Source organism: Hibiscus syriacus, unplaced genomic scaffold, assembly GCF_006381635.1.
Source record: "Hibiscus syriacus cultivar Baekdansim isolate YM2019G1 unplaced genomic scaffold, ASM638163v2 tig00110637_pilon, whole genome shotgun sequence".
In the NCBI taxonomy this organism is placed as follows: domain Eukaryota; kingdom Viridiplantae; phylum Streptophyta; class Magnoliopsida; order Malvales; family Malvaceae; genus Hibiscus; species Hibiscus syriacus.
In genome coordinates, this window is record NW_024062808.1 from 2,711,343 (window position 1) to 2,783,431 (window position 72,089).

At 34.4% G+C, this 72,089-nt stretch overlaps 3 protein-coding genes and 1 pseudogene across 4 annotated transcripts; 3 read left to right on the plus strand and 1 right to left on the minus strand.

The window, feature by feature from the left end:
* The first annotated feature begins 21,230 nt into the window (after positions 1-21,230).
* LOC120136809 (RAN GTPase-activating protein 1-like) lies at positions 21,231-24,836 on the plus strand. Its single transcript, XM_039152767.1, has 3 exons — positions 21,231-21,339; positions 21,541-21,616; positions 22,820-24,836. Exon 3 carries the CDS (start codon positions 22,831-22,833, stop codon positions 24,439-24,441), a length of 1,611 nt encoding a protein of 536 aa, XP_039008698.1. The 5' UTR covers positions 21,231-21,339; positions 21,541-21,616; positions 22,820-22,830; the 3' UTR covers positions 24,442-24,836.
* A 135-nt stretch (positions 24,837-24,971) lies between these two features.
* Positions 24,972-27,484, minus strand: LOC120136810 (chloroplast stem-loop binding protein of 41 kDa a, chloroplastic-like). 2 transcript variants are annotated; one of them, XM_039152769.1, is made up of 7 exons: positions 27,039-27,484; positions 26,833-26,954; positions 26,203-26,305; positions 25,969-26,107; positions 25,620-25,897; positions 25,299-25,508; positions 24,972-24,983 (listed from the first exon to the last, which is right to left on the minus strand). In XM_039152769.1, the coding sequence occupies exons 1-6, from the start codon at positions 27,423-27,425 to the stop codon at positions 25,326-25,328; spliced, it is 1,212 nt and encodes a 403-aa protein (XP_039008700.1). In that variant the 5' UTR covers positions 27,426-27,484; the 3' UTR covers positions 24,972-24,983; positions 25,299-25,325. The 2 variants fall into 2 exon arrangements, with proteins under 2 accessions (XP_039008700.1, XP_039008699.1); XM_039152768.1 differs by lacking the exon at positions 24,972-24,983 and having other exon boundaries at positions 25,231-25,508.
* A 13,249-nt stretch (positions 27,485-40,733) lies between these two features.
* On the plus strand, positions 40,734-52,032 carry LOC120136720 (protein FANTASTIC FOUR 2-like). The gene is made up of 2 exons (XM_039152679.1): positions 40,734-40,738; positions 51,019-52,032. Exon 2 carries the CDS (start codon positions 51,066-51,068, stop codon positions 51,972-51,974), a length of 909 nt encoding a protein of 302 aa, XP_039008610.1. The 5' UTR covers positions 40,734-40,738; positions 51,019-51,065; the 3' UTR covers positions 51,975-52,032.
* Positions 40,843-42,774, plus strand: LOC120136871 (annotated as a pseudogene).
* Positions 52,033-72,089: the final 20,057 nt, after the last annotated feature.

Consider the following 72,089-nt stretch of genomic DNA (forward strand, 5'->3'; position numbering starts at 1 on the left):
TTCCATATATACGAACCCCACGGAAACAGATTCCATGCATTCAGGTCCTCTACCAATATTATTAGCTCCCGATGAATAGGTTGTCTGGCCTCTCTGCCTAAAAAGCCGGCATACACAAGTAGTAGAAGGCATACTCGGACAACATCGACGTCATCCATCCGAGTGAAACCAGCTTTCTTATTAAACAATTTCTTCAGGTCGTCGACATGTAGGTTCGGCTTCTCCATTGACTCATCCGGAAAAACCCGGGATAACCATGATGGGCGGGCGATATGACGAGTGTACCGGCCTACATCATCGTGTCCGAATCGTAGACCAGTGATTAAGCAGAACTCCTTCCGCCCAAAACAAGTATACGCTGGTGGAAAATGAAACCATATCTCTTCCTCACCACGTTGTATACTGTCGGGTAGATTTGATGTCATGGTCTGAAGCCACAAATGGGTCAAATTAGCATCTCCACCCGGATGCTGTACTCTCAGCCATGGCCCGAAGCAGGTTTCCTCAAACATTGTCTTTGAGCAGGTGAAAGCTTCTTTGCAATTGTAGTGGCCAGGCTGACTTTATTTCTCAAGGTCAATTGAGCCGAAAAAAATTTCTACAAAAACAATAAACATACCAAGTTAGATATACCAAAAACTACACTGTGAAGATATATCAAAAACAATAAACATAAAAAGTAGTAGTTTATTCTTGAAACTAAAATTTGCAACACTGTTTTGTCTTTTGGTTGAAATGAAAATCGCAACGAGAGAATCGCAACGCGAGATGACAATCGCAACGAGAGAATCGCAACGCGAAATGAAAATCGCAACGAGAGAATCGCAACGCGAAATGAAAATCGCAATGCGATTTTGGTTTCGCGTTGCGATTCTCTCGTTGCGATTTTCATTTCGCGTTGCGATTCTCTCGTTGCGATTTCATTTCTCTCGTTGCGACAGTCATTCTCTCGTTGCGATTTTCATTTATCTCGTTGCGACTCTTCTGCAAATTGAAACTTGAATGGATTGCATTACTTCAACCAAAAGACAGAACAAAGACAAAGACAAATACTAACTTGAAAATCGGAACGAGAGAATAGCAACGCGAAATGAAAATCGCAACGACAGAATCGTAACGCGAAATGAAATCTAAGTGAAATGGTTAATCTATTATTGAAATGACCAGTAAACTTATCATCAGTTTCAATATGAAAAACCTACAATAATGCAAACATTTCAAAATAAAAATAATTAAAAAAACTAACCCTCGGAGGTTGATTTTCCATTTCTGAATATTGTGAGGGATTTCTGACCGTGAATGGTTGTGAGGGATTTCGCCGGAGATGGGGACGGAAATCTTCGGAGATGGGGACGGATTTCTTCGCCGTAGAGAGTGAGAGATGGAGATGGGACTGAGTTGTGATTTTAGGTTTTAGGTTATGAGTTGCGATTACGGGATTTTGTCTTAATATTCTTTTTGTAATTTGAAAATAAAATACGCGTAGCGATTATAATGGCGCTTTAAATATCGCGTTGCGATTTACGGATACGCGTTGCGATTTTATGTATTATCGTTGCGATTTACGGATACGCGTTGCGATATACGGATACGCATTGCGATTTACCCATACGCGTTGCGATTTACGGATACACGTTGCGATTTACGGATACGCGTTGCGATTTATGTGTTCGCGTTGCGATTTTCATATTCGCGTTGCGATTTTGGAAAATCGCAATGCGAATTTGTACTATCGCATTGCGATTTTCAAGAATCGCGTTGCGATTTTGGAAACTGATTTGCGATTCTGGGGATCGCGTTGCGATTTTTATTTCGCGTTGCGATTTTGTTGGTCATTTTGGCAAATCCAAAAAAAGTTGGTTAAAATCGTATATTATAACTTTTTTTTGGTCACTGAGGCGATTTTCTCTTTTAGAAAAGTGGAGAGGGGAGAAGTATAAAATGAGGGAAAATAGAAAATAAAGGGTTTATATAACCCTATTGAATGATGTCGTTTTGGGTCTATAACTGTGCGTTTTGAACGATAAGGGTCTAATCCCTCCCACGGTCATCGTATGTTTCTCCGATTGTAATTTAGTCCTTAATTTTTGTTTATTTCTTTTATTTTCAACTAAAATGTCCTTATTTTTTTATTTACCATATTTGTATCTTAATACTAATTTTTGGTGTATTTTCTTTCAAATTCCTCTACTTTATGCGTGTTTGTGTATCTTGTTCCCTGTTTATTCATTTAATTGCATGCTTAATTTTGCATATGTTTTGATTTAGTCGTTATATTAATTTGCTTGTTTTATTAGGTTTTAACCCTTAAATATTTCTAGAAATTTTAATTTAGGTCTCAATTTTAATTGATTCGTTTAATTGCAATTTAGTCCCTAATTTTTTTTTCAATATGTTTATTCTAAATTTTTTACTAATTTCTCAATTTTATTTCATTTTCGGGTCATTCAAACCAAATTCCCGATGTTATATTTATTTACTCTAATTGGTTTTATTTATTTGATTTTTTTAATCTTTTTCATGTTTTTAATTTAATTATTCGTTTTCCTTTAAATTATTTATTTGAATTAGAGTATTTAACTAGCATTCTAATTTTATTTCTTTTTAGGTATGTTCATAAAGGTAAATTCTTATTAATTTAGATTTAATTATTTTATTCTAATTTTAGCATGTTAATAATTAGATTTCAAGTTAATACTTTAGGTTTAGATTCTTCACCTTTTAGTCATTTAAAATAGGGGAAATTTCAATTTGGCCATTGTCTTCATGCTCAAGGATTCAAATTGACTTTCCAATTAAAATAATTAATCCAATTAATAATTAGAAACTTAACTTTAGATTTAGTCCCTTAGCTTTATAATTCTCTCTTTTTAGTCTCTAAACTTTAATTAGATTTCACAATTGACATAATAAATTAGGATTAATTAGGGCCTCCATCTTAGCTTAGATTTCTATCTAGTCATTTAATTTAGGGAGTGATTGGAGTTGACCCATGCCTAAATGTCCAAGGGACCATCTTGATTATTTGATTTAATAATTGGTTAAAATCAACTAGGATTAATATTAGAGACCTCACTTTAGGATTAGTCCTTTAAGATATTTAATTTTCATAAATTGACACCTTAGGCTAGGAAATCATTTAATAAACTCACTTAGTATAATTAGGTTCTTACACATATTGATTGATTGCATTTCTTTTTCAAACACAAGGCAATTTTGACTTATTAAGGAATTAATGGTATAGTTCTCGCAATCATGCTCTGGGGGCGATTACTGGTAATTCCCGAAGTAGGTTAACATCCTTTAAAAAAAAAAACCCTTCATTTTTGAAATCTCGAGTCAATGTCTGGTTATTGGGCACAATAATTGATCTTCCACATTCATGCTAGGGGTGAATATTATTGGCTTTAATAAACGAGCACCCTTTTCAACTTTGCATCCATAGTGATTTCTAAATTAAATAAAACTTCAAACTCCAAATTTCCAAAATTCCAAAATATAGGGTAATCAACTAGGTACCAATTTATGGGTGTTGTGGGGATGCTAACCCTTCCTCGCATATAACTGACTCTCGAACCTATTTTTTAGTTTTCACAGACCCCAAACTTGGTGTTTTGATAAAAATAAAATATTTATTAAAATTACCTGGTTTTTATGGTGTTCCAATTGTACTTTAAAATGATTGGTGGCCACTCCCAACATTTCATAAAATCATTTCAAAAACCCCATCGTTGCAACTCATCGGCCTTTCCCCGAAAGGGTTGGTTGCGATAACTTGGTGACTCTACTAGGGATATTTTGTTCTCTAAAACAAATTGAGAGTCGAACCACGAGTTGATTACCCTATATTTGGAATTTGGAAATTTTGAGTTCGAATTTATTTAATTTACATTTTATTATATTCTTTTAAAGCTTGAAAAATATTTTCTCTCTGGTTAATGCTTAGATTTACGTTAATATATTTAGATCTATTGCATATCATAGCTCTATAATCGAGCTTTGTCTCATTTCACCTAAGTAGGGGAAACATCACACCTCACGGGAGCATTGTGCTTCTCCGTGTGGGTCTGGAAAATTACCTCTAGAAAGTCGCCTAAGTTACCTATCCATATATCAGTTCTGAGATATACAGTTAGCGGTGTGATCCCCTAAATTGAATCTAATTTTCAAGTTTATAATGGCCCAGAATCATAGTCTTTATTAATCTTAGCAGGTTGTAAGGATAGTTTGGGAACCTTTCCTAGAACCGAACTTCATATAGAGAATCTAGTAAGCCCACCCCGCTATAGCCATGTATATAACCTAAGAGAACTAGAACGCATGCGGTTAGGACTTTAATTTTCTTTGTGTGTTTTATTTTTATCCTCATATATGAGTTGTATTTTTATTTTTACATGTTCACATTACTTTGATTATCATTTTTACTAACTTGATTTTTTCTTTTACCTTGTTGTGTGTGTTGTTGTATTTGTATTTATTGCATAAACATGACATATTATCATTCAAAGGTATTGATCCCTGAAATAACTAGTCATTTAAAAGGTTCTTAAAAAACAATACTTACAACAATGCCTTTCGTTGGGTTAGATGAAATTTCAAAGATTCCCTCTAGGACCTAGTAGCATCAAGATATAGTCTACCTACTGAGGAGACAAGCTTGACTCAAGAAAATTCAACATTGAAGATAGTAGCTAGAGGTTACGCACTAGATTGATAAATTGTCATTATAAGAGAAAAAATAGAAGCTCTGAAGATTTTTGAAGTGCCTGAGTCAGACAAAGAATGATGCATTATCCAATTACTCACACGAGTTGAACAACTAGAACCATCTTAACAGGATAATCAGTTACCAAACTAGGTTGACCTTTCATCTCGAACTCTAATACTCCATGATCCAAAAGATGTTGGACTCGATGCTTGAAGGCGGTGCAATTCTCAATGGAGTGTCCTTGAGCTCCGAAATGATATTCACAACAAACATTGACGTCATACCAACTCGGATATGGAGGTTGCCAAGGTTTCATATAATGCAGGGCCACCTCTTAGGCTTCTAAAAGCTTACTATATAACTCCTTATATGATATGAGGATATAATCAAAATGAGAGCCTCCTCCTGACTTGGATTGAACTGAAGTCTTCAGGTTTATTCCATCTGACGTTGAAAGTGGACTCTAAGACACCAACGAGTTCTGATTGCATGATTTCTTCTCATCTTTTTGAACTTTCACCATTGTCACAATTTCCTTGGTGTCTCCAGACAACTTGTTGAAACAAATAATGATTGCACGTGATTTTTCAGATCGGCTATAATCAACTTGTTTTAAAGTAATCCCTTGTGTATTTGACACCGCGGGATTGTTTTCATCTAGCTCTTTTTTCCCTCTCGTAAAAGTCTCTTTTCCTTTGGCCAAAGAAGCTATTCTATCTATTACTTTGGACATTTGCTTCTCATGTCTCTTATCTCGTCGGACATACGATCTTTGGGTGCATAGCTCTCCACTATTCTCGGAGCTTCCTTATGATGTCATTCCCTAGCTGTGTTATAGTCTACTTGATCATGAAACCCTTTGTCCATCATGAAAACCTTTTACTCTGATGACCACTCACAGATCAACACCTATGAAAAATGTTATGATGCGATGCAAGCAGAAAGAAAAACAACATAAAAATAAGTTAGTACTAATAAGATAACAAAATGACAAGGATTATTATAAAAAACAATAATACCAAAATAAATAAATTAATATGCTAATGCAAAACAATGATGCAAATGCAAATGCACAAGGTGTTAATTCCAAAAGTGACCACCATGGAACAACCTTCATCAGACCATAAGTTCTTTTACACTAGATATTCCAATTTTCGGCTTCATCCTCTTCGTTTACTTGGTATAGGCACTTCTTAAGTGATGTTGTCTTTATAATCATTTTCGGACTAACCAAAATATTAAACCGACTATATTCATTTTAATTCACCTATTGTGATTGTTGGATCTCCGGACCTTTATATTCGTGGGATTGTTCAAGAGGAAAGTGGTCTTGATATCTCTTGAAGGATCTTCTCATTCTTGACGGACCTAGAATCTGACTAGTTGGTACCATCTCGATCTTTGTTCATTAATAGGAGTCTTCGATCGACTTCAAACTCTTCTCTCATCACTCAACTTTGTTTGTAAGTCATCGCTCTTACGGATTCGACTACCTAGTTATTGAACTCTTATGTCGATATGAAAACCTCTAATTTGGTTAATCACTTGCGAATTAACACCTGGTCTGCTTATGATGTGGAAATACAAATACAACCAAAAGATAGTGAAAATAAGGTAAAACAAAGGAAGTTGTTAGTACCACTCAACCAAAACAGCAGAAAAATATTTACGAATATAAAAGATCCTACCCAACATGGTATCTACCCTGACATGTTTTTATAACAATTTTACCCAGACATGTTTTCTACCCCCATTCTTTGTTCAACGTATAAATTTTAACCTCATTTTTCTAGTTCACAGGCTTCTTACGGAAATATAAAACCTATCTGCATACTCTTCTAATTCTCATGCTTTTTGCAAAATAAATAAATAAGTTTGAGGAAATGTTAGAGTGAGTTACCCTTTGTGACTTTTGAAGAACCAATGATAGAATTTCAGTACAAAATAGGTAGAATTTTGGTACTACTAAAAGGTCCTCGAATTATCCTTTGTTGGTGCCCCATTGGGCTTGTCATACCCTCGATCCTCACCCGTTATATGCTTAAACGGATCAAGTTCAATTTGAGAGGATGCATTTCCCTATATCCATGCAAGGAAACTCAAGGTTTCACTCGTAAACACAAGGCATATGTACCCTAGAGGTTACTTGCTAAATCCCATGCGGAGAAAAATAATTTTTCTCACGTAAGCGTAGCGTTCACCCCTACCTAAAGGGACAGAGCACATTTAGAAAGCTCTAATAATTCAAATGGTTATAGCATGTGTGAGGGGTAACTCACAATCCTTTGCCTCGATCCAAAAACAAACAAACTTAAAAAATGTCAGAAATCTGAAACGATGGAAATCACACATTAGATAAATAAACAAAAGATGTATGATGCGATGCAACGCAAACAAAATATAAGGATCAAAACTTAAATATCATTCAAATTTACCGTCTTCAACTAAAAATGACATATAATCGATTACAACCTGACTCCCTAATGTCCCCAGCGGAGTCGCCAAGCTGTCGGAATGGTCCTTATACTTTTTATGGCTATGGAAGAAAAACGATTACGTGTGGGAAATGATTAGCACTCCCACAATGCCCAAAATCGGTACCTAAGCGATTATACGTCATCTAAATATTGAAATTGGCAAATTTAAATATACATTTAAATTAAGATCATTTTTTATATATACAAATTAAAAGGGGTATTATTTTGTATGAATAATTCTCGAAAATACATTTCTTGTCAGTTAAGGGGCATTTCCATGGATTCTCCATACGAGATAGTATTGCCCTAATTTTTAATGGATTACATGCATAAATAAATATATTAAAAAAACATTGAGATGTAAACAAATATGTGTATTGTTTTGTATGAACAATTCTTGGAAATGAACACTTTGTTAGTTAATGTACGCTTCCATTAATTCCCCGTACAACATGTTATCCCAATACAACATGCATTTACAGTAAAGGGAAACCAACGAGGACTTAAAAAATACCATTAATACAAGAAACTTAATTGCAAGTAATAGGAAACTAATTGAATATGTGAATGAATACTGGAGTGAAAAGATAGTAACTTTGAGGATTAAACCGTAAACTGACAAAAACCATGGCCATAAACAAAAACATCACGCAAACTAGGTAATGTAATTGTAATAAAACCAACATTAATATTAAGGACTAAAATGAAAGTTATTAAAATAAGGTACTCAAATTGAAATAAGCATAAAAATAAAGTGACAAGTAGAAAGTGGACTAAATTAAATATTCGTCAAAATATATCATGCAATTCGAGAATTTAAACAGTGACCTCAGTGTAAATACACGCTGAAATCAACAGGGTCGAAGCATAATTTTTCAATTTTCGTAAGCCTAAAATATTATAACATACAAAATCTGTATAATTATAAAATCGGAACACCAAAATTAAACTAACAACGAAACAGTCTCAATAAGTGATTAAAGTATAAATAAGTGCTAAACATTCACGGACCTACACATAAATAACCAAAACAATTAATACTCAGACACAAATATGGAAAATAAGGAAATCGGGACAAATAAAAAAGGCTAAATCTGAAAACCGTCCCTACAAGTTACCATTAAGTACATAAGCGACAACAGTTGGGGGACTACTAAAACATTAACCCCTAAAGTTTGATTATATAATCAAATCTTTTTTGTTTCAAACCATTTTTCATCCTAAAGCTTTAAAAAATAAACTCTCTCTCAACTCTCCATACCTTGATGAAACCGAGGAGATACTCCACCGCCGACCACCGCGCTCGCCACCACCCCGACGACCGTTCATCACCAAACTTCAAAGGAAGCTTCGCCTCGACGCTGGGAACTCATATTTGGCCCTAGTTTTACGAGAAACGACTTTCAGCTCCGTGAGAACCCATGAATCTTTCAATTTTCACTCTCCGATCTACGTCGTCGGACCTTTGGATGGGGTCCGTTTCAAACTATGTTTTTTTTTCTCGATAAAAGAGGGCTACTCACTGTTCGAATGTGAGAAAGAGGGTTTCGATGACCGAGAAACACCAACGGTCGAAGGTAAGGTTCTTTTTTTCTTTTATTCGATTTTTTTTCTTCCTCTAATTCTGATTTCCTTTTTGTTTTGTTTACCTTTGCATCCCAACGTTGCGAATCATCATCGACCGTCACGAGCAGTTAACAATAAAGGGTAAACATTCTTTTTCATTTCTCTCCTTTGTTTCAGTTTTAGACCTCACATGCACATACTAAAAAAAACTAGAAAAAGGCTAGAAATATCTTTGAAAATGCTTCTTCTTTTCATTTGAATAGGGAAGACCCCTTTTGTTACATGGTTTATGTATATCTTCCATAGAAAAACCCCTCGTTTACATGGTTGTCTGTGGATTTAATACCCGATTACAAAAAGTTTTTCCCCAAAAAATTTCTCCCTTTTACCAACGTTTCCCTCTTTTACATTTTTTCCCTTTTTCATTTTACGGTTTACAACATAGGAAAAATGTAGAACTCTGATTTTTTTCTTTTTATGTTATCTGCCTTTGCTGTTGGGGGGGCAGATTTGGTGTTGGTGGTGGTACGGCGTCAGGTTGTCATTGAGAACCGGTCTGGGGACATCGGGGACCATTGGATCAGATTTGATCCAATGGATGTGGGCGTGCGACGGCACTGACTGAAGCAAGACTAGGGTAAAACCCTAATGTCCTTATATTCTAGACCGTTGGATCTAAAATAAGATCCAACAGTTGGTATTCGACTGCGCATGGGACTTGATGGAGGCTAGGGTTTCTTCAAACCCTAGCAGCTTGGGCCGTTGGTTCAGGATTTGACTTCACCGGGGTTTCAATGTAATTTTTTTTTTGTTTTTGGGCCTGTAAAATTAATATAAAAGGATTAATAATATTAATTATTATTAATAATAAATATTAATAACAATACTAATAATATTAAATATTAATAATAACTCGTACAAAAACGGATATCTACAGAAAAAAAAATACAAACAATCAACTATCAACACAAAAAAATAATTTCACTGTCTGCCAAGTAAAGAACCAAGCGACACACGTTGAGAAAAACTCGAGTTTCACATAAAACTGATGGTTATATAAAAATTAATTTTAAGTAAATTGATGATAAAGAAAAAAAATAAAAAAATAATTTTCATTGTTAATAAATTTATAATTTTTTTAAAGTCCCTCCAAATTGAAAAAAAAAATCTAATTAAAGGAAATTAATAATAATTTGATTTATTAAACATTAATTTAAAATTTTAATAATTAAAAATATTTAAATATAATTTTTAGATATCTTGCAATCTTTATCTTGTTTTTTCAGTCATAGACCATATATATTATATTATTTTAAATATTGTATTTTATATAAATATTATTTTTTAATATGAAAATAAATATATTAAAACTATAATTTTAAAACTAAATAAAAAGTTAATAATAATATATAATTAATAAAAAATATGTATAAATTTAAGTTACCAAAATCAAAACTACGAGGGGTTTTTTTCTTCTGGAAAAGTCAGAACTACGAGTTTTGGGCTGGGCAGGGCAGGGCAGGGCAGGGGCAACCTAGGAGTTGAGTAAGCAACTATGTTTGGTGGTTAGTTTTGTCAGGTCAATGTTAGTTAAGTGTTACTAATGACAAGACATATACCCTTTAATTTTATCCATCTAAACTAATTAAACAAGTAATAATCTTTCACCTAAATCTTATGTAAAATAGGCTGAATATTTGATTCAATAAAGTTAGATCGAGTTTATTTTTTGCAATTAATGTGGTCCTCGAACTTAGAAAAGAATCTTACATGATTCTTTGACTAACGATTTTCGTCGTTGACGGTTACGATATTAACTTTATACTTCATGATGTTAATGTGACAGTCTACAATGTTGACGTAATAGTCAACGATGGCTAGTGACATGACATACAATGTGGTATATTAGTTAAATTAATTTTTTAAAGTTTGAGGTCCAAATTGATTTTTTTAAAAGTTTAAGGTCTAAATTGATTTTTTTTAAAGTTTAAGGTCTTTTTTTAAATAAAAATATTTTAAATTTAAAATATAAGAAATTTAAAATGTTAAACGTAAAAATACCATTAATTATTAGTATTATTTATTAAATTAAAAATAGGTTATATTTAATTTTAAAATATTATTATTTATTTTCCATAGATTTCTCCTGTTTTTCACTAAGCTTGCAGCTGGCTCACTTCATCTTCTTCGAGTCATTGTTCACTGAACAACCAAGTAAAGGAGAAGCACAAATTCGGATAAGTATTTTGTAATTTTAACTGAAAATAAAATAGTAAATATAATATAATATTTTAAAATTAAATATAATCTATTTTTTATTTAATAAATAAAACTAATAATCAATGATATTTTTATATTTAATTTTTTAACATTCTTATATTTTAAATTTAAAGCATTTGTATTTAAAAAAAATATCAAATAAGCCCTTTGTAGTAACTTTTTCTAAACGAGGTTATCCTTTTAAAGAAACCTTAATTTATGACATATTTTGAGAAATTTTGATTTTTTGTTTTATTTTGAAGATGATTTTGGGAGTCACAATCGACCTTTGGGTTAAGTAGATCAAATACCTAAAAATGACTCTTTAACGAATTTTAAAAACAATCATTTAAAAGATGTAAATTAAACTGTGTTTTACCAGGAACTCATTTTAAGGATTCGAGAGTCGATTACATGAGAGAAAAGATAAACACCATACAACGGCCAAAATAAGTACCTCTTGGTTATATATTATCTAAAATATTGGAATTTTACATATTCAAATCCAACATTTAAATTACGTTCATTTTATTTTGATGAATGAATTAAAAAAAGTGTATTTCCTTGTAAAACATTTGACTTTAGAAATCACTTGTTTAACTTAATTTTATTTGAAAATGACGTCCTTTATTTTAAAATTTAATAGAAATTACAATTCAGTCATGTTGGACACGATTCCATTAACTTTCAATATAAAATAACATTGTCTTCGATTTTGTAAAAAATGAGAAAAAATAAATTCATGGTTAACGAATACAATAATAATAAATGAAATGAAAATGATGAATGAAATGTCAATTTAGGTATGAATTTAAAATAAAAAAATTACACACCAATTATTTATATTAATTAAGTAAAAGTAAATGAATAAATAAAAGTAAAAAAACGGGAGTGTTCTTTCATCCGTACATCTTAAGGAATTATATTCAATATATTTTAGAGGTTTTCCTATATATCGCTTTTTGTTCTAGATATTCCCCATAAATTAAATATAATTTAATTTTAAAAAATAATTTATTTCTACAAATATGGGAACAAAAGATTTTTTTTGTTCGAGTAACCCTCGAAAGGACATCCCAGATTTTTGGAGGCCTTCCATAGATTAATTAGACCAAAAAAGGAGTTGTATAAACTAAAGCATCAAAGTAACGGTTCTTGTACATTTTTAATAAAGTAATAAAAATAACCTTTAATAAAATATATGTACATGTATTACTGTATCATATATTTACATTTAATATTTAAGTATAAAACATATACATGTATATGAAAATACAGGGACTAAAATAAATTAGCAAAAAACACAGGGACTAATCGACAAAACAATAATTTGACTAAGGGATAAATCAAAAGAAAAATATAAATAAAAGATCAAACATGCAAATAATCCACTAAAACTAAAATGGTGACCAAAATAAACACGGTACAAGCTTTGAGAATTAAAGTACAAATTACAAACTATTCAAAGAAAGACAAACACAGAGGACTAAAATAGGAAACAACGCAAACAGAAGGCTCAAAATTAGAAATTTAACCATTCATTTAGTGACCAAGTCGTGAGATTTGCAAACATAAAAAGGACTTACAACGTTATTAATCCCTGGATAGGATACACGACTCTCTCCCTTGAAACGGGTCAATATGACAGCGTTTTAAGGTTTAGATATAAGACAAACACTAAGGCTAAAAAACCCTAGCCTCTCATTTGTAAGTCCATCCCCTCTCGGTAGCCAAAAAAAAAAAAAAATCAAATGCTCTCCCCTTTCTATCAGCTAAAATGAAAGAACAAATACCAGTCACCGTATATCAACACCGATGACGGGGGAAACATTTCAAAGCCTCCCTTTTGAACTTGAAACCTTTGATGGGGGAGGTTTCTCCTTCGATGGGCGACAGTCACTCTCTCAAGTAGAAAAGATAAGTTTTTTTTCGAATTTTCTTTTTCGTTTTCTTTTTTTTTTTTGAGTTTATCTCTTCTGATTATTCTCTCATTATTTTTGGGAAACGTTTCACAAGCTCACACGGACGAGTGATTATGAGGAGCTAGATCGAACAGACGTACGATTGGGCAAATAATGAGTACCTTAAATAAACACCATAAGTCAATTATTATCCATAATTTAGACGTGATTAAATAAAGTATTTAGGTATATATATATATATATATATGTTTGGATTCAAGGTTTGATTTAAATACTTTCAGGTTAAAATTTGAATTTCTTTATAAAAAAGTCAAATTTTAATTAAAGTCAATATCAATCCTGATCAAAGTCAATGATTTAGTTAAATTTAACGGTCAGATCAACATTTAAATTGATTCGGGTGACTTGATTATGTTTGAGTTGGCTATTTTGACTTGGTTTAGTCTGACTAGACTGGTTTGATCTAGAGTAGATCGGTTTAATCTAGAGTATATTGATTCGATTTCTATGATAAAAAGACCAGTCAAAAAAGGACTCCGATGATGCGTGATAGCCACGCGCGGCTCTTCCTGACCGGAAAACACCATGAAACGGATGAAAACGACATGAATAACAAAAATGAGGGGTTTATCAAAGCTTACGTGGCTTAGATAGATTAAAATACAAAGAGAATCGGTCAGAAAAACTCAACTCTCCCTGACAAAAATTCCAGATGTTCTCCATGATGGTTAACACAAAGGCTCGACGAGTGGCGGACAAGGCTTCGTTAGGAATGGGGTGACGCTTCCGATGGTGATGGCGGTACGAAGCACGGACTACGAAAATGGCTGAAAGCATTGAAAAACCGAGGAGAAAACTTGATTTTCCGATGAGACTTCGAATGATCTCTAAGATGACCAATTGGGTTTCATGACGAGGAGACAATTGGGTTTTGGTTGCGGGACGGCGGCGAACACGGGCTGACGGTGATGCATGTAACAGACAACCGAAGAAGCGATGGTTGGGTGATTTTGCAACGGACATTGCTAATTTCCAATCGAATAATTTTGGGTGTAGATGAGATTATAAAATCTTGTATTTATAGGTTTAAAAGATATTTTTCTATTATTTAATTAATGAATAATGCCTAGCAAAGGTTGTAGAGGCAAGGCTTACCTTACACCCATAATTCATGGGTTGAAACCATGCTAGTCTCATATTATAAGTTTTCATCTTTTTTGTCATTTTAGGGCCAAAGAAGGGTGGGTAAAATAGAGCTTAAGGGGCTGGATTGACTGCAAACTTACGAAACAATCGTTGAAGTTTAAAATTATGCAATTTGGTTTCTTAATTAATTAATTAATTAATTAAATATAATTTAAAACTAAAATTTGGGTGTGACAAAATTGAAAAAATAAATTTGTTGTTAAAAATAAGAAATGAAGTTACATCGATACTCTATAGCATTATAGAATCATTTGATTCAAATTTAATAAAAAAATAGAATTAAAAGAAGGACGAGTATTTAAGTTAGTTGAATTAGTCGTGTTGATTCAAGTTAAAATTTTGAGTTTTTTGAATTGACGAGCTATATTTTATCCTTTAAACGTTATTTATATTTTTTGAATTGAGTCAAATCAAATTCATTTTTTAATTGAATCAAATTTTGTCCACTATAATACGAATATCATGCTTGTATTTCAATGAATTTTGTAAAGCTTAGATGTTACTGTTCAAATTATTTCATCTTCAGTCCAAAAATTAGGTATTTTCTTCTGCAATGTATGTGTCTGTTTCTCCCCCACAATTATATATGTTACATTGTGAACTACAATAAATACAAAAAAAAACCAATAATATTTATTGCTCAATTACAAGTACTTGCTATCTGCTTCTGTATAAATGGTTGAAGTATTACTTTTTAGGTAAACAATTTAACGATACTATCCAAGATTTTTGTACGGATGAACTAACTTTTTAATATTTATAAAAGATGTTGATTTAATCATGATGAATTAAAATATATAATTTTTCTAACTTTTGTAGGGTGAAAGTAAGAAATTCAAAATTAGACAAGGAATGAGAAATTGGAACTTCTAATAAATTTTTGATCATTTTTTTAATCCATTGAACGACTTTAGTGGTAATAGGAGTGTTGTTATATCTAGATGTCTCGGATTTTAGCAGTTGTGTCTAGCTGTAAATAAGTCGAGTGGAGCTCGAATATTGTTGAGGTTAACTCGACTCGAAAACTCTAAAATGAAGTTTGATTCTGCTCGAAAACTCGCGAGCCTAAAATTTTCAAGTTCGACTCGAACTCAAAACCATGAATTAAAGCTTGTAAAAGCTTGAAATGAAAAAAAATTTTAAAGTTAACTCGATTGAAGTTCAAACTCAAATTCGAATTTGAACCTTAAATACATAAAAACTTACTATTTTAAAAAAAATCAATACATAAATATTAATATTATTAATAGGTTGTTTTTGTAAAAATTAATATTTTAAAATATTATATTTTCGAGTTGCTCGTAAGCAGGGACGGAGCCAGAACTAGATCTCAACAGAGGTCGAATATTTTTAACAACTTTAAGTTATATATATATAGTTTTACCTTTATTATTTGTTTATTTCAAAAAAATATAAATGATAACATCAAATATGCATAGTTCTACATTTATATGAAATAACAAATTAAAAATTAAATTAAAGTAAATAACAAAAAAAATACTATTTTAAAAAGTGTAAAAGACATAACTATCACATAATGACAATAAAACGCGTCGTTCCTTCAAATCTCCAAATGTATCCATGAGCGATGTTGTGCTAAAGCTCCTTGCAATATCTCTTTCAATGTTGATACGTATGCAACTCTAAAAAAATTCATCCTCTATTTTGTTACGAAGTGTTGTCTTGATGATACTTATTGTAGAAAAAGCTTTTTCACTACTTGCTGTAGAAACTGGGAGAGTTAATAGAAGTTTTACCGTTCAGAATAAATATGGATAAATGTTCACTTTCCTAGTATCTACCAACCATTGACTTAGGTCAGAGATTGTCAACAATTTTCTTAGATCTGAATTCCAATATAACTCCACTTCATAATGACGTAATTATGTTCGTAAATCATTCTTTTCAACTTCCGTGAAATCTTCCGGATAAAATTTATTCACAAGATTGCAAACGTCTTCAACCTTGAAAATTTTTGTCACCTTCTCTTGGCTCCAAAGCACAAAAAAGAGTTAATAACTCTATCGACTTCTCATTAAATCTATTGTTTAACTCTTGTAGTTGAACATCAACTATAGCATAAAAATTTCTACTCGATAATGTGTTCAACTGAAAAATGATCTTGTTGGCGACAGACTCTTCTCTATAAATAGAACTCATATACGGGATATCTATATTGTGACTTTCACAAAATGAGGTAACCTCCATAAAAAGATTATTCCATCCATCATCTTTAAATTTCTGCAAAAGTATCTTTAAACTATCAACAAGATGTAGTGAATTCAAAATATCCAAAGATTTTCGTTGTAATGATTGAGAAAGTGAATCAGTGATTTCTAATATTTTCTTCATAAGATGTAAAGTGAAGACAAAATCAAAGGAAGTCAAAGTTTCTAAAGTTGTCACCGCTTCTCCACGTTTAGAAGATGTACTTCCTTCATCGATGAGTTTATATAGAACAACACAAGTGGCACTAAACATTTTTATCAAGCTTGAAATTGATCTCAAGTAAGAACTCCATCGAGTATCACATGCCCTCTACAAATTACTTGTTTGATTCAAACCAGTTCCAATTTCAAGTTGTTCTTCTTCAATCAAATGATTTATCTCGTCAGAATAAGCATTTTTTAGTTCATCGATGCGCTTATATGAGGCAAGAACAACATTGATAATAAATGATAACTTGAAAAAATTGATAAACATGTATGACCTCTTTCGCTGTAGTTACTAGTGCCAATTGTAAACGATGGGAAAAACAATGCACATAGTAAGCAAAAGGACACTCTGTAATACCCCAAATATCGAATTAGAGACTTTATTGAAAGGATTTAAAATTTGAGGATTTATTTGATTAATTGATAAAAGATGAGAATGATTTGGAATAGTGGTTTAGACTAAATTGTAGTAATGGATGATTAAGAGGGCATTTTGGTCCTTCAAGGGGAAAATGAATTTAAAACCCATTGTTATCAAGGTATTTAAATAAGGAGAAAAGGGGAAAAAGGTAAGTTAGCTAAAAATTATCTCTTTTCTTCTTCTTTCCCCGTGGATAGCTCTCCTCTATAACTCAAATGTGAGTTTTCAAATTACTAGTTTATCCTTTCGTTTTTGGTTGGGTTTTGAAACCTTGAGTATGATAGAAGCTTAAGGAAGGATTAGATGTGATTAAAACTATGAGATAGAGGAAATAATGAAGATTTTAGAAAATGGGTTTTGAAATGATATGTTAATATATGAGTGTTTATTGATGTTTACTGGTAGATTTGACTTGTCAAAGAGGTAAATGAGAGATTAGAAACATTGGATAGGATTAAGAACATGTTAGAAAAAGTGGTGTGATTCTTAGATTTGAATGTTCTTGGAAGATTTTAGATGTTTTAAGAAGCTAAATGAAGGAAAGTTAGTATGGATAGGTAAAGAAGAGTTTAATAGTATTGATGGGTGTAAACATAACGAAATTTAACCCCATTTGGGTAATAATCGGGTTAAAAACTAGAAAATATGGGCATGAATATCGGTACTGATAGAACAATACGATACTATAGGCTTAAAATGGGAAGAACATATGGGTATTATCGATATTGATGTAAGAAGTATCGATACCAAAAGGGGGTATCGGTACTATGACGAAGGTATCGATATCATTGATAACAGAATGCAAAAATGATATCGATACCGTAATAGAGTATCTGTACCATAGTATAGTAGTATCGATACCATGGTAGGGGTATCGATACTATTGAGCCAAAAATGTTAAGATAGGCTGAGATTGTTATAGAAATTTAATAATATGTACTTTTGAGTATTATTTAAGTATAATTGTTAGGAAATATACTAACAATTGACATTGTATGTGTCTTTAATGGATGCTTGAGTATATCGAAATCAAGATCCAGAGACAAGCAAAACTAAGGGCAAAGGCAAAGTACCGGAGTAATCAGCTTTACGTTTTGGATACGTAGCGAGGAAAGCCAAGTGAGTGCATTTAATTGTGTAACTATATGTTGTATAACTATATGTTATACTAGTCACATATGTATGATTTCTTAATATGTGTGTGGTGATTACTAAATTGACACTAAGTGTGTAATTCACGGAATTCATCATATGTTAATGAATAACCGTTTCAGCACTAAGTGTGCAATTCACGGAATTCATCATATGTTGATGAATAACCGTTTATGTACTAAGTGTGCCAAGGAATTCATCATATGTTGATGAATAACCGTTTCGGCACTAAGTGTACAATTCACAGAATTCATCATATATTGATGAATAACCGTTTCGACACTAAGTGTGCAATTCACGGAATTCATCATATGTTGATGAATAACTGTTTTGGCACTATGTGTGCACCCCACGGAATTCATAATGAGTTTATGAATGACCGCATAGGCACTATGTGTGAATCGCAACGAAATGATATTAACTTGAAATGAATGAATTGGTACTTGATCAATATGAAATAACGAAATGATGAGTTCATTGTACTATTAGTCTTGCCTCACTAAGTAAATACTTAACATGTGTTTATTTCAAGCGTAGGTCGTAATACAAGTAGAGTAAGGAGATCATCGGACATCAATGCAAGGGTCGCCTCGTCACTAACAATATGACATACATGTCTACTTTTTGATGTATTTAGTTGGCATGTAAAATATTTAGTAAAAACGCTCTGAAAAACATTTGATTTACCATTTTGTAAAATGATGAAACATTTGAATGATACTTTTTGTTATGTAATTAAGTTTAATGAATGTTTTATAACAGTCTTAATTAAAATGTTTTAGAAAAAAAATAAAATTTTATGGGTTTTTAAAAGAACTGTTTTAAAAGTGATGTGACATCTATATCTCGTGTACATAAAGGTATACGAGAGATGGGTGTTACACACTCATTGCTAACTAATGCTTGTAACCCATTCCACTTTCCTCACATATTACTTGCACCGTGATAACATTGGCCTCAAATATTCTTTATGTCAAAGCAATAACTAGAAAGAGCGAAAAATATCTCATCTTTTAAAGTCACTTCTGAAGTATTAAGAACATGAATAATGCTAAAAAAAATTCCTTTACTATATCAAAATTATCAACATACCATAAAATAATAGCCATTTGTTGTTTTCTTAATACATCCCCTGCTTCATTAATAATAACAAAAAAAAATTTATTCATCAATTTCTTCATGAATTGCTCTCTTAATTTTCTTTGCCAGAATATGTAAAATCTCCTTTTGTATTTCAGGAGAAGTGTAAGAAGCTTTTTTTGGAGCATTTTTCTAATACAACTTTTTCAACATCTTTATTATAAGAGGTTAATTGTTTCACGAGCTCAAGAAAATTTCCTCGGTTAGATGAAGATTCACTCTTGTCACGACCTCTCATTGGTAGACCTTGTAAAGCTAGCCAACACAATACATCTATAGAGGTTTCAAGTCTAATCCTATTATTAGCAATTTGTAATGATGTTTTCTTATGCAACACTTGTGGCAGGTGTCTAGACTAGTTAAGAAAACCCTCCAATTCTTGCTCAACAATTTTATGAGGTGAATTAGGTTATGAACCTACATGCATCTTAAAATAACAACTTTTTCCATTTACTTTCTTCCAATTTCGAAACCCATTTATAGTGAAAGTCTTGTATGATAGATGCCTATCGGGTTTGTTGAAAGGAAAGCAAATAAAACAGAAGAAAACATCATTTTCAGGAGAATATTCTAACCGTGAACGAAAGTTTTTGTACCATGAAACTTGAAATTGGCAAGAAACATGTCCAACTTTTTTGAATTCAAAGATTACTAGTTGATATGGACCCTCAGCAATATAAACTCTTCAAATTACATTTCTTTCTTGTTCAGAAGGATATTCCCATATTTGCTTGTGCTTACCAAGATCTCGCTACAAGTAATCAGAGTTGGTACTTGATTTCTGATTTTTGGCTATCTTTAAAGGTCTATCTTCCGAAGGTGAAACGTCAATAGGTGTACCAGTTGAAGTTTCAGTTGTTGTACTTGTATTTTTCGAAGTTTCCCCGCTTTTTCTCTTAAACATCTCAATAATTGTTGGATTTTTCCCATGGCAAGCTACATTTCTATAAAATTAATTCACGAACATTAAAAAAATCAAATTTAGTAATCACCATTCACCTTAACAATTATTAAATTAACTAAAGGAATACTAAAATTAAATATAAGATCAAATAATTCTAATTAAAAAATAGTAAATATAATATTATTTAATTATGTACCTTTAAAAATTGAGTATCGAACAATGGAGAATCATATTAAAGCAATATTGGAGGAGCTTTAGTCGATGGGAGCATTTTAGATTAGATTGAAAATCACTTTTCTAACATTTTAAATCAAATTTTGGATATTTAGCATTGCTTATGAGGTAAAAAATCATTTTTTCACTGCCATAAATATTTTGAATATATACTATCTTATAATTACCTTAAATTATTAAAAATTCAAATTTTTAAGTGAAATGATTTTTTATATGTGATCGACGTTCGAGATGATTTTTTTAGATAATGGTATATAGTGGTTGTCAAAATTATTTTCCTTGTTATGCATAATTAAAATTTTATTTCTTTATTATTTTGAATTAATCACTGATATCCTATTTATTGACTGACTAATCCAGATCGGATACTGCAAAGGCGAGGATGACCCTCACAACTTAGCTTGCTCCATTCGCAAACGACATGATTTGAAACCCTGACCTTACTTAAGAAACCTTGTATCTCATCCTACTAGACCAACTGATTTTTATTTAAAAATATACAATTTTCGAGAGAAAAATATCGTTGCTGTATGAATTATTATTTCCACCAGATGGAACCCTAAATCTAGACCCAACAACTTTTAGTTATTTAAGCCCAAAGAATAATAATAATAATAATAATAATAATAATAATAATAATAATAATAATAATAATAATAATAATAAAACCCAAAGGCCGGAACTGTTAAAATACAGAAGAAAGTGGGGACCTAATTTGTAATTTGAAATTAATTTTGGAAGCGGAAATCCTACGCATATTTTTTTGAAGTAAAAAATCCGTAATTTCATTTTCCTCCAATTCTTTATCATTACTCTTTCTGCTCCGCTCCCCACTATTTAAAATCCCTCTAGCCTCTCCTTTCTAAAAATCCCAATCTCCAGCACGGATACCTACAAAAAGAAAGGAGAAAAAAGGTGTTTAATTCCCTCCCCATTTTATGGTTTTGGTTTTTTTTGTTTGTTTCTCGAGAAAATCATCAGTTTAGGGTTTCTTCCATTTCCCCTTTCTATGGGCTTTGTGTATACTATTCGGTTAGCTGTTTTATTTGACTTCAAACAAGAAATCTAAGTTGATAAATTTTGGGTTTATCCTTTTAATATTTTTTCTCGTTTCAGGTTCTCGGTGAATCGGCTGGTGCAAGAGTAACAGAGTTCTTAACTTTTCCCTTTTGCTAACGGGTTAGAAATACAAGTAAGAAATTGAAACACTATTTATTTCCACTTGGGAACAAACTACTGTGAGCTCAGTAATTTTTGTGAATTTATTACGTTTTAGGGTTTTGACTTTTGCACTCTTTTCGTTTCTTTTTCGCCCGTTCCTATATGAGGGCTTTCCCCTTAGTTTCTCATGATTTATTTGTTGAGTTTACGAGGACTGTTAAAAGCTCAACTATTATTTGGATGGATTGACTGCTCAGTTGTGGTGGATTGGAGACAATGTTGTTTTTAATCGTATGGGTAATGGGTGGTGATACTATATCAGTGTGAAATACGCTTGATAGAATTTTTGTTATATTTAAGATCTGTCATGTGTATAGATATGCTTTGCTCAATGACTTTGGGATTTGGAAAGAAGAGTTGTATTTTTATCACACCTCATATGTGCACAAAAACATAAATTCTCTATGATTGGAATATCTGTTTTCAAATGCAGAAGTTTTCACTTGTTTGTAAGATATAGCTATTCAATATGTTCATGGACTGAAATTTCTATGGATGTGGATATATACTTAAATTTTCGTATCGGTTAATTTTAAGTTTTTCCCTTGAAGAAATGCAACTTTGTCTACTTTCTTCCACAATCAGTACTATCTTTTCTGTTGCAGTTTTGCACCTTTTGAAATTGTGGCTCATAGAATCTAGAATTTACCACTCTCTGATCATTGGTAAATATTGTATTTTGCTAGTCTTTTGATTGATGCATGGTATCTCCATTACTATTGGTAACATATTTTGGTGTTTGGTTCTTCTGTAAGAATGAAATGTAATTGATGCCATGCCAGTTTAGTTAGAATCAAATAAGACTGCTTCTGGTAATTTCTCACTAAAGTTGTATGAACTGATTGAAGGAATTGCCTAATAGATCAATCATGATAAGAATTTCATAGTAAGAACCTATTTGTTGCTGTTCATGATAAGTGGTGGATTTATAAATCAAGGTTCTTTTTTAGTATAACAACATTGTTGAGATTTTGTCTACTTTTTTATTATTTGTTCTATGCCAGTTTTAGGCGTTGCAGTTTAACTCATGTTCTTATTATGCTGTGCAAATACTTCATATAACAGAAGTTGCTTAAGAAGAACGTCAGATTTGTTGATCATTTTGGTTTTTGTGTCCTTTATTTATATTTTCATCTCATATTTATAATGTATTTGTAATCTCTGATGGTGTTAGGTTAATTGGATATGGAATCTGGGACTGCACACCGCATGCTGTCAGTGAAATTGTGGCCTCCTAGTCATAGTACAAGGGTGATGCTTGTAGAGCGGATGACAAAGAATCTTACAACACCATCCATTTTTTCTAGGAAGTATGGACTATTAAGTATTGAAGAAGCTGAGAAGGATGCCAAGAAAATTGAAGAGTTAGCTTTTGACGTTGCCGATCAACACTACAAGAAGGAGCCTGATGGTGATGGAAGTTCTGCAGTGCAAGTATATGCCAAAGAATCCAGTAGGATGATGCTGGAAGTTATTAAAAGAGGCCCTACAGGAAAGGATGAAGAGGTAGCAGATAAAATTGATGTTCATGAAAATGTCTTTGATATATCTGGAAGTCGACGGGCATTTATAGATGCAGAGGAGGCTGAGGACATTTTGAAACCACTTAGAGAGCCAGGAAATTCATATACTAAGATATGTTTTAGCAACAGAAGTTTTGGCATGGATGCAGCAAAGGTTGCTGCACCCATCTTGTCATCCATTAAGTCTCAGCTGACTGAGGTAGACCTTTCAGATTTTGTTGCAGGAAGGCCAGAGTCTGAAGCACTTGAAGTCATGAATCTTTTTTCTTCTGCTCTGGAAGGTTCTCAATTGAGGTACCTGAACCTTTCAAACAATGCCTTGGGTGAAAAGGGTGTTCGGGCATTTGAGGCACTCCTGAAGTCACAGAATAATTTGGAGGAGCTTTATTTGATGAATGATGGTATCTCAGAAGAAGCTGCACGAGCAGTTTCTGAGCTAATTCCTTCTACTGAGAAACTGAAAGTTCTCCAGTTTCACAATAACATGACAGGGGATGAAGGTGCAATTGCTATCTCTGAAATTGTGAAACTTTCCCCTGTATTGGAAGATTTCCGGTGTTCTTCAACAAGAGTTGGCTCAGATGGTGGTGTGGCTCTAGCTGAAGCACTAAAGACATGTACCCATTTAAAGAAGCTTGATCTGCGTGACAACATGTTTGGCGTGGAAGCTGGAGTTGCTTTGAGCAAAGCTCTCCCTCTATTTGCAGATCTTACTGAGATTTACCTCAGTTATTTGAACCTGGAGGATGATGGGGCGGAAGCTCTTGCCAATGTTCTGAAGGAGTCTGCTCCTTCTCTTGAAGTTCTGGACATGGCTGGAAATGACATTACAGCCAAAGGTGCTGCTTCTATAGCTGTCTGTATTGCTTCAAAAAAATTCCTTACAAAAATAAACTTGGCTGAGAATGAACTCAAGGATGAAGGTGCTATTTTGATTGGTGAGGCATTAGGAGAGGGTCATAGTCGGTTGAATGAAGTTGATATGAGCACAAATGCTATTAGGAGAGCTGGGGCAAGGCTTTTGACCCAAGCGGTTGTGAAAATACCTGGATTTAAGTTGCTGAATATCAATGGAAATTTCATATCTGATGAAGGAATAGATGAGGTGAAGGAAATGTTTAAAAGTTCCCCTGATATGCTTGGACCTTTAGATGAGAATGATCCAGAAGGAGAAGATTATGACGATGAGGACGACGATGAGGAGAATGCAGAAGATGAGAATGTTTTTTTTTACTCCAAGCTTAAGGATCTCAAGATTGAGCAAGGAGAATAGTCGTGCTGTGTATGCCATCTGTTCTCATGGCATCCGGCTAAAAATCATCTAAACAACTCTTCTATTTTCTATGACTTATTATAAGCTACTCTAGCTGTGCAACATTAGTGGTAGATCTACCATTGTAGTTCAGGTTTAAGAAAATATTGGAACATCCGGAATAGTTGTACCTTTATTTAGCAGAGAGCTTAATTTAGTTTAAACTCTCATAGAGCAATGTACTTTTCGGACAGGTTATTATTTTTCTTTAGTTACATCTGTAATATGTACTGTTGCTCAGCAGTCATCTGTTTAAGATGCAACCTTGTTCTATGGTTTAGCGTGCATTTTTTTCTTTTCTCAAATGCTTTTTGAGATTTTATATGAAAAAGCAAGTGATGGTCAACTTAAGACAAGGTATTGCTTCCCCTCTTGCTCGTGTTGTCATCTTGTTTAATTGTATTTGTAATATGTTAATGGAGCTTCTGTAGGCCCGATGCCGGAAAATGATCTTACCTTTTTCTTCTGTGGGCGTGCCGCTTATGCTGCTTATGAAGTGAAACCTTATCTTGACGTCAAAGTTCATCCACCCAATACTTCTTTGTGATTGACTCGGTGGCTCTCCTGTGCTGTTTCCACTCATGTATGCTCTGTTCATTGCTTGGCTTGTAAATTACGTCAAGGTATTACGGTAGTAGGTTTAGTTAATTATTATTCTGGTTTCTTTATATCTGCAAATGCATCACTTGGTTTATGGAAAGGTAGAAACTTTATTTATCATCAATGGAAATGACTCATGTAACAGAGAAAGGACTTGTATCAGGGGAAACGAAAACAACAAATACATAATGGCAGCTTGGACTCGTATGAGTTACAACTTTAAAGTGCCCCTTGATTATGGTTTATCAAACAGCTACCGGAACTTTAAGGGCCTCTAGTATCTTATCATCTATCTCGAACTTCATGGGTTTCTTGTCACGCCCGACCTTTACATACTCCTCGAATCGCTCCTTCAAGTCTTCTGGCAGATTTGTAGTGCCCTCCCACCCCAGAATGTCCTTTGCAGCTCTTGGTTCGGCATAAAAGTGCTGCACGTAAGAAGGATATTGGTAAATAATACCTATACTGTGAACTTGTTGCACTGAAATCATATTTTTGCTTGAAAACAGTATATGCTCAGGTTAACAGGTATTGTTTACCATATTACGGAAAGGAAAAGCTTTCTTCGCATCGATTCCGACAGCTTTTGGATCATAATGAACAATTTCTACCGGTAAGCCGGCAGCTTCGGCACACAATCTGGCCATTCCATCCAGAGTCACTGCGTGGTCGCTCACACAATTGAAGATATTGGAAGATGCAGCTTCTGGTTTTTCAACAGCTAGGGTCAGCATGGAGGACAAGTCTCTAACATGGGCAATATTGGTAAGTTGCATCCCTGAGCCTGGTATTGGCACAGGTCTATTTCTCACAATTCCTGTTGCAAGAAACTGTCAAAAACTGATAGCAAAGTTCTATGGATAAGTTGAAAATATTGCTTTGACTTACTGTCAAAGAACCACTCCTCACAGTCTTTGTTGTTTCCGGATCCGATCATGTATTGTGGCCGGAATATAGCCCAACTAATGAAAACTTCTGCAATGTATTTCTCGACTCCGACATGGCCAGCATCAGCTTTAACAACATCCTGCAATGGTGAAGATTTGCTTAAACAACGGATCCGGTATTGTTTATTCATGCTACGGGCAACATTATATACATTCACATATTGTTTAAATATACCCCTTCGACATGAGGCGGCTCGTCCGTCGGCTTATAGATTCCAGCACTGCTGATGAACAGGAGTTGCTTCACTCCAGAGCTCTTCGCCCAATCTACCACCGGCCTATGTTGACAGGATTGGAATTGGAATGAACTGCTTTATTTACATTACATGCTGGTATACAACTTATTGATTATCTAGCTTTTAATTCAATGATTGTTGCTTTTCTTTGATGTTTTCCCGTGTGTATACACATGCATACTAACCAGTGCTCTCTTCCCAATCGAGACCATTATTTATATTCAGTTGTACATGTGGTTTTGGTATAATTATCCAGTGGCTCCATTATATAAGATAGTGTATATATATATATATATATATATATATATATATAGGTATATTAATATACAATTTATATATATCACATAAAAGTGAGGGACTTGAATTTGGAACTAATCTATTAATTTTTGAAGATTTCGAGTTATTCGACTTCAATTTTATAAATTAAATTTTATTTAAATAATTTTTAAGTTGAGTTTATTGAATCAATTTGATTTTAAAAAAATCTATATTTTTGAATCTAATTTTACTCACCCGAACAGTGATATTCAAGCCTTAATTTTGGAAGGAAAATGATACAGCAAACAAACCTGACGGTGTCCAAGTCCTTGCCGTTATTATCCAACACCACATCAAATGATGTCCCTGCAACAACATTCCCTACATTCGCAGGGTCTCCCCACAGCGTCTTCCCTCCAGCACTTGTAATTTCCTATAATCATTATCAAATCCCATGCAAAACAAGTTCCCATTAGAAACCAAATGAAAAAAAAAAACCCAGAAAACAAGTTCTTACTGAGAGTCTGTTAAAAGGGGGCTTCTTCATCTTATCCGAGCCCTCATCTCCAACGGTCATGACGGTGACCTCATGGCCAGAACCCAGAAGTTCTTTTGCGAAGTAGAAACCAATGACTGCATGGCCACCACTGTTTGTATTGACTATAAGGACCTTCTTCTTGTCTGCAGCAGCGGCGGCCCTGACGGTGAAAGAAGCGAAGCAGCGTGTAGAGGTTGTGGGGTAGGGAAGGGAGGAAGGAGAGATTGATAGAGGAGAAGAAAGGAAAGAGGAAATGGGAAGAGATAAGCGTGGGAATGGACAGAGAGAAGAAGGTGAAGGAAGCTTGGAAGGTGGAGTGGTGAAGAGGAGGGAGGAGGAGGATGAGGAAGAAGCAAGAGCAGCCATTGGAATGAATGGTTTACTTTCGGTTGGTGCTTGTTTCAGAGCCAGCAATTTTCATGGATCATGGTTAAGTGGCCTTTATCTAAAGGCAACGCTTGTGGATTGCATACGCCCGTATCATTTTCAGCAGTAGTCAAGTTTTTGTAGGGTAAACTACATTTTTAGTACCTCAACTATCACTTTTATTCTGTTTCGGACACTAGCTATTATTATTTTTGAAACCATACCTAACGTTATGTTTTGATTTTATTTTGACTACCTTTCGTTAAAAATTAATAGAATTGTTGAAGCGGTATTTAAAAAAAATCAATGATGATGTGACCTTATATTATGGTGACACATTAACATCATCGTTAATTTTTTAACGATGGATGACCAAAATGAAATCAAAACATAATATTAGGAATGATTTCTAAACAAAAATAGTTGGATGATCAAAACGGAACAAAAATAGAAATTGGGGTACTAATTGTGTAGTTTACCCTTATTTTTATTTTTATACTTTATTTTGATTATTATTATTAGGGTAAACTACACATTGAGTACCTCAACTATCACTTTTGTTATGTTTTATATACTCTATTTTTAAAAAAAATTATACCTGACATTACATTTTTGTTATCAATCGTTAAATTATTAACAAAGTTGCTGAGGTGATATTTTTTAAATTATTTTAATGATGATGTAACATTATCTTATGATGATACGTCAACATTATTGTTATTTTTTAACTGCAGATGAAACTAAAACATAACATTAGGTATAATTTTAAAACAAAAAAAAAATAGTTAGATGACTAAAATAGAATAAATATGATATTTAAAATATTAAAAACATGTAATTTACTCTTATTATTAATATTAATTGAACAAATTGGACTCAGGAAAGCAATAAAGTTGGAGGGATTGTGGAAGTTAAGAATTCCCCAAAATTTAAAACAGGATCTGATCATATCCATAATAAAAAAAAAATACAAAATTCAAATCTAACATGTTTTTTTAATCTTGTTGATAAAAACAAATATTTTTGTTTGTTAATTTATGATGTATTTAGTTCTATAAATGCAAATAAATATATTATGAATGAAGCAATGAATTGATTAAAAACCCATTTACAATCAAATTAAACTGGTAAGTACATCCATTTGAAAAATAATAAAATTTGAATTGTTTATTAAATATTATTTAATATATTAATTATTAATTGATCTAATTAAATTATACGTAATTTCTTAAATTAAATTAAAAATTAATATCATCTTTATAATAAGTATTTATAGTATTCAATTTAGAGTGACCGTTCAATGGATCAAGATTATATCAAACAAATTAAAATGTTAATATTTAAAATGAAAATAATATACATTATAATTATTTATTACTTTTAAATTGAGTATATTAATAACTCTGTTTTAGTCAAGATTCCATTTAATAATTTCTTGAGATTAGATTATGAACGTTAGCTCGGTAAAATGGTCACAATAATGTGGTTGGGAATATTTAATTCCCAAAATAATGTGGTTGCCAGATTAATTCCCTATCTAGGGTAATTTTTATAGTACAACGAGAAAGTCTCAAAAAAATCTCGGCGTCTTCAGGCAAAAATGAAGCTTCCGAGAGTACTTGACGTCTTCAGGCATTCAGGCCATGCAAAAGACACCAGGATTACTCGGTGTCTTCAGTGTAGGGTGGTAGGTTGCCTTCGACTGGGAAACATGTAAGTAATAATGAAACTATTAATTGTTCATTAATAATCGGGTAGGTTGGTGGTTGAACGGGAAATTATAATAAATATCCGGGATATTATAAAATGAGGTGTTTTGGTTGAGAATTAGGGAGTAAAGTAGTGGTGGGAAAAGGAGAAAAGAGGCAAAATCTAGAGAAGAATTGAAAGAGTAAGCATTCGAAAAGAATATTAGAGAAAATTTTGAACGAATTTTTCTTCCAATCTTTAATCTGTAAGTATTATTCGAATAAAATTTTATTCGTATTCAAATAAAATATCTCTATTTCGTATTATTTAATATTAAAATATTAATTTTAATATGTTGTTGCATGTAAAAAAGAAGTGAGTAAAAAATTTGAAAAAGTTTTTTTTATAACATTAACTTGTCGAAAGAAACTCTCAAGTAAGTGTAAAAATATATTATTTAAAGTATTTTACGATTTATTGTTAGTTACATATCGACTTAGTAAATATCAGTTTACGATTTATTGTTATGTAAATATCATTATTATAATTTTAAAATTATTGATTTAATATTTGTAGTAGAAAAATAATATTTATTATAATGAAAAAAAATAATATTTATTATAATGACGAAAAATAATGACACCATTAATTATCCATTAATAACCCGAGTAGGTTGGTGGTTGAATATAAAAGTATAATGAATACATTGAGATGTTATAAAACGGGGTGTTTTGGTTGAGAATTAGGGAGTAATAAATTCGAAGTAATAATAAGTAGTTATAAAAAATCAGAAGTAATAAATTTAATCATTATTATAATGTAAGCATAATATTCAATCATTATTTTTATAAATTTTTTTGTTAATATATTTACATTTTTTGCAAGGTTAAATAATATTATAGTAGAAATTGTTTTATTATAATAACGAAAAATAATATTTATTATAATGACGAAAAATAATGACACCATTAACTATCCATTAATAACTTGAGTAGGTTGGTGGTTGAACGGGAAAGTATTATGAATTAGGTATTAATAAATTTGAATAAGATTGATTTAATATTTGTAGTAAAAATGTTAAATATAATTAGATCAACATTTGATTAAGTATTTCTAGCAAAAATATTAAAAAATATTGTTAATATATTTACATTTATAATAAAAAATATTGTTAATATATTTACATTTTTTTTTTAAAATTTTAATAATATTTATTTATAATTTAGTAAATAATTTAATTTCATTACAATCATAAATGTAATTTATCGCCATTACTATAATTTATTTTAATTTATTATGAATATCTCTATTTTTATGTGTAGAGAAAATGAGCAATAAAATTTTCACAATTGTCTATTACAATGGACAAGTTATGAAAAATGTGGTTGGAGTAAATTTTCAGCCTAAAGCACCTATAAATATATGTTTAAAAGGGACATCACATTTACAGAAATGAATGAGAGGATAAAAAGAAAAATTTGAGCTACAGTTGATGGTTTGAGGTATAGGTTTATAGTATGTCTCAATCGAGTCAGGTATGCTGCAATGCCACTTGAAGAAGATGATGATATTATAACTATGATTGAATTATATGACTCAACAAATATTCCAATTATTGAGTTATTTGTTGAGTTGTGTAATATATATGATATGTCTGGGTCATCAAGAAATATGGTTGGAACTTCATCTTAAATGGCTTTCGATAGTCAGTTTGATAACCCGATATATAGGTCGATAAACAGCTTCGCGACAATGTTGGAAAGTGCAAATGAAGTTAGTGGAACATCTGGAGCTGGAGAGTATGACGCTGAAAACTGCTAGGAAGAAATACTTGATGATTCCAGTGAATATGAAGAAACTGAAGAACCTGATATCAATATTGATGAATATCTGACACCGTATCAACCTACCCCTCATATGTACGAGATATATTATGATGCGATGAGGGCATCTGAATTCCCGGAGATGCCATATTTAACTTCAGGCTATATGACTGAATCATCTGAAAACTCTGGTGAATTGTTAGTTGAGAAACAATATAGAGGAAAAAAAGAAGTTACACTGACGATTAAAGAGTATTGCATAAAAGGGCATGTAGATTGCAAGGTTGCAGAGTCCAACCAGAAAACTCTGTACGCGAAGTGTGTTAAATATGGGCCCGAGTGTAAGTGGTTGATCAGAGTGTCTAAAATGTAAAGGCAAGATGCTGGGTCATCACAAGGTATAATGGTCCACACACATGTTTGTAAAACTCTATCGAACAAGACCACCAACTACTAGACTCCAATGTAATATGTCAATATGTGAAGGTGTTGGTTGAAAAAAAAATCCAAGGATCCGTTGCTCAGTGTTAGTTGCATCTATTTGAGACTAGTTCGGATACAATGTAAAATATAAACCTGTTTGGCAAGAGAAAGAGAAGATAAGAAGGTTGATATATGGCGATTGAGATACATCATATAATGAGTTACCTGATTTGTTACAAGCTATGAAACAATTCATACCTGGAACCATCATGAAGTCTCAGACCATGCCTGCATACAACCGAGAAAGTCAACTTGTACAAGGGAAGAGAATATTCCATAGACTCTTATGGGCATTCAAGTCATGCATAAAAGGTTTTCCATTTTGCAAACGTATGGTCCAAGTAGATGGTACATGGTTATACAATCAATATAAACATATATTATTGATAGCAATTGCGTAGGATGGTTAACGAAATATCTTTCCAATTACATTCGCCATCGTTGAAGGAGATACAACAGGGGCTTGGGATTTCTTTCTGACTAATCTACGTAAGTATGTCGTCCGAGAAGATGGAATTTCCTTGATATTCGATCGAGAAACAAAACTTTTGGTAGCAATTGAACGACTGGGAAGTCTTTGGACACCTCCACACGCATATCCCGCATATTGTATCCATTGGTAAGAATTGTATTGAGAAGTTTATAACGGCTGCATTCATAAGGAGATAGTCAACATGGGTAAGTTTTATTTTCAACATTTGTACCAATTTATGTGTTTGTTTATAAATTGATGTTAACACAATATATATTATGAAATAGGATATGAACTACGCCAACCAAATTTTGATAAGAGATTAGAGGATTTGAGGGTCATAGATGAGCGCGTTTGGAAGTGGGCATAAAAAATCGAGCAGGAAAAGTGGTCGCAAGCATATGACGGTGGTCAGCAATACAGAACATGACAACAAACCTTGTCGAGGCCATTAATTCAGTACTAAAAGGTACACGTCATATCCCAATAGCGAGTATGGTGAAAGAGACATACTTTAGGTTGGCTAAAGTTTGGTCTGATAAAGGGAAAGAGATCGAGACTCTGATAAATCGAGGTAAAATATGGGCTCCGACAGTGGTATAAGCAATGGAAACAAATGAGCGATTGGCAACCTCATGAATTCGATCGAATTGGACATACTTTTGTTGTCATCGCATGCATATGTCACAACGAAGGAGCTGAACGAGAAATATTTACAGTTAATTTACAAGAAAGATGGTGTGATAATGATCGCTTTTAGGTAGGCCTGTAAACGAACCGAGCGCACACGAACAGAGGTATGTTCATGTTCGTTCATTTAATAAATAAACGAACACGAACATAAACAAACAAAATTTTTTGTTCATATTCGTTCATTAAGGAATATAGCTTGTTCATGTTCGTTCATTTAAATGATAAACGAACGTAAACGAACACAAACGAATGAGCATAAAGGAACATAATAAACGAACACAATAAATGAACATAAACGAACAACACAAACACAAAAAACAAACTTATTCGAACACAACAAATGAATGTAAAAAAAGTAAACAACAAGAATAACAACTTAAAATTCATTAATATAATCTGGAACTTTAGAGTTAATTTGTTCGAATACGACAAAAACATACATAAATCATAAATAAGCTATATGAACATAATAAAGTCTTAAAGTTAATTTGTTCAACAAAACAATCTTCTTGAAATCCAAACAACTTCAAAAATCTTCGTAACATATTCAATTTTCCCTTTGTTCAAACATAAATGAACGAACATAAATAAACATATAATCTAATGTTCACAAACGTAAATGAACGAATGAGCCCTTTGTTCGTGTTCATTCATTTAATTAAACAAACACAAAATCTTGTTCATGTTCGTTCATTTAATAAATAAATGAACATAAACGAACTTCCCTCCGCACTGTTCATGAACGGTTCACTGAACGTTCAGTTCATTTACAGGCATACTTTCAGGAGTAGAGATATATGTGTGCTCATGTAGTCGCTGCATGTATGCATACTGGAATAAATTTATACACTTATGTTGATGAGTGATTTCTCCTACAGAGGATATTAAATATATACATCCACAAGTTCAGACCGATCCCAAATGAATCATATTGGCTGAAACAACATCATGATGAATGGTTTCCAAATCCATTGCTTCGTAGAAGTCTAACGGGTCGACATGAGTCTACTCATATTCATACCAGTATGGATATCCATATTAGAGAGAAATGTCAATCGAAGATATGTGGATTATGTAGAGGTGAAGGTCATTAAAAAAGAAATTGTCTAAACCTTACACGATACATGCCTCATTAGTAATCTTATTTCTATTTGAACGAATACTTGAATATCTTGCCTATTTGCATTTCAATGAATGTTTAGTTTTATCTATTTTTTCTGAATTAATATGATGGATATTTGTTGACGCTATATTTTAATATTGTGATTAATATCAATAGTTGAATTAATGTCAATAGTTGAATTAATGTGATTAATATCAATATTTGAATTAATATGATGGATATTTGTTGACGCTATATTTTAATATTGTGATTAATATCAATAGTTGAATTAATGTGATTAACATCAATAGTTGAATTAATGTGATTAATATCAATATTTGAATTAATATGATGGATATTTGTTGACGCTATATTTTAATGAATGTGATTAATATCATTAATTGAATTAATGTCATTAATATCGATATTTAAATTAATGTGATGAATACTAATTCAACTTAAAATTTATTAATTCAAACATATAAAGCGTTTACAACTCCTGTCGGTGCTGGGGTGCTGTTGAATAATAATGCTGAGGCACACGTCGGTTTCGGTGTGGTCGTTGCGGTTGTTTAGGAGTTTGTTCATCATAACCAACCTGCTCATTCACCGAGGGTATATGATCCGATGTTGTAAATATATGCCCACCACCACTCTGCTCTCCCACGTGAGGACAAATACTCGTATTTGACATCATAAATGTCATGATCAAAATCATATGTTACTCCAAACATAGGTGATTGATGAGGAATAAGCTGAGGAGTGTTAGCCATAACACCAGAATCAGCAAACACTTGATGAAATGATCCTGCACTGCCAAAAGATTATGATGGAATAGTATCCATTTCTGCTTGTTCTACTATATGGTGAGATGAACTCCCACTCCGTCTTGGTTTCTTGGCTTTACAAATTTTTTCTTATACTGTATAAATTGTCGTATTTCTATGTTTGTTGTCAAGAACGGCTTTCCATGTTGCCAATAATAATTTAGGTAATCCGAATTCTGGAAGTCAAAGTCATCCACTTGAATAAGAGTAAGAGTTGGCAAGTATTAAGCCTTGTTGTTCCAATGATTGATATAGTTGGCATGCCTCACAGCCCAATCCTCACCGTGCCTATCCTGTCCATCTAATATGTGGAGAGCGTCATGATTCTATGGAATTTGGAAAATAGGTTGGTGGAAGCCGAACTGGCTCAACACTATATCGAAAAATTGGAACTCAACAAAAGAAAAATGGATCAATAGTGTAACAACACACCAATATTGACAACCATTCTAGACATGTTGTGGCACACACGATATAATTTTTCCATCATCGTACGACCTCCAAATAAACTATAAAACAAAATTATATAGTTATCAATTAATTAAATAATTATAAAATCCAACTAAATCAATAAACAATATTAGAAACTAAATAAAAATAAAATTTGCCAATTAATTATATATATACCTCAACTTTGCATTTGATGTCCATCTTAAATCTAAACTCTTTCATATTATTGTGTGTCAACTTCGTTCCTTCTATTTTATGCCTCTATCTGTATACCAATCAAAATAAAATTTGCTAATTATTTTTCCTATAAAAAATTCGTTAATTAATTTAAGATAAAATGTTTTAAATCAAATTATTACCTTCCGGCAAGAGGAAAGTCAATTACAGTTCGGCTAATCGGTGTTAACCATGGAAGTTTTTTCCAGACCCACGATTGTAATAACATCAGACATCCACCGATTTCCATCGTACACACATCATTTATAAGTAATGACGCCTTGCACATCTCGCGATACAAGAACACCAATATTGCCGATCGCTAACTATACTGACGGGTATTCAAAAAGTTACTCAAAAATGGAAGATATTGTATATGAACAAGATTACCGGATTTATCCGGCATCAAGACTCCCCTGATCAATTGTAATATTTATGCTCGAGTTGTATATGTAATATCTTGCTCAGTACAATAACGACCGAGCTTAAACTCATTCGCCAACCATGATAATCTCACACGTGGCCCTTTTGTAAATGTTTTTCTAGCACATTCTCAAGGTGCACCCCACATATTTCAAACATGTATTGATCATTTTTTCCCACTACTATCATTCTATTTATAGGGTCCTCGAGTTGTAAAGCCTCATCCTCCAAAATGATCTTACATTAACCATACGGAAAATGAAATGTATGAGTTTCTGGTCTCCACCGTTCAATTAATGCACTGATCAAATCGGGGACCAACCTATATTCTCTTACAAATGTTACATCATAAAATCCCACCATTTGTAAATTCTGGACAATAAGTTCATATTTCTTCTCACAAGTGTTCACTCGACTACGAAGGACTCGTTGTTCGTCATTCTTCAATTTGTTAATCCATGTAATTAGAATTAATTCATCATTCATAAATAAAATATATTATTCGATCATAATACCAATGCTCCCAAATGACTAGAAATGTGTCGATCATCTAGTCTCAAAAGGACATTTTGTTCTTCCATGCTTCAACAAATTTATAAAAAAATTAAATATTTCAAATTATAATATTAATCACAATTAAACAAAATTTAAACAAAAAATATGTTAAATCAAAATAAATAATCTAATTAATTTATATTTACAATAAAAAAAATTTAAACTAAACTTACCAAACCACTCAAATACGATTTAATCTGTAAAATCAAAATAAATAGTTCAATAATTTATATTACTTAATAAAAAAACAAAAATATAATTTAAACTAAACGTAACAAACTACTCAAATACAACTTAATACGTAAAATAAAAATAAATACTCTAATAATTATAATTTAAATTAAAAACAAAAATTAAACTAAAAATTACACGAAAATTTAAATTTAACTTACCAAAACCAGCCGAGCCTTGTGCCTATGCACAGGCCCGTCAGGGTTCTTTTTGAGCTTAAATAACCACTTTCACCCTACCACATTTCGGTCAGTAGGTAGAGGAACAAGATGCCACGTATTATTCTGAAGCAACGCTGAATACTCAACATTAACTACAACAGTCCACGGTTCTGATTGAAGAGCTTCTTCAACAGTAGATGGAACATTATCATCAAAAAATGTAGTGAAAATCTTCGGCTTAAAAACCCCGCACTTACTTCATGTTAACATTGGGTGACTATTACCAGCTGCAGATTCTGTTCTGACATCAGACAACGATTGAACCTCTTGAGCAACTTGAGGTACTAATTGAGCATCACCAGAATCTACAGACATATCAGCTGATTCACTAGATATGTTTGATCGCATGGTACTACCATCAGATGAACCTGCAGGCAACACAACAACATTTGGCACATGAACATTCTCAGTGCCGAGCTTGGTAGTATCCATAACTATATCAAGTGACCGGTTGGACTGTGTCCCAATTGATGATTGAACAACAGGTGTGCTAGTAGCAAACGGAAAATGCCACTCATCAAAGCGTACATGACGAGAGACTATGACCCGTTTATCAGGTGTTAAGCAAAGAAAACCTCTGTGTTGAGGACTTACGCCCAGAAACGTGCACGGCTGTAATCGAAAGTCCAGCTTATAACTATTGAAAGGACGCAGGCGAGGAAAACAACGACATCCAAACACCTTAAGTGAGTTGTAATCGGGCAGTTTACTAAACATACACTCAAATGGAGACCTGCCAGCCAAAACTTTTGAAGGAAAATGATTAATCAAATGTACAACCATCATCATCGTATATGACCAGTAGCTAACTGGTATAGAAGCCTGCGCAAGAAGCACCAAGGCAAGTTCAACTATATGCCTATGCTTACGCTCTACCATACCATTTTGTTTTGACGTGTGTGGGCAAGTAACACGATGCACAACTCCAGCTTCAGTAAGTACCTGAGACAACCTTCGATACTCACCACCCCAATCGCTTTGAACAACCAGAATTTTCACCCCAAACTGCGTTAGCACTAGCTGTTGAAAGAGTTGAAATGCATAAATAGCTTGAGACTTGTCCTTAAGCAAGTATAACCATGTATGCCGAGTACAAGCATCGACAAAACTAACATAGTACCTATGACCATTCGAAGCAACAGGGACTGGCCCCCATAAATCAGTAAATATGAGCTGAAAAGGTGAGTCAAACGTAGTGGACGAATTAGAGAAGGGAAGCTTATGGCTCTTTCCCATATGGAAATCAACACAAATTTCATTATCATCTTGTTCAAGATTTACATCAATCATCTTGCATACTTGCTCAAGGGTCCCATGTGCAGGATGCCCAAGGCGTCTATGCCACAATTCATACAACTTTTGCGTAGCAACAACATTATTTGCTTCGAAAGAAACTTGTTTATTATTAATGCAATCAACTCGAAATGTATAGAGCCCATCATTTTCCTGCCCTTGCAACAGCACCTCACCAGTATCTTCATCACGAACACAGCAAGATGAGGCATGAAACTCGAAATATACCCGGTTGTCCCTAGCAAGCTTAGAGACCGAGAGAAGATTTTTAGTAATCTTAAGAACAAACAGCAACTCATTCAACATCAACGCTCGAGAAGATGAATCAAAAACAGTGTTACCAATGGCTCGAATAGAAAGTGAACCTCCATTACCAATAATAAGCTTACCTGGCTCGAAGAAATCCTTCTGATTATGCACCTTGGCCGAATCTGAGGTGAAATGGTGTGAGGCCCCAGAGTCGACTACCCAGTGGTCCCTTGTGCTGGAGGCTATATGAGACTGCAGTTGAGAGGAATAACAAACCTGAGCTTCTGCATGAGCCTTTGTACATCATGTACATTCGTCCATACCACTCGAAGCAGAATCCAGACTGGAGTAGTGAACTGTCTCTGAGTCACCACGCGATACGGCACGATCAGATGACCTTCCAGTGAACGTCTGGTCAAACATGTACCAGCAGTCAACAACCACGTGTCCATTCCTCCCACATAATTGACACTGAACACGAGGTCGGCCACGGCCACGACCTCCAAATCTACCCCCAGCACCAGGCCCTGACCGACTAGATGATCGATCATGCACGCCATGACCAACAGATTTCAAGGCAGAACTGGACTGCACTCATTGGAAGGGAATCTTCTTGGGCATCAAAACCGACCAGCTGAGTTTCTGCATCGATGAGCATCGAGCAGACCTTGTCCAGTGACAAGAAGTCTTTCATGGTGGTTATGAAAGCAATGTACGGCTGATACTCGCGAGAAATACCTTTTAATATGCTTGCTACATGTTCAGCCTGTGGAATTGGACTGTCACAGGAGACCAACGCATCACATACTTCTTTGATACGTGTTAGATACACACGTATACTATCGGTTCCTTTTTTGATAGACTGAAGCTTGTAGTGGAGACTAATGACTGTTGTGGTGGATTGATTGGCAAAAAACTGCAACACTGTGCTCCAGACCGCCGTTGCCGTCTCCGTTCCAACAAATTGGGACAACAAGTGAGGGCTGATCGTGGATAGTAACCAAGACGCGAGTGCACTGTCTTGCGCCACATACTCCTCGTGCAGTTTATTTGGCACTGAATCACCACGCTCATCGACCACCGTGGCAGGAGGAGGACAAGTAACTCCGATTATCAGTCGTTCTAAGAAATGACTTCTAATAGTTAACAAGATCTGTTGCTTCCAAAGTAAGAAGTTGGATTCATCAAGAATGATATTAACCTTCTTATTTGTGAAGGATTTACCAGCAACGAACTCCATAGATCACTTGAAGCGCAGACAGTGAGGAAGAAACCTCATGAACTACCGGCGAATGATACCATATTAGGTATTGCAGTGATGCAAAACTAGAAAATATAAACTAGAATTAAAGAACTTGTTTATTAAGCTCAGCTACACTTAGTATTTATAGCTCATTTGTAACCAACTTGAAAATAACCTAACAGCTTGAAAACAGATTCGTAATTGCATTTACACACATCTCAGCTTCCTCAGATGACTGCTTCCATGCATACTCGCATATCACACACACGACACCTTATGCACACACATGCCACACACATTATACCTTGACACCACTCGAATATAGTTTAATCTGTAAAATCAAAATAAATAGACTAATTAATTTATTTTTACAATAAAAACAAAAAATAACACAATAAATTTTAAACTAAACTTTCCAAGGTACTCAAATACGATTTAATCTGTAAAATAATAAATTAGTCTAATAATTTATATTACTCAATAAAAAAATAATGTAATAATTTAAACTACACTTACCAAGTTTTACTCAAATACAACTTAATATGTAAAATTAAAATAAATAGTATAATAATTATAATTTAAATTAAAAACAAAAATTATACTAAAAATTACACGAAAATTTAAATTAAACTTACCAAGCCACTCAAATACAATTTAATATGTAAAATCAAAATAAATAATCTAATTAATTTATATTTCAAATAAAAATTAAAAAAGAAACAATAATATTTATACTAAATTTATCAAATCACTTACCATAGCACTCAAATTCTTTATTCCTTCGATCGAACTCTCCAAATTACCAAGCTTCCCAAATGCTCTCTTTCTCTCGGTCTCACTAACTTTTCTCCCTCTCCTTTCACCCAAAATCTAACTCCCCCTTGTTTTATAACACTTCCCGGTGCTCAATTATTGGTGTAATAATGACGCCATTATTATTACACCCGGTCCCCTGCTTGTCGTTGAATCTCAAGCAAGCCATGCAGCAGACGATTCAAAGGTGAAGACACCGCGTATTCTTGAAGTCCTCTGCATGGACTGAAGACGCCGTGTGTTACCGAAGTCTTCATTTTTGCCTGAAGACGTCAGATAGTCTCGGAGGCTTCATTTTTGCCTGAAGACGCCGAGATTTATTGGAAACTTTCTCCTTATACTGTAGAAATCACCTTAAATAGAGAATTAATCCGGGGACCACATTATTTTGGGAATTAAATATTCTCAACCACGTTATTTGGGCCATTTTGCCACGTTAGCTCCAATTGTCGCACAATCTTTTAAATTCCCACCGTTAAAAGTAGCCGTTACCTATTTACTTGTTTTTTTCTCCCATCTTCCTCTGCTTTGTTTTGCTTTTATCCCCGAAGCCATGGCTGCTTCTGCTCCATCTCCTCCTCCTCTTACCACGGTTCCATTTTCTTCTCTACCATTCCCCCTGCTCTGAGCTTTAATGGGTTCTTCTTATTTTCTTTCTATTTCTTTTAATACATCATTTTATTTGCCACAACTTCAGTAGCTTCTTTTTCTTCTTCATCTCCACTCTTCAGCCCAGATTCTCACAAGCGTATCTGGAGCACCCTCCGTGACCGCGTCGATGGACTCATCGCCGACCGGAACGTAAGTTTCTTTAGATTTTCCATCTTTCTGAAGCTCATTGCTATGAATAAATCTCTAAATTTTCTTTTTGGTTGCAGAATTCAAGAGAATCCAACAGAGCTAAGCGTTTGAAAGAAGATTCATTGCTTTTGCTTAAAGGCTTTGATTCTATCTCACAAACCCTCTCTCAGGTTTCTAACAACCTCGACGATGCTCTTCAGGCAATTTAAAAAAAACACAAATTCGATTTTTTTATTACTTGATTATGCCTGTTTTAAATCTGTTTTTTCCCATTTTTAATAAATTTCGTGTTGTTAATATATATTTTTGTATCCTCTATTGCATTTGGCCTTAGCTTTGTAGCTCTAATTTGCAAACTTGCTGAAGCTTTTGTTGTGTTATTAAAGGGAGCTAGTGAGCTAGCTAAACCTCCAACATTGACCGATATATTTCATAGCAACCTCAAGAATTCAGAGCCAAAAGAGGAAGACCCGAAGCCAAAAGGACTCGAATTAAGCTCGGAGTGAAGAGGAAATTTGATCACAGTGAGAGCTCAGATGATAATGATTCACAAAGCCCTAAGGGGGCGTTTGGATGGGGGAATGTGAGATTCCCATGGGAATGGAATTCACATTCCCCCGTTTGGTTACCCCGAGAATCTTATTCCCGGTAATGTAAGATTACCAATAGTGGATTTTTTGGGATATATTACCGGGAATGTCATTACCTCCATTTCTTTAGGTATTGTTGGATTACCGGCATTTTGGACTAAAATGCCCTTAAAATTTTATTTTATTTTTCAAAAATATCATTCTTCTGTCAATGAATAATAAAAATTATATGAAGGTTAAATTACAAATTTATCCTTAAATTATTTTAGATTTACAAAAAAAAATATATAATTAAAATTTTATATGAAGTTCAGGGGTTAAAATAAAATTTTATCATTTCATTAAACTTTTTTTATATTTTTAATTTTGTAAAAAAATTATATAAATATTATGAATTTAAATTTTTTAAAGAAAATATATAAATATTTTTCAACTTGTAATATTATACAAATATATAAATGACAATTTTGTCAAATATACATTCCAATAATCTTTTATTCTTTTAACCAAACACGGTAATTTTATATTCCTGCTAAGTCAACCAAACACAAAATATAACATTCACAGTAATCCTATTCCTTGGTAATCTTACATTTCTACGGGTAATCTTACATTCTGTGAACTAAACGCACCCTAAAAATAACGAGACGATGATGAAAGCCAAAAATGTAAACTTGTTCCTCCCTCTTCTTTTTAACTTGTTTTTCCACCAAACTCTCAAATTTTTAACCCTTTGTTGTTTCCATCTTACAGGTTGCGATTTCCATGGAAGCCAAGGCAGCTTCACTCGCCAGAGAGTTGAAGTCCATAAAGAACGAGTTGTGTTTCATGCTAGAGCATTGCGGGTCGTTGGAGGAAGAGAATAGGAGGCTTCGAGATGGGTTCAGCAAGGGGATCCGACCCGAGGAAGATGATCTTCTGAGGCTTCAGCTGGAAGCACTGCTTGCAGAGAAATCGAGGCTAGCGAATGAGAATGCTAATCTTGTGAGGGAAAACCAGTGCCCTCACCAGCTGGTGGAGTACCATCAAATGACTTCCCAAGATCTATCTGCATCGTATGAGCAAGTGTTGAGAGGATTTACTTGGATTTTTCATCCCCCATCGCAGAGGAAGATGAAATCCTTGGCTTGTCGTCCACTTCTCTTGATGAGTTCTTCGATGAAGAACATCATTAGGGTCTCAAATGAGAACTAAGAAATGATTTTGTTGTTTTGCTTCCACTTCCATCGATATTGGTGGGAGATGTTTATCAATGTTCTTTAATCTCAAATAATATCTAAATCTCACCATTGCATTAGAGAAGAAAACGATGTTTTCAATATGTACAAGTTATTTGAATATCTTTCATAGCACAAGCTGTAGATTTTGCCTCTGCACCAATCCTCCAAATTGTTGGCTTTAAATTATTAAAACCAACCTCTTATTTTGGTTCTGGACAAAACCTAGATTCCAAATCTCCCCAAATTCATTTTGAAATTAAACAAGAAAATCCTTAATTATTGAAAACCCTTTTCCGTCGTCGCCCAATGCTGTCGTCTCCCGGCCTCCGTGTAGTGCATCGCCCCAACCATAGTGATTGCCATTCACCTGCATCCAAAACCCCTATAATCTTTCGTTTGAAACATCGTTGTACATTCCAAATCGTCATTTGAAGTTCATTGGATAACCAAACCACCTATGTTATATTCCCTCGATTTTGAGCCCTTTTCATCACCGTGTCTCCACCGCCTAGATCATCAGAAGAGCCACCTTACTCCGACCAGAACACATCATCCCACACATAAAGAAACCGCGTCAATCGCCGTGGAGAAGTCTTCGAAAGCTTCACCGGGAAACCCAAGAAACCCCCTCGATTTTACGTTATTTTGGTGATCCCGACGATCGTGAGCTATACGACCACAACCACTGGACTCCTTGAAGCCTCGCGATCAAAACCCAACCGTTGGTGCTCCATGTCATCGTGTTTTCCTCCGATCGCAGTCGAGGTAAGCTCAGATTAATTATTCATGGTTATTCTCTGTGTTTTGGGCTCTGTATCTGAGTTGTTTTTGGGTAGAATTGGTGTTGTAGAACTTCCAGAGAAATCGTCCGACCGAAACAACCATTGACTTTGTCGCACGCACCTGTCACGCTCCACCAACATGCGTGGGCCTTGTCTTTCAGGCGAGAATTCTAGAAAACTAGTTTGATCAGACCGAACTAGCCCGAACTGGTCTAAACTGGGTCTACTTGAATCGGATGGTTTGATAAAACTGACAGAACCAAACTGTTGACTTTTGACTTGCTAGTTAACCCGACTAGAGTTGATTTTGACCTGATGTTTTTGATCAAAAAGTCAACTTTTCTGAAAGAGTCATATATTATGTGTTTCGACTTCTTGAGTTTGAATATGAGGTTTTTTTAGCCAAATTCAAACCTAATAACATGTTTTTCAGCGTTTTATCTTCTGATTTAATTCATTTTCCTGATTAAGTTTCGTTTCTGACGTAATTTCTTTTGTATTGTATCCGAGTTATTATGGGTTATCGAAATCAGGTGTGAGGGAAATCGAATGAAGTTTAATTGGTCGACTTGTATGTTTTTCAGAACTCATTTTTATTTGGTTAATGCATGAATGAAATTGTTGGGTCATTTTAGTGTATTTAATTATTCTTGGAATCGAACTAGATACATATAAAGGCAGTAAACTGAGCAATACTCGATTGAATTATACAAGAAAATTTGAAGGCCAATTAGAAATAAATTCAAGGTTAATGATTAATTGGCAAAAGAATTAGTCTCAGGATCCATAAATTCTGAATATCACCTTTGAAAGTTTTACTGTCGAAAATGCTCAGATGAAAAATTACCAAAATACCCTTGAAATTCAAATAAGCTTGACTTAACATGGAAATTTATACTGGACCTAATATAAGCCTTGAATAATTTGTTTAAGTTCTTGATCTGTTTGGAAAAGGGCTCGGATAACTCGTATAAGGGACTAGAAGGCAATTATCAAGTAATACAATTTCAAATGTTATTTTATAAAGCAATTAACTTCATAATTCTTAGATTATGATATTTCTCATTAAAATTCAAAACGTGGGATTAAAAAAAGACTGGAATACCCTTGTTCATAGAAATAGCCAAAATAACCTCAAGTTTTAAAATAATTGAATTACCTTTAGACCCTAAATGAATGAAATACCCTCGAGCCCTAAAAATAACCAAAATAACCCTAAGTACTAAAATGAACTAGATACCCTCACGACTTAAAATATGTGAATGTCTTTGGTAGATTTTGGAAACTCCGATAAACTTAAGTGTTGTATCGCCATTTAAGGTGAAGCACAACCCAAATACGTCGGTCATTCTGGATATTGTTTCCATACATAAATAAATTAAACATAATCGGAATACTTGTTCGTCTTATGAAGATCTGTTCGATGTTGATTATAAAGTAGATCCATTCAACTAGTTCAATTAGTACCAACGAGTGAATATTTGTGAAGTATCTCGACCCTAATGATTGACAAGTATTACAGAGTTGGAATTTGATTAGTTCGACTTAACTCTAGTATGATAATTCGATATAATCTTAAATACTGCAAATCATCACCCAACCCTTATTAGGTTAAATTACTAAGAATTCTCTAAGAATCAAATGTTTGAAATACCCCTGATTGCCTGAATAATGGAATCAATCTGATTATATATGAATCTTAAATTATTCTGATGTAAAGGTTCCTGAATACTTTCCCGATACACTCGAATCCTTCATGGTCCTGCAGCATCAATCTCTAGAAGCTTGATTAGCTCCGTTAGTAATCAATCCCTTTTAATAGGTACATTGTCCCTGAAATCCGATCAATTTACATAAGTTTCATGTTTTCCATTCTTGATAACTACAAGTGCCTCCAAAAAATATTTGGATCCTCTAGTGTGTTCCTTAAGTGATATTTATATGTTTTAAATATATATCTGAACTACCATGTGAACATAGTTAAAATAAGTGATATTTATATGTTTTAAATATATATCTGAACTACCATGTGAACATACTTGTTTTAACTGATTTTGAAAGCATGATTATGTTTACTAATTTTCCTGAGTTCTATTTTCACTTATATGAAATTCCTAATTTGTCTGATAGTTGTACTCTGGATACCTGATTACTATAAAATATCTGATTCATGATCTCCTGATTTTACCGATAATATTTGATACTGTTTTATTATGGCACTGTCTGGGTAGTAGTCTAGAGTTCTGAGGTTTAGCTAGCTGCTAATTTCTTTATGTTCTGATCATTCATACCAGACTCTTAGATCCTAGGGGTAGGGTAAGTCCTTATGGATACCTATTATGGGAAATTACATTTGGCGTACAATTGGAGAGTAACTCTGAGTTTTAAATTAAATTCGATCTCTGATCTCTGATTTTTGCTTTATGATATATAATGTATATGACTTCCGATTCTCTGATATTGTTGGACTGTTTACTGCTCAATCTGATTTTTACTAGGGCACTGTCTAAGTAGGAGTATGGAGTTATGAGGTTCATCTATGTAACACCTTAATCCAGTCAAACCTGAAGGTCTATAGATTACGATGCCACATAGAACCACCGAAATGGTCAACCCAATTTTTTTTAAAAGAATTTATAATCATCAAAATAATTCATCATAAATTGCTGTGGAAATCAATTAAACGTTTACAAAATATAGGAGTCCTCCAAAATACATATATCACAACCATATGATTTAAAATCAAAATAGAGTTATGACACGATTATATAAGGTCCATATATTATACATGCCCTCTGTAAATATACAAGACATACTCTGCAAATCTTGTAGTCTGGAATGTACGAATGCGATAGGATCTTCAACGATCCCTTACTAACCTGCACATGAAAACACGTTCCATACGTTGAGCTCACAAACTGATGCCATGAGGATAACTATACAATACTACATGCATTCATTACATGAATATGATGACGTGCAGGGTCATAAACATGCAAAAGTACATAACAAACATGAGATATGTCAAGTGGTGAGGTCGGAGGAATTTTCATGCATCTTAGACAACACACTAGCCTATCTAAAAGTGATAGTTTCGGGGTAAGAATCGAAATTTACGTGTATTAGAACTTATAACCCCTAGTCTAACTCGGACTCTCAAGGGGTCGGGGTGAGAACCAAAATTTACGTGCATTGGAAACTCACACCTAGGTTCGAGCATGAGGTACGATTCTGAAATTTACGTGCATGAGGTATGATATGCATTTATTATATCCGGGTTGAGCCCGATTAATTCTTCTCCACTCTCATTCAAGGAAATCATAAGGCTAGAGGACCCAATATTCCTAAAACTTCTCCCATTCGACCCAATTTAATGCTTATTGAATTAGGGATGTCAAACTTGCTTACAACCCTGACTACCATTCTCGCCGATGAGAGGACCTCCGGCTTCCTCGTGGATTCATCCAAATCAACGAAAGTACCCCACCTATTCCCCAAAGCCGAGAAGAAGCTTTTGTGCCATAGTTGCAGTGGTAGTCCTACCAAAAGGCTAGAGAAAAATACAGAAGCATGACTCGACTTATCTTTGACGGGGGCAAGGTATCTGAACCAGAAAGCCCAGCCATCGTTCTTTATCTCCCAAGATTCTTCCAGTTCATTTGATGAACAAAAAGTTATGATACAAAAGCTCTGTGAATTTCCCCATTTAGCAAGCTTTGCATTAATCCCTTATTCAAAAACCTCTTTGAACAAACTCTAAATCAAAGTTGTCCTTAATCATCCCAGCTAGCGAATGTTCGATCCACTCTGCTTCTTCTAAAGGAATCTGAAACTCCTACAGACTTTTGGTCTTCACCCGGTCCTTCTCCTGTTTAGCTTCTGGAATAGTTCCCAAACCGGCTGCTTCCCCCGACTGCCCCATCCCACAAGGGCATAAAAGATCAAAATAATTTTTTTACTATATTTGAAGTATAAAAAATCCAATTAAAAAAATAAAAACCCTTGAAAATTGGAAGGGATAACTTCTAGATCTCCACTTTATTATTTTTGTAAATACACACTGATTTGGTATTAGGGTTTTGCTCCAATAATTGTGTGAAAAAATAATAAATAAAGAAAAAACTACTATAACAGTTATCTTGGAATCTCCATGTTTCGAGTATTTGCAAGATACCTTAGTAACAAGCAACAACAAACAAAATTAGTGGAAAAGTCACTCATATGAGCTCCATATCCATCAACCATTCTGATATATATTTCCCTTCAAACTCTGTAGGGTTAAAGCTTTATAAATAGAGCAAATATGGAAAATAATTCTTAATCACTCAAAGTAACATAATTGTTGCCGGCCGATTGTGTTGGTCTTGCAATTTTGAGTGTTCGGATTCAAATCGTATCACATATAAATATTATATATAAAATCTATTCGGTACTTAAAATTAAAATTAACGGATAAAACTTAATTTAATTAGTATTTAAATTTAAGAAATTTAATTTATTATTACAATTTTTTTTAGGTAGATCCGAAAAAAGCAAAGTGGCGTTGTAATAAAAAGTGGTAAAAATTAGACTCTAAAACCTTTTTCATTTTAATGTCATCCATCGTATTTATACTTTAAGATTTAGGGTTCATGATTTAATGTTTAGGGTTTATGCATGATCATCTCTAATATTATTTGGTTTTTGAGTGAAAACTCAAAATTAAATTCCTAAAAACGAAAATATATTCTGACAATTAATTTAATATTTTATTAATAAATCATAAAAAGCATAATTAAACTTTCTCAAATACAATATTTTTATTGTTTTGTTAAGAAAAATCATCAAATACAATCTAAACAATAAGGGGTGGCCACTAATTTATAATATTGTCAGATACACTATTTTCATCATTTTATGAAGATAGAAGGTGAGACCCTTGCACCTCCATAAGTCGAACTAAAATTTAAGATTAAAATAATTAAGATTGTGGAATCTAAATGTTGGATAGTAAATTATATGTTTTTTTCATTTGCTGAAACAAAAAGTTATGTGACCTCTTTGTTTTAAAGACTTTAAATTAGGGTTACAATTTTATTAACATTTTTTGAAAAAATGGAGTCTCGTTAAAAACTCGATTCGTATTTAAGTATAGAATTTAAAGATTTAAATGGAACACTGAAAGCAGAAAAAGAGTATCCATGAAATTTTATTAATATTAACACCAAATACATCACTTGACCAGTCCTTCCAAAATTATTTACAAATTTGCTGAGTTTTGAACTAAAAAAAATGAAGTCATTCTCATAAATCATCCCGTTAATCGACATAAAAAGAGAGAGGGAAACCTAATCGGTATAAATCAAACCCGTCCCAAAAGATGGATAAACCTTGTCCTATTTTTTTAAAGTAACCCACTAAAATATTTTATAATAAGAATTAATTTCCAATTATGAGAGATCTACAAGGTCTTTTTACCAAAATTCATCATAGAAAATAATTCGAGATACTGTCAAAATATTTGTTTGCTACTTCATCTGTCACTTTCCTAAGAATTAAATTGAAACTTTGTTCTCTTTGAACGAAGATGTCGTTAGGGCACAAAGGTTGGACATATAGGGATTGATGCAACATTTTATGTCAGGTGTAAAACCTCTAAACTTTTAGAAGGTGGAGAATTTATAAAATTTCAGAGGAAAAAGTAAAATTTTCAATAAAAATACATTAAAAAAACTAAAATATATGATAATTTTAAAATTCTAGAAGGTGACTACCCGCACCCCTCCCTTTAATCCACCCTTATTTACATAAACAAAATCGAATAATATTCGAGGGGTCCAAAATTTAAGGACCCTGTGACGTGTCACATAATAAACATGCACTTGGATAAATATCAACGTGCATTTAAGTTTGGTTTATTTCACTATATTTGCTTGTAATTATAGAGCAAATAGGGTTTGTTGTCCTTTCATTCGAACGTACACTTAAGTTTGGTTTATTTAACTATAACTGCAAATTATTGACATAAATAAACCCTAAACGAAGAACCAACCCTTTTCTCTGTCTAAGCTTGCTTTGCTTGGTTTTCTTTTAATGGCAAAACCGAACCTACATCTCTCGTGTTCGTGTAGGGATTTGTAGGGGTTTGTGTTTGGAGTGGCAAGTCTCTAACTATTAGCTTTGTACGGACCCTCTAACCCTAAAACAAGAAACAAGTTGAACTAAAGACCATTCCTAACAACAAAGATGTCTTTGCCATGTTTCAATACAAGTCCCCCTTTACTACTATTCGATCAACTTTCTTTCTAGAGTAAATTACCTATTTGGTACCTTATCTCTTCTTGCATCTCTGATTTGGTCATCCATGTACTATTTTTTAACAAAATCATGTATAACATTATATTTTGTTTCTATTTTGGTACCCCCTTCGTTAGGCTTGACCGTTGAATTAAAGGAAATAGTTATGTGAGATGGTATAATAACATTTAGTTCTAAAAACTTATACATTCTATCTTGATTATAAATCGAAATAATTCAATAAATCCTCAATATTTTAAAAATTCTATCAATTTGATCTTCACTTTAATTTAAAATAATTTTTGCAACATTATGTTGCACCATTTGATAGGATTTTTAAATATATAAGATGTATCGAATTATTTTGAATAAAATTACACTTTGTTTCAACTTTATGTTACCCTTTGACTTAACAGAAATGATCACACCTAACGGTGCATACTAAAATAAAAACATCATGTAACTTTAGATATGATTTTGCAAAAAATAATAGTTGGGTAGCTAAAATAAAAATACAAGAATAGGTGGGATACTGAATAAGTAGTTTACTATTCTTTTTTATACATTTATTTTAGGATAAACTACACTGAGAGTCACTACACCATGCTCAAACGATCATTTTGGCCACCAAACTTTTAAAAGTTACAAAATGATTATTAAATTTATCAAACTATACAAGATGGTCACTATGACTTTATAATAAAGTGTAAAAGTTCAATAAGTTTAATGACCCTTTTTTTTTAATATTTTGATAAATTTTAATGACCATTTTTAACAATTAGATAAATTCAATGGTCATGTTGTAATTGTTCGAAACTTTTAATGATCATTTTATAATTTCTGATAGTCCAACGACCAAAGCAATAAATTAGCATAGTTCATTGGCCTATGATGTATGCTATTATAATTATTATGTTATTTTGTTTTTTCTATGGAATGGTAAAAGATTGTAAAAGATTTAGTGGACTTAAGAGGTCACCCTCTCCTATAAATCATCCCCAATGCTTTCACTTTTCATTCATGTTCCACCGCCTTTCTTTCTCTCCCTAATCAAACACACAAAATACTTTGTCCCTTCCCCCCATCAGAACTCCAAAAAAGTGAGAAAACAGGGTATTTTGTTTTGGTTATTTCTTTGAAGTTCCCCTGTTTTTTTTCTCCAAACAATTTTTGTTGCGGATAAAAGATATGTCGTCAAGTGTCTGTCAAGGGCTGCAAGCATGCCTGGAGCTACGGTACATTGAATCACGTTTACTGAGGCTGAAATTGGCTCCACCGATAACCAATTTCCCAGCATCCTCCATTGCTCCTCCGACCGTGCTGAAACCGATGCCGTATACCGACGTTAAAGACGCCATCACCTTCGATGATCACCAGCTGAAGGGCAGTCAAGATGTTGACACAGTTGGCTGGAGTTTCCTCCAGTCGCTCGCCGACGCCAATGATTCTATTTCTACCCGAAATGACAATGGTTACGAGCACCCTCTCGTAAAGCGTTCGGTTTCTATGCTGAGTGAAAGAAGTCTCGAAATGTGCACCGAAAGCTTAGGCAGTGAAACCGGAAGTGAAGTTAGTGAGAGCGTCACCGACATTTCCCTGCTTTCGAAACCGAGGGAATGTTCGACGAGGAAGAAACCGAGCCATGTCAACAGCTTTCCGCCTCCTTTGACATCCATTAGCGGCTTCAACGGAGTCGAAGTCAAGTCATATAGAGAAGGCGGCCGTTTAGTTCTTCAAGCCGAGACTACCTCTCCTTGCAATAGCTACTTCCACATGGAACGAAGCGAAGGCAGGCTCAGGCTTTCCCTCTTCAAGGACGACGATGTCTCCAAAGATGACGAGGAGGAGGAAAACTGGGAGGATGTTGTACAGAAGCATTACAAAGACGATGATGAAGGCGACGAAAATGGTAAAGTAGTAGAAGGAGAAGTTAAAGATGAAAAAATTCTTACGAACAAAGTAACGATATGGAAGGAAATAGTGGGTGTGTTGGGATCGAAATCCGAAACTGAAGTGAAGCAAGTGGGCGTAGGCACAAAAGGCTGTTTAATTGGCCGCTATTGTTGGAGGGGAGATTACTTAAAAGTTACAAGTTAGAAGATTTCTCTCAACCCTACTAGAGAGAATTACTATTATTCTATTACCTTTATTATTATTAATTTTCTAATTTTTAGTTATATATATTATAAAGTTAGAGATTACGTAGCACGTATTACTTAAAATATGCTTACATATAGTTATTATCGTTATGGAACCAGAACATGTCACGTTCCTTCCTCCCTTTTCTCTCATGCTGCAGTTTCCAAATTTTAATTTATTTTCTAATTTCGTATGAATTTATCTACTTTGCATAATCGATTAGTGCTTCCTTTAATCAAGGCTTACAAAACAAAATGAATTAATTGAACATAGCCACGTCAATATTTATATTCCTACGAGAAACTCGAAAAGTTATATTAATAACGTTAAATTAATCCAAATGATGTGTATAACTATATATTTTTTAATATTCTGAATTGGTTATAAGATAATACATGTTATTTTATAAAATTTTTAACTATTGGCAACGCACATGCACCTGTAGATAGGGACCAACACATAATTTTATATTAGAGAATAAACTTATAATTTTTTTTTATAAAGGAGCGAACTTATAAAAATTGAGAACATAAATATGTTTTCAATAGAACACCATTGAAGAAGATGGTGAACTCCTCATGAAGCTATGGTCCAAGACCATAGACCATACCTTCAAATCACATATTAGAGTAGGAAGATGATGAAAGTTAAAACCTTTGTCTCTTTTCTTGTTAAGGGAGAAGAGATGAGAAGAAACAAGAATATGGTTTAAAGAAGAAAACGTTCTGGAAGATAGAGAAGAAAAGTGCTCTGTTCAACACAATAAAAGCCACGTGAAAATTAGCTTGAAACCCCCCTAAATCAGCTATATTTTTCTTCAACGGAAAAATTACACTTTAGGTCCCTCTTCTTTCATCCAAACCTTAAAAATCCTTTATTAATCTCTAATAAGGTTAATTTCTCATTTGAGTGAACTCAAATTTGAACTAATGGACCTCTATGCTAGAATTAATCTATTGAATAAATTCTTGGGTCCACACTCAAATGTTGACTTCCAAATTTAGGTCATTACAACTCTCCCCTCCTAAAAGAAAATTTCATCCTCGAAATTTCCTAAACGAAACCACTGATGTAGACACTAAAGCTGCATAATTTTTATGACTCATTGAATCCTCTAAAGGACCTTTACTATAAGCATCCTTTCATTTTTGAATTTCATTCACAACATTGAATTCCTTACTTATTGCTAATACTGGCACACTCTAGGGAAACACATCCAAAGACTTAAGATATACGAAGATCCTCTAACACTAGACTCGATCTTATGAGTTGACGATGTAAGCTCAAAAGTTTCACCATGCTCCCGTTGAACACACTTTAATTTAAAACATGACTAAAGAATGACTCACAACCTCTTCACTTAACCTTATCACTAGGGTACACGTTTTTCTCTATATTCTCACACTATCACTCAACATGACATATTCATTACTCGAACCCTTTTTCTACACACTTATTACTTAAAGTTATCATATGAACTTACTAGTTGGCAATGAACGAATGACATCAAAGTCACTGTTTGTAGGTACATATTTCATCCTCTGGTCATGTAAGACTCGACCAAGTTAACCTAGAATCGGCTAAACTCTAACTCTAATACTACAAAATATAGCACCCAAATCCCACGGATTCAAGTGTCACAAGAAATCACTGAAGTAACTAGTCATTTTTTCGAAATCATACTCACTTTTAAAATATTTACATAATGCATGAAACCATAACAATATACAAAAGTAGGCCCCAATTTAAAAACTTAAAAATTAAATACATAAATACATAAATAAAAGATTTACAAGTTGACTCATTTTCAAATTATAACCTCCACATGCCCATAATGTCATCGTAACTATACTATGCTACTCCGTTAATATTCCTCCAATGATATCGTTTCTCATCGCACTCTACATAACCTGCATCCTAAGAATGAAAACACATTCTAAACGTTGAGCTAACAAGATCAACACATCATAAAACCTATTCTATATTACATATATTACTAACATAAGAATGCCAACAACTATAGTTAGAGAAGCAATACTATCAATACCATCAATGTTATCTAGCCATATACCCAATGCATATATATATCACAATCTTAAACACCACATAATAACAAGGATAAGGCTCTGGCCACGGCTCAAACATCCATCTAGACACAATACAATACTAAGGACGAGGCTTGGGTCATAAATTTCTAACACTCATTCAGAAGACACTCAAGTTGCGAAGCTTAAATGCTCATCAACAATAAACAAGTATGCATTATGGTGTAGTTTGGGGTCACACGCTAATAACTCTCCAAAAGAGTTATCCTTTAGAAATCTTTTTACCTAAGATAAACTTGAACTTGAGCATTTTTAGGAACATTTTAGAATCATTTTTACTTATTATGCATAATTTTCATAATAGGACTGAGTTAGTTAATGATTGATGAAATTTTATATTTTATGTTGGGATTGGTACACTGACGTTGGCGGTATTACTTGATGTTGTAGGTATGTTGTGTTGGAATGATGAACTATTATGTAGCATTTGGTAACTCTCCGAGAAGATTAGAGAACCTTCTAGAAGGGACAACTGGATAAGGACAACTGTCAAAGGCTCTAGAAATCTCCTGAAATATGGCGAAAGACCATTGGTCAAGAATCCAACCTCCCAACCTATAAATAGGATCGATAATCTCACCATTTCATCATCCAATTTTCTTCATCTTATATATATTTCTCCATCGATTTAAGATACGATGTCAGTTTAATCCATCCGCCGGGGAGTGCAGCAGCAGCAAAGGAGTAGCCTGACTGATCGGGGTTCAACATTAGCTTATTATTTTGAACTTGAGAAAGAAACAAACGATATTATGGTTGTTGAATGTTAAATACTTTTCTTTTGGGTATCGAACATAAAGCGTTTGATTAATGCTTATGTGATAGTTTTTAGTGATTTAAATTATGTTTATGATGCTGTATTTTTTAATATATGCTAATTAGAGATAATATCATTTTATTCATGTGTTTGTTGATTAATTTTAGAGATGAAATTAATTAAGGATGCATGATAGTGTTTGTATAAAATAGGGGCTTACGAGAGTAACAAATCCATATAGAGATAAGGATACCAATGATTATGCTTGATTACACACATATAAGATTTTTAATAAGAATTAAAAGTTTTAATACTCTGAATTAATCTTAGCATAACTCGTGATCATAGTAGTTCAACATTACTATTATGTTAGTAGCCCAAATATAATAACATCTAAAGTCCATTGGTTTATGATGCTCCCTTGGTTGTTGTATCATTTTCATGCTCTTTAAAACTAATAAGTCTACATTTACTTTTATTTGTCACTCATCACTTCAACTCTTCCTTTATACTTAAACTCTACTGTAAATAATTTGCTCTCTTTGGGTTCGACATCCGTAGCATTATTTTTCTACCACTTTATTATTTGTTTGATAGTGTATGCTAGCACTTTACTGTAACATTTACACAATACCTAGTTTTTGGCACCGTTACCGGGGAGCATCAATTTTACTTTAGAGTCTGTTAGTTTGCTTATTTGTTTATTTCTTTTTATAGGTACCACATTTTTAGTTCTAATGGTTTATGCCCCGAAGTGATGATGATTTAGATCCATTCGATCCGGAGATAGAAAGAACCTTTAGAAGACGACGTAGAGAAGTTGCAAGAAATCAAGCATTTATGGCTAGATAAGAGAATAATGTTTTGCCTCCGTTACATAACGGTGATAATGTTGAATTGCCTGTTGGCAATGGGATTGGACAACAATTTTACAATATGGATGATCGCAACTAACCTATTCGAGACAATATAGTGCAAACACTTGATGATTTACATCCTAGCATAATGCGACCAATAATTCATGCTGCAAATTTCGTATTGAAGCGATCATTTTTCAAATACTACAATCTATGGGACAATATTAAGGGTCCTTTACTGAAGATCCTCGAGCAAATTTATGAGTATATATGGAGGTCTATGATTTTTTTTGTTAAGCAAGGTGTTCATGAGGAAGCAACAAAGATGAAGTTGTTCCCTTGTCCACTGTGAGACAAGGCTAGAGATTGGTTGATGTTGTTGTCGCTTGGTTCCATAGCATCTTCGAATGAGCAGGCACAAAAGTTCTTGTTGCACTTTAACCCACCAAATATGAAAGCAAAACTGCGGAATGACTTGACATCCTTCAAGTAACTTGAAGATGAGAGTAGTATGAGGCATGAGAGAGATTCAAAGATTTGTTGTGTATACGCCCAATGCATGAATTTTCGTATTGGACACAAATGGAGATGTTCTACAATCGATTGAATATACACGCTTGTATGGTAGTATAAGCTTCAACAAAAGAAGCTCTACTGGATAAAACATATATTGAAGCTTACGATATACTGGAAAGGATATCAACTAATGATTGCCAGTACTTGAATACAAGAAACACATTCAGTAGACGCAATACTATAGCGGGGACATTGAAACAATTAACTCAGTGGCATTCCAAATTTCAACATTGACATATATAGTGAAGAAATTACAAAACCCAGGGGGAATGTACGAGGAAAAGACTACATTTATAATTTCTTATGTTTATTGTGGAGATAGTCATAATTTTGAAGAGTGCTTTTAAAATCTACAGTCAATTTTCTATGTAAGAAATTACAATAGAAATGACAATGATTTTGAAAATATCTACAATGCCAACTTTTGGAACCATCCCAATTTGTCATGGAGGAGCCAAAATGTTGTAAATCCATAATAACAACATTATAAATATCCGCAACATTACAATCAATAGCAGACGATGCCAAAGCATCAAGGACATCATCAGGTTACACGGCCGCAAGAAAGGCAAACTTATCATGGACAATCTTCAACACAAACTTCAACTCTATCATATCTCGAAACCTTAATGAAACAGTATATGGCAAGTTAATCAACATCATTAAGGGCTTTAGAGAATCAAGTGGGAAAAATGGTGAATGCTATAAGAACAATCAATTGCAAAGAACAATGCCTACTGGTACTAAAAATCCCAAGTAGCAAGAAAAAGAGCATTGCAAGGTCTTTACTACACGAAGTGGAATTCATATTGAGAATCCTGCAGTAGAGCCCAAGAAGAATGATGAATGGGCTACTATGCATGGAAAAGATAAAACCAAAGAAGTTAATTTAGAGACACCTGCAGTTAATGCCATAAAAACCCAAACATATATCAAATTCATGAGGGAAGTCCTTTCCAAGAAGAGAAGACTTGGAGAATTTGATATTGTGGCTCTTAATGAATAGTGTAGTGCTACAGCTACAAGTCAATTGCAACCAAAGCTTAAAGATCCAGGGAGTTTCACTATTCCTTGCAATATTGTTGATAAATTTATAGCGAAAGCTTTATGCGATTTGGGTGCTAGCATAAATCTAATGCCATTGTTGATTTTTAGGAAATTTAGAAGTGGCGAAGCAAGACCGACTTCCGTCACATTGCAACTTGCTGATTTATAACTCCGTAAAAAGACTTAATTTATAGTTTTTTCACTTAAGTTATTGCTCGTCTAAACAAAGTATGCATTGCATTTTAATTGCATATAGGTTATATTTGCTTGTGGTGGATAACTTTTTCCTAGGCAAGATTTATCTGGCTTAACTGATGCTGCTGAGGAGAAGGGGTTGTTTGAGTAGTGTTTGTGCAGGAACTCTACAGAGGAAGAACATTTCAGTCATGACAATGAAAAGTTGCAAAGGCCAATGGAACATATGAGAACGTGAGGAGAAGATTTATCTCGCCGAGGTAAGATTTATCTGAAGAAGTCTAAAGCACATATGGCGAAACCGCCTATGTCACATGCCAACTGGATGACCTACTTCACGTGCAAGCAAGCCTTGATTATTCTGAAAGCCGCCAGCCGTCTTTTCTTTTTAAGTTTGGGAAATTAATAACGGCTAATTAAGGAAACTCCAAAAGCATGCAAAGCCCTAGGAGATTCTCCTTATAATTACCAGCCGTAGCCACAAAAAGAAGGAGGCAAGGAAGAAGAAAGAAGAGCTTTACCTTAGGCATGAGCAAGCAGTTGCAGTGCTTTCCCTCCGTCTACCCCCCAGTCTTTCTTGGTGTCCTCCATAGCCAGACAATAGCAGAGCGGTGATCAGGCCTCGAGAGAGGGTGATCACCAAGGCAGGCATGGTGCTGATCAGGATTATCGCAATAGAGCCTCGATTTTGGGAGTTGTTCTTCCTTTGTTCCTAAACTCTAATTCTATTTAGGGTTATATTAAATGGTTTAATCTTGGATGATCTTTGATAATACCATGAATGCTTTACTTGGTGTTAAACTTTGTTTGCCTGAACAATATTTTTATGTTTATGAATGATGAATTATGTTTGTTTATGACTGTTTTGCTCATAGTTTAAATATTTTTCCTTAACACTGTAAGAGCATCGAGAGATTGCCTGGGGTTTCGGTAAAACATGTTTGGGCATTGTAAAAGCATCGAGAGACAGCCTTTTGTCTAGAAAGTGATTCTTGAATTCGATAGAATTAAGAGAGATCAACGTGAGCAAAGGAATGAATTCGGGATGGTGAAGTTCTAACTTATCTATCTTAGAGATAAAGAGTGAGTTTCAAACGACTAAAAGTAATAAAGGCTAGAGTAGGTTAAGACAACATCTATAGTTAACGCCGAGAGGTATTGCCATAGCAACCGTCTAAGAATACCTAGTAATCCTGTCGGTCAGTTTAGTGAGTCATAATAATTCATTATGAGCTTAAAATAATTGTTGCCGAGACAATAGTTTAGCATCAGTGCTCTGTGACACGTCTGAATATGTGAGGTTGTTTGCATTATATTTAATCCAATTCTTGTTTTGTTTTGCTTTATCTGTTTGCATATTTTCTTTATCTCAACCACACTTGTCTGCAATCATTGAATCATTTTTCTTAGCTCCTTAATATTAGTTCTTATCTTTAATGCTTAGTAGGATTAATTTGTGGCATTAGTTCTAGTTATGGTGAAAAGATATTTCTAATCCAATCCCTGTGAAGACGATACTCACTCACTACTATATTATTTGCATCGATTGTGTATACTTGTACATATTAGCTTGCCTTAACATATACATTCACAAGCGATCAAGTTTTTGGCGCCGTTGCTGGGGATTGGCAACTGATGAAATTTCTAGCAATAACAAGTTCTTTGTGTCACTTTATAATTATTTAGTCTAACGTAGTTTATTATTTTCTTTTATAGGTTTTTATTATTGGATGAACTTGAGATCTGCTGGTAAGCCTTTGAAACCATTCGACCCCGAAGTTGAGCAATCATTCAGACAAATGTTGCATGCCCAAAGAACCAGAGAACAATTGAAATGACATGGTAGATTTAGGAGATCAAGTTGCAAGACCAAGAGCGATACGAGATCACTTGAACCCAATTCTCGATGACCTCAATCCTGGCATAATGGCACCTGAGATACAAGCCACTCATTTTGAACTCAAACCAGTGATGTTTAATATGCTAAACTCTATCGGTCAATTTGGTGGTACACCCAATAAAGATGCTAGACAACATGTGCGTGCTTTTCTTGAAGTATGTGATTCATTTAGACAACAAGGAGTACATGAAGTTGTGCTCAAACTAAAGCTTTTTCCTTACTCCTTACGTGATAGAGCAAGAGCTTGGCTCAGCAGAGTTCCTTCCGGATCAATGGAGTCATGGGCAGATTTATGCAAGAGTTTCTTACTCCGATATAATCCACCCAATATGAATACACAGCTTCAGAATGACATTGCAAGTTTTCACCAAGGCAATGATGAATCAATGTACGAATGTTGGGATAGATATAAAAGTTTACTTCACAAATGTGTTAATCATGGATTTCATGATTGGACGCAAGTGGTGATGTTTTACAATGGAGTCAATGCACCAATTCAAATGATGCTGGATGCCTCAGCAAATGGCATCTACTATACAAATCACCCGAGGAAGCTTTTGACATCCTCGACAGGATAACAAATAATGACTATCAATTTCCAAGTGCAAGATTGGGAACCGACAGAAAAACCTCTGGAGCATATGAATTAGAAAGAAAAGATTCGGTAGCAACCCAACTTTCTGCCATAACCAATATGTTAAAAAATTTGCAACATCCTAATGAGGTAAGAGAAGTCAAGGCGACCAATAATGTATGCCTATTCTGTCACGGCAACCATCATGAGAGTGAATGTCCTGAAAAACATGAGTCAACTAATTTTGTGAGCAACTACAATCAAAACAATAATAATCCCTATTCGAACACATACAACCCTAGTTAGAGAAATCACCCAAATTTTTCGTGGAATAATCAAGGGAACAACAACAATCAAGCCAAAAATTACAGGCCACAACAAAATAATTCGGACCATCAACATATTCAGAATCAGCTGGCAGAACAATAAAGGTATAGCTTATTCCTCTAACACTCATTCCAATACTAACTCCTTGGAATTATCATTGCAGGAATTCATGGCCTTGACAAAAGATTTCATGGCATCTATAAAGACCTTGATGCAAGAACATTCTGCAATAATAAAAAATAAAGGAAATTTGTTACAAAGCTAGGCAACACTTTTTCAAAGCCATAGTTCATCTCTCAGAGCATTGGAGAATCAAGTGGGATAGATTGCCACAGCATTACATTCTCGCCCACACGAAAATCTCCCTAGTGATACTGAAGTCACTAAGCATCATGGAAAGGAGCAATGCAATGTACTTATGCTAAGGAGTGGAAAACAAGTTGATCAAGATGACAAGTTTGGGGGAGAACAGCTGAACAATTCTCTCCAAGGCGTAACACAAACGGATGAGGAATCTGAGAATGCTGAACAAGAGAAAGCACATGAAGAGAAGGAAAGAAGTGAAGGCTCAGAAAAGCATCAACCATATAACAAGAAATTCATGGTCAAGGCCAGCGATTACCCTGCACCATCAGTAGTCGATGCGAGATCTCCATCACCGTTCCCTTAACGGTTGAATAAACATGATAACGACATCCAATTTAAGAAATTCGTTGATGTTCTGGACTAGTTGTGTATCAATGTGCCCCTACTCGAAGCCATCGACTAAATGGCTTCCTATGCCAAGTATTTGAAAGAAATTGTTACAAAGAAAAGGAAGGTAGAACGTGTCGCCACGACAACAGAAATCTGCTCAGCAGTGAGCAAGCTCCCACCAAAGCAAAAAGACCCTGGTAGCTTTGTAATATTATGTTTGATAGGGAAGCGGTGGCGGATTGATGAACGTTGCTCTTGTTGAAGAATCAAACCTAGAAAAGATCTAGACTCGATGAAGAACAATAAGGGATGAATCGGGAAGGTGGTGGTAATAGATAGGGTTTCTTTTTGGTGCTGGAAACAAGATAAAAATAAGATTAAAACAAGATAAACAAAAGATAAATGAATTGCAAATAAAATAAGATAACCAAGAAATCAAAAGATCTCCCTTATGAAGGTGAATGATAAAGATGATTGATGACGTGGATGGATATGTGGAAAATCGATGGATAATGTCCTATCGAGCCTTCCTAGTCGCAATGAAAAGGCAAACACGATAATATGGCTCTAACCAACCCTCATAGTCGCGATGAAAAGGAAAATTGGAGTGTGAAGATTAATTTCCCTCACAAGAACTTGAAAGAACTCAAGGAGAAGAAGCTTCGAAGGTACAAGGCAATCAGCACTTGCAAAAACGAACTCTCGTTGTATTATTAATCAAAGAAATCTTGAATTACAAAGTTGAATGAAGCCTCCTTTATATAGGGGATGAATTCTAAAGGTCCTAAATAACTAAAGAATAAAATAATAATAAACTAAACATGTTTTAACTCTAATTCCTAATAAAATAATAATAACTAAAAATATTGTTTTAACCCAACCTTAATTCCTAATAAAATAATAAATCTGATCCTAAAAGATAATTAATCATCCTATATTAAATTATATTACAAATAATCAATATAAATATTGAAAATTCGTAATATTTACAAAATAACGTATTAATCCCGTATAGGATTTCCTGCATGCACCATCTTTAGTAAAATGGTCATATCTTGAGTTCCCGATATCGGATTGATGCGATTCAAGAACCGTTGAAAAGATAAGAGACAAAAGGTTGTATGCACAGAAGACATGTTGACCAAATAAGATCAGGATCCCATTGGTAATGACTTCATCAGACGAGCTCTTATTGACTTGGGATCAAGTGTAAACTTGATACCAAAATCAATATTCATGAAATTAGATGGGTATCATGCCCATCACACCTCAGTCATTCTACAGTTGGCTGATCAGTCTTATGTGCGACCCGAGGGAAGAATTGAAGATGTTGCAGTAAAGGTGGATAAATTCATATTTCCAGTGGATTTTCTCATTCTAGATTGCGAAGCCGATAAAAATGCACCAATCATTTTGGGATGACCATTCTTAGTCACTGGGAGAATTTTAATAGATTGTGAAAAAGGAGAATTCACCATTAGAGTTGGTGAGCAAAGCATCACGATCAATGTTTTCAACTCTATGAAATTCGCAGATGATCTAGAGGAATGTCAATGCATTAGTAAGATTGAAGAAAAGGCAATCCTTAGACGAGGTGAATCCCTAAGGATCAATGAGTACAATACTTTGTACCATGAACCTACAACCGAGATACATGAAGGAGAAAACTTTGGCCCAGACGAACTATTTTCAGAAGAAGGTTCTGACAATCATGGCCATGACAACAAAAGTATGCACAATGAACACCCTAAAAGTGACGACAATGCAAAACACGGAGGAAAGACAAATGACCAATTGAGATTTCTTCATAGGTCAGGTATGAAATTCGAACCTTTAGATTATTATGAAGTTAAATCTCAAGAGTCATCTTCATAACATGCACCGAAATTGGAGCTTAAGACTTTACCATCACATTTGAAATATGCTTATCTAGGAGTTGATGAAACTTTACCAGTGATAATCTCTGCCAACCTAACCTCCGAACAGGAGAAGAGTTTGTTGCATGTTTTGTCACAGCACAGAAAAGCTATAGGATGGATGATGGAAGACTTGAAAGGAATCAGTCCAACCATATGCATGCACAAAATCAATCTTGAAGATAGCCATAGCACCTCGGTGGAACCCCAAAGACGGCTCAACCCGATCATGAAGAAGATTGTCATGAAGAAAATAATAAAATGGCTGGATGCGGAAGTGATTTATCCTATATCCGATAGTTAATGGGTTAGCCCAGTCCAACATGTACCAAAGAAAGGTGGTGTAACCGTGGTTAAAAGCGAGCATGATGAGTTACTCACCATGAGAACAGTCACGGGCTGGTACATATGCATGGATTATAGGAAGCTCAATAAAGCCACAAAGAAGGATCATTTTCCTCTCCCTTTCATCGATCAAATGTTGGATAGATTAGCAAGAAATACATTTTATTGCTTCCTCGATGGATACTCGGGGTATAATCAAATTGCCATAGCACCCGAAGACCAAGAGAAAACAACGTTCACATGCCCGTATGGTACCTATGAATTTAGGCGAATGCCATTTGGACTGTGTAACGCTCCAGCTACTTTCCAACGATGCATGATGGCAATCTTTTCAGAAATGGTGGAAGAGTGCATGGAAATATTTATGGGCGACTTCTCCGTTTTGGGTGATGACTTTGACCGATGCCTCGGCAATTTATCCAAGGTGTTGAAACGTTGTGAAGAAGCTAACCTAGTACTGAATTGGGAAAAATACCATTTTTGGTAACTGAAGGAATAGTGTTGGGACACAAATTTTCATGCCATGGCATCTAAGTCGACAAAGCCAAGGTGGATGTAATTGAAAATCTTCCCCCACCCACTAATGTGCGAGGTGTACGCAGTTTCCTTGGACATGTAGGACTCTATAGGCGGTTCATAAAAGACTTTTCTCAAATCTCTAAACCTTTATGTCTTTTGCTTCAACAAAATCATCCCTTTAAGTTTACTAATGATTGTTTGAATACCTTCACAGATTTGAAGAAAAAGCTTTCAGCAGCGCCAATAGTTATCCCACCAGACTGGAACGAACCATTTGAGCTTATGTGCGATGCTAATGACTATGCAGTCGGAGCAGTGCTAGGGTAACGAAAAAATAAAATTTTTCATGTTATCTACTATGCAAGCCAAACACTTAATGATGCTCAAGTGAACTATACCACCACTGAAAAAGAACTCTTAGCAGTAGTATTTGCATTCGATAAGTTTAGGCCATATCTAATAGGCACTAAGGTAATTGTGCACATAGATCACTTAGCTATTAAATATCTGATTAATAAAAAAGATGCAAAGCCTAGACTAATTTGGTGGATATTTTTACTGTAAGAATTTGATTTAGAGATCAAGGATAGAAAAGGTATAGAAAATCAAGTAGCAGACCATTTGTCTAGGCTAGATAACAAACACGATTGTCCTGACATCACATATATTAAAGAGGATTTCCCTGATGAAAAAATATTATTTGTCACGGCTGCACCATGGTATGCTGACATCATTAATTTTCTTGTTAGTGGTATTGTTCCTCTTGATTTATCTAGCCAGGGCAAACGAAAATTTTGACATGATGTGCGACATTACTACTGGGACAAACTATTTCTATTCAAGCAGTGCGGAGACCAAATAATCCAAAGGTTCATTTCAGAAGAAGAGAAACAAGATATCCTACTCCAATGCCACTCATCACCATATGGAGGGCATTTTGATGGGATGAGAACAACAACAAAAGTGCTTCAGTCGGGATCCTGTTCAAAGACGCGCATGAATTCTACAAGTCACGTGATAGATGCCAATGAACAGGAAACATCTCGAAACGATATGAGATGCCATGGCAAAACATTTTGGAGATCGAACTTTTCGACGTATGGGGCATAGATTTCATGTGACCTTTTCCAACATCATTCAGAGATATATACATTCTCTTGACAGTGGATTACGTATGAAAATGGGTTGAAGCCATTGCCACACCTAAGAACGATTCCAAGACGGTGTTGAAGCTTTTGCTAAAAAATATATTCACCCGCTTTGGGACAACACGAGCTCTCATTAGCGATAAAGGGACACATTTTGATAATAAATTGATTGCCAAGGCACTGAAAATATATGGAGTACGACATAGAATTGCTATGGCGTATCACCCTCAGAAGAATGGATAAGCCGAAGTATCTAACAGAGAAATCAAGAAGATCCTCGAAAAAGTGGTCAACCCAAGTCGAAAAGATTGGTCGCCGAAGCTAGATGAAGCACTATGGGCCTATCGTACAGCATTCAAGACACCGCTAGGAATGTCCCCGTTCAAGCTAGTCTATGGAAAGGAATGTCATCTACCGGTTGAACTCGAACAAAAAGCTTATTGGGCCATCAAAAAGATAAACATGGATGCTCAACTTGCTGGAGAAAGAAGACTATTGGAACTAAACGAGATGGATGAATTTAGAGCACATGCATACGAGAATGCCTGCCTTTACAAGGAGAAAACAAAACAATGGCATGACAAAAAAATAATGCCGAGACAATTTTATTCTGGATAACAAGTACTACTCTACAATTTATGCCTTAAGTTATTCCCAGGTAAGCTAAAATCACGATGGTCAGGACCATTTATCATACACCAAGTCCATGACAATGGAGCGATTAAAATTCAGAACCAAAACGATGGTTCCATCTTCAAAGTGAATGGGCAGAAACTCAAGGAGTACAAAGGAGCCCCAGTCATGCGCGACAAACCGACATCGTGTGTTTGCTTTTCTTAATTGAGAAAATATTTGTTGCCTAGGCAACGAAAATATGAATTCAGTACATAAATAAGTTAAATTATTTTATGCTTTAATCCGTTTTATTTTATTATTCTATTCTCTCATATTGTAGGCAAGCAAGTAACACGTGGCAGCTTGGGGAGTTGAAGCATGCATGAAGGAGAAATGACGAACTAGGGAAAAAGGTTTTAGCAGTAGAACAAAAGGGAAATAAATCTTTTCCCCTCCTTTACATCAAATCACATATTTCTCATTTAATGAGAAATCTTTTCCCTACCAAGAAAAGACACAAATACCCCAAAACCAACCATCACTATAAAAAAAACTACCCACTCTTCTTCTTCTTCATCGTGTTTCCCTCTTTCTCTATAAACTAGAAAATTTGTTTTCTTTCTCTCAAAAATACCTCCTTATTATCACCACTAAAATCAGCGAAGAAAAATTATGAGATTGAGACCGGCCCCACCCCCAGACAGAGTTTTGAACGTTTCTAAACAGCCGAAGTAGAGGCACGCTTTAAAACCATTTAGCAACGCCAAGTCTATTTGGAAGATGGATTCGTTTTTCCAGCCGAGGGAGAAGAGCAGTTTGGCCCTGAGGTGATGGATGCCATAAAGAAGCATAACTGGGAGAAGTTTGCTCGTAATCCTAACGCCGTAGCACCGGCAATGGTAAGGGAGTTCTATGCCCACCTCGCAGAAACCTCTAACCATACGGTATATGTTCGAGGAAAACTCATTCGCTTTTCCCTTTCTGCACTTAACAAATACTTTAAGTTGGGGAAGGTGGATGACCAGCACAAGAAATTTGTGGCCGAGGTATATCAAGAAACGTACAGTGGAGTTCTATAGGATTTATGTTTTGGGTGGGCCAAGTTCAAAGGGAATGCCCCCACAAGAAAGCGAGTAGATCACCGAGCCCTCAAGCCACATATGAAACTGGGGAACCATTTTCTTAAAGGCAAGTTGATGCCAACGTCCCACAATACCACTGTCCTCGTCAAGTGGCTGATGCTGTTGCACTCGATCATATACAGAAGGATGATCGCAGTAGGTGAAATCATATTTGAGAAGATCCATGACTGTGCCAAGAGGAACCGTGGTAACCTACTGTTCCCAAACCTTATAATCGCGTTGTGCAGAAAGAAAAAGGTTACTGAGAACCCATTCGAAGACTTCATTAAACCCAAGGAGGATATTGCAAAGAAAAAGGTCCCCAAGTTGATGATTTTCAATGATGATGACCCAAAAGAGGGTCTGAAGCGAGGAACAAAATCGGTTGCCGCGTCTAGAATGGTCGTTGTGGTCACACACACGCATGAGATGCGTGAAAAGATCGGGTGCCTGGAGGACCACATGAAAATTTACTTTGAATACGCCAAGGCAAGGGACATCCAACTCAACGACTTCATCAAGGAGTTGCTCCCAACCACAATGATCAGACTGCCAACCTTCCTAGTGTCATCCTCAACTAAAATGCGGGCGGCATCACATTCCATGCCTCAACATCTTATGTCCCTCCAGACGTTCCACCAGGGGTGCCCACTGATGTGCCACCATTGGCAACCCATGTCTCACCCGCACCAGAAAAAAGCCACGGCGACACCGAGGAGTTCCTCATCCTTCTCTACCACCGAAAGCAGCAGTGATACTCCACGCCACTTCTTCACTGATGAAGATTTCACGGCAGCACTGAAGCAGCCTGAGCAGGATCCCATTCCATCCCCAGTTCAATCCACACCAGCAGCCCCAATAACAGCTTCTAGTCCATCACCAGTTCCAGAACAAACGACTCCCGCGACCGAACAGTCCACTCCAGCCTGCGCTTCGACCAGCAAGAAGCGATACAAGAGAATGGCGGGCTGTATACTTCAGCCATCTTATTCTCAGCCAGAAGTAGTAGACTCGGGATCTGAGAGCCCTTCCCCCCAAACGACACCGCACGAGGGCGTCAAGTCAAGCTACACCACCACAGTAAGTTTTTTTAGTCTTCGTTTTTATTTTTATTTTCGCATTTGCATATTATAGCATTTAGTGTAGTTTTCATGTATTGAGGACAATGCATCCCTCAAGTTTGGGGGAGGTATTGTCCATTCTGTCATACTTTTTTAAATAGTAATTGATGTTAATTGGTTGAAAATTTTTGTTATCATGACATAAGCAAGTTAAGATTATTGATAGGAATGAATTAGGGATGCCTAATGATGAATGCAAAATTCTATTACCTAGGCCAGAATTATTGTAAAGATTGTCTGAAGAAGAGAACCAACCCTAGGCTTGATCCTTTGAAACTTATAAATACGATTGTAGGTTGTCTTTTCTCTAGGTAATCTATAAAATTTTAGGGAAATAACTTTCTAATTCCCGAGACTTCAAAAATATTCTAAGGGTAATGTAAAAACTCTCTAGTGTTTAAAAACTTGAAAACTCAAAAAATACAAAGGGACACTCATATGTGCAAAGGCATGAATAATAAAAAAATCTAAAAGAAATTAAGAGTAGCCAAGGCATATGAGTGAATGAAAGTAGTCACAATATAACTCTGCCCGACTAGCTTGGGGGTGGAAGGTATGCTCCCTTTCACCTAGAGTGTAGAACAATAGTTGTGATGAGCTGATTCTTCTATAAAAAAATGTGAATAAAGAGAATAAAAGTTGATAAATAACTGGAGTATAAACTAAGCCTGATGAGTAATTTTTTCCTTGACAACCTAGAAGTGCTTACTTTAAGTTTTCTAATTACCTCTATGCATAGACTGATTACAATCATGCACACACAATAGCAAAGGATCATGACTACGGAGGGGACTTGACTAATATGACTGTCGAACATGTTGAGGTCACATATTTTTGCTGAGGGATGAAATCTCAAACCTGATGATGTTATTGATACTGCTTTGCCATGACAATTTTAATTTTCTTCTAGCTATTATCCATTGCTTGAGGACAAGCAATAGCTTAAGTTTGGGGGTGTGATAACTCTGTAAAAAGACTTAATTTATAGTCTTTTAACTTAAGTTATTGCTCGTCTAAACAAAGTATGCATTGCATTTTTAGTTGCATTTAGTTGCATATAGGTTATATTTGCTTGTATGGATAAGTTTTGCCTAGGCAAGATTTATTTGGCTTAACTGATGTTGCTGAGGAAAAGGGGTTGTTTGAGTTGTGTTTGTGTAGGAACTCTACAGAGCAAGAACATTTCAGTCGTGACAATGAAAAGTTGCAAAGGCCAATGGAGTAGATGAGAACGTGAGGAGCATATGAGAACGTAAGGAGCAGATTTATCTTACAGAGGCAAGATTTATCTGAAGAAGTCTGAAGCACATGTGGCGAAACCGCCTATGTCACATGCCAGCTGGATGACCTACTTCACGTGCAAGCAAGCCTTGATTATTCTGACAGTCGCTAGCTGCCTTTTTTTTTAATTTTGGGAAATTAATAACGGCTAATTAAGGAAACTCCAAAAGCATGCAAAGCCCTAGGAGATTTTCTTTATAATTACCAGCTGTAGCCGCAAAAAGAAGGAGGCAAGGAAGAAGAAAGAAGAGCTTTACCTTAGGTGTGAGCAAGCAGCTGTAGTGCTTTCCCTCCGTCTACCCCCCAGTCTTCCTTGTGTCCTCCATAGCCAGACGATTGCAGAGCGGTGATCAGGCCTCGAGAGAGGGTGATCACCAAGGTAGGCGTGGTGCTGATCAGGATTGTCACAACAAAGCCTTGGCTTTGGGAGTTGTTCTTCCTTTGTTCCTAAACTCTAATTTTATTTGGGGTTGTATTAAACGGTTTAATCTTGGATGATCATTGATAACACAATGAATGCTTTACTTGGTATTAAACTTTATTTGTCTGAACAATATTTTTATGTTTATGAATGATGAATTATGTTTGCTTACGACTGTTTTGCTCATAGTTTAAATATTTTGCCTTAACACTGTAAGAGCATCGAGAGATTGCCTGGGGTTTCTGTAAAGCATGTCTGGGCATTGTAAGAGCATCGAGAGATAGCCTTTTGTCTAGAAAGTGATTCTTGAATTTGAGAGAATTAAGAGAGATCAACGTGAGCAAAGGAATGAATCCGGGATGGTGAAGTTCTAACTTGTCTACCTTAGAGATAAGGAGTGAGTTTCAAACGACTAAAAGGGATAAAGGCTAGAGTAGGTTAAGACAACATCTATAGTTAACGCCGAGATGTATTGCCATAGCAACCGTATAAGAATACCTAGTAATCCTGTCGGGCAGTTTAGTGAGTCATAATAATTTATTATGGGCTTAAAATAATTGTTGTTGAGACAATAGTTTAGCATCAGTGCTCTGTGACACGTCTGAATATATGAGGTTGTTTGCATTATATTTAATCCAATACTTGTTTTGTTTTGTTTTATCTGTCTGCATATTTTCTTTGTCTCGATCAAACCTTTTTGCAATCATTGAATCATTATTCTTAGCTCCTTAATATTAGTTCTTAGCTTTAATACTTAATAGGATTAATTTGTGGCATTAGTTCTAGTTGTGGTGAAAAGATATTTCTAATCCAATCCCTGTGGAGACAATACTCACTCACTACTATATTACTTGCATCGATTGTGTATACTTGCACATATTAGCTTGCCTTAGCATATACATTCACAAGCAATCAATGATCGATCTACCCTACATCCTAGTGGAATTGTGAAAAACATGCTTATGAGAGTAAAAAAATTCATTTTTCCCACTGAATTTATTATTTTTGATTGGGAAGTTGACAAAGAAGTTCTTATCATTCTTGGCCGCCCATTTCTTACCACCGAATATGTCTTAATTGATGTTCAAAATGGAGAACTTACTATGTGCTTAAATGATCATCTTATTACTTTCAATGTTTTGAATAATGTTTTTTATGTGAGTGATAGTGTTGAATGCTACTCACTCGATGTTATTGATTTTTTGCGTAGGAGTATTGGGATGGATGTCGTAGTATGTATATTGTTACCAACAATGCTGTAGTAATTGAAGAGTTATATGAAGATGAGGAAAAAGAATATGTGGCAATTACATGCAACATTTTAAGTCCTTAGAAATGTCTGACCATCCTATCCAAGCTTTAAAGCCATCCATTAAGGAGCCACCCATACTTGATTTGAATTCTCTAGTTAAGCATTTGAAGTTTGTGTTTCTTGGAGAAGATGATACACTACCAGTCATTGTGGTAGTATAACTTACAACATTACATGAAGTTAAGTTGATTGTTTCTCTGAAACAACACAAGAGAGCCATAGCCTGGAGCATTACTGTTATTAAGGGCATCAATCTAGTTTTTTGTATGCATAAGATTATGTTTGAAGACCCTAATAGCAGTTCAATTAAGCATCAAAGAAGGGTAAATCCAATCATGAAGGAAATGGTTAGAGAAAAGATTATAAAATGGTTGGATGCTAGCATTATATATCCTATTTTGGACAGCAATTGGGTCAGCCCTGTGCAATGCGTCCCAAAGAAAGGTGACATTACTGTGGTGACAAATGATAAGAAAGACGTCATTACCAGTTGGAGAAAATGCATAGACTATAGAAAGCTCAATAAGGCAATTAGAAAAGACCATTTCTTATTGCCATTTATAGATTAAATGTTGGATCGTCTTACCGACAAAGCTTTCTACTATTTTTTGGACGAGTATATTGGTTACAACCAAATTGTCATAGTACATGAGGATGTCATTCGGTCTATGCAATGCTCCAACAACGTTTCAGTGTTGCATGATGGAAATATTCTATGATATGATTAAAGACTACTTGGAGGTATTTATGGATGATTTGTTTGTTTTTGGGCAAGATTTTGATCAATGCCTTATTCATTTGACTGTTGTGTTAAAACGTTGTGAAAATCAACTAACTTGGTTCTGAATTGGGAGAAATGTCACTTTATGGTGACTGAAGGTATAATACTAGGGCATCATATTTCCAGTCACAACATTGAAGTGGAAAAAACCAAAATAAAAGTGATTGAAAAATTTCCACCGCTACCAATGTGAAAGTTGCGAGAAGTTTCTTAGGACATGGGGGTTTTACTGAATATTCATCAAGGATTTCTAAAAATATCTAGGCCATTATGTTCACTGCTGGAACAAAATAAGAAGTTCTTAGTGGATGATGATGTGATGAAATCCATCGCGACAATTAAGATGAAGTTAATCACTGCTCCTATAGTCATAAAACCAAATTGGAAATGCGCATTTGAACTTATGTGTGATGCTAGTGACCAAGCTGTTGGATCAGTTACGGGGCAAAGACAAGAAAA

What these genes read in the sequence shown, in the direction of transcription:
- LOC120136809 (XM_039152767.1), top strand. Translation starts at nt 22,831, where the DNA reads ATGGAATCTGGGACTGCACACCGCATGCTGTCAGTGAAATTGTGGCCT.
- LOC120136810 (XM_039152769.1), bottom strand. Translation starts at nt 27,425, where the DNA reads ATGGCTGCTCTTGCTTCTTCCTCATCCTCCTCCTCCCTCCTCTTCACC. An exon ending in AGCCGCCTCATGTCGAAGGG is followed by an intron (nt 26,108 to 26,202) that starts GTATATTTAAAC and finishes TCACCATTGCAG; the next exon opens with GATGTTGTTAAAGCTGATGC. An exon ending in TGAGGAGTGGTTCTTTGACA is followed by an intron (nt 25,898 to 25,968) that starts GTAAGTCAAAGC and finishes TTCTTGCAACAG; the next exon opens with GAATTGTGAGAAATAGACCT.
- LOC120136720 (XM_039152679.1), top strand. Translation starts at nt 51,066, where the DNA reads ATGTCGTCAAGTGTCTGTCAAGGGCTGCAAGCATGCCTGGAGCTACGG.